Below are 72089 nucleotides of genomic sequence, written 5' to 3'. Positions count from 1 at the left end.
TACAGCAACTACTGGAGCCCACGTGCCCTGTAGCCCGTGCTCCCCAACAAGAGAAGCCACCGCAATGAGAAGCCCGTGCACTGCAACAGAGAGTAGCCCCGACTCACCACAACTAGAGGAAAGCCTGCACAGCAATGAAGATCCAGCGCAGCCAAATGTGAATAAATGAATACAATTTAAATAAAACCTGCAAGGGTGGTTTGGCGGGCAATGCCAGTCAGGCAAGGCCTATGAGATGTACTCAGATCAGGAAATGAGACAGATAATAGTAACTACCACATATTGATTATATTTTTATCAGTTTTATTTAGATATCATAAAATTCACACATTTAAAATGTACAATTCAGTGGTTTTTAGTATTTTTAACAGTTGTGCAACCAGCACCTGGAGAAGGCAACGGCACCCCACTCCAGTACTCTTGCCTGGAAAATCCCATGGATGGAGGAGCCTGGTAGGCTTCAGTCCATGGGGTCGCTAAGAGTTGGACACGACTGAGCGACTTCACTTTCATTTTTCACTTTCATGCATTGGAGAGGGAAATGGCAACCCACTCCAGTGTTCTTGCCCAGAAAACCCCAGGGACGGGGGAGCCTGGTGGGCTTCCGTCTCTGGGGTTGCACAGAGTCGGACACGACTGAAGCGACTTAGCAGCAGCAGCAGCAGCAACCAGCACCAAAACCTAATTTTAGAATATTTGCTGCATTCTAAAAAGAAATTTTGTACCCATTAGCTAAACACTTTATTTTAATTTTTATTTTAAAAAATATTTATTTATTTATTTGGTTGAGCTGGGTCTTACTTGTGGCTGCAGCATGTGGGATCAAGTTCCCTGACCAGGGATCGACCCTGGGTGCCCTGCATTGGGAGCTGGGAGTCTTAGCCACTGGGCCACCAGGGAAGTCCCAAGAGCACTTTAAAGAGATTATTTTCTTTAGTCTTCCAATAACTTTAGTCTTCCAATAACTAGTATTATCCTCTTTCATGGACAAGAAAACCAAGGCCCAGAGTTAAGAAAAACTTGTGCAAGATAACACAAACTGCCAGTGTCAGAGCCAGGATTCAGACTTGGTTTTGGTTGATGCCAGAGGGTGCCCTTCTTAAGCCATTACCCAGGTTCTGTAATCTGTTCTTCTAACTCTGCCTGGTTCTTACTCCCTAAGGCCTGTTTCTTGCCCTCAAGGCTTCTGCCAATTGTCATGTCCTGTTTCTGGTCCCACCAGCCATACCCTTCATGTTTCCTTGCCTGGGTTCCTGCAAGTTGCTTCTGGGCCCTACCCTCTTTCCCTTGAATCCACTCTTGTGGCAGATCAACTTCCTAATGCCCAGTCTTGCTAAGATTACCCACCACCCCCACTCTGAATAGGTCCACAGTACCTCCTGAATAAAACCCTTAGCTTCTTAACATCATATCCAGAACTCAGAGGCCTGGTCCTGGTCCACTCTTCCAACCTTCTCTTGACCTCACAGAAGCCCTTTGCTCCTATCACACTGGGTCCTTGCCAGCTTCCACATGTATCTAACATGATCCTGTCTCCCCGTGTTTGGTCCTGTTCTTTCTGCAGAGAGTACTATTCCCCCAAATTTCTATCCATCTAAATCTTACTTGGTCCAGCTATAAACCTCCTCCAACAGCGGGTGGTTCCTCCTGGCCTCTGCCTTCTCACCCCATTCAGCTCACCCAGTGGGGCTCTTACTACATGCTTTCTGTACTACATACTTTCTGTATTAACTTGGGTTGGTCCGGACTGTAAAATCCAGAGAGTCCTTTGATTGCTGACCAGAGAAATTTGCCCACTCTCTTTAGACAGAGACAGCATCAGTGCCACCCAAAACACACAGAGAATAGGGGAGCATAGAACCCCTAAAGAGATGCTGGGTGCATTGAAACCTTTGTCCAAGTATAGGTGGGATGTACCTTTTCCATAAGACCTGTGTAACCTCACTATTTTACTTAATACCTCTTTGATATATTTGGTTCACGTGTTCCTTTATTCATTCAAAAATAGTTACATAAGCAAAAACCAAATATAGTCCTTAACTCATAGAACTTACAGTCTAGTGGGAGAAGCCAAAACTAATCAATAATAAAAGGAAACCTAGAAATGCTGCAAAATGGTAACCTGAGACATAGTGATTGAATCTCGAGAAGGTTTTCAGGTTTTCTAGTTCACACGATCCTGAAAATTATTTTAGCTGGGTGACGAGCCTTTTATTTCACAGTTAAACTGGTCCTTTAAATTTATATGTTCCAGAAGAGGTACCTTTGGATTTAATTCACGCTGAAGTGTGAATGAGCAAGGCAGCCCTCTCTTCCTAAATCCTTGAAAGAAGATAGATCCTGTGGTTGAGGATGACTGCAGAGGCCTAAGGAGGCTAAAGAACAGTTTCCTTTACTTTCTGATTTTGACTGAGGGACACTTGGAAGCTGGCTCTGAAGGATCCTGTCTAGACGACAGGAGAGGTGTGGAAGTCATAAGGCCTTTGCTGACCTTCACTCTTCTTAGTAGCTATAGAAGCTTCATGTGCAAAATTTATCTGTGTACCAAAACAACCTGCACAAGAATGGGTTATAATGGCAGGAAGAAAGGATCCCTCCCAGCTTCAGCTCACATGATGGTGGAGATAACATCCAGCACGGAGAGTTCATAATGTACTGGCCCACTTCTGAACATCACATACATGTTACTCCTTTGAAACTTACCATCAGCACCTGGGGCCTCCTCACCTGAGGTCTGGAGTGTTTTTGATTAGAGCACCAGAGAGATTCCAATTCAAAATAATTCATTCGGTTTGCCGGTCTTCCAACTCACCCTGCAAGACTGAGGACCGCTGCCACCTCCCTCAACTCTGCCCCACGCCAAGCCTGGCTGCCTGTAATACTTTCAGGCTTTCAGAGAGTTTGGTCTTTGCCTCTGCTGTGGCCCAGACAGCCTGGCCCTCTTGCCCTCTGGCTACAGTCTGAGTTTTTGGAGCGTAGGATCCATGGCTTATTCAACACTGTAGCCCCAGATGGTGACTCCTAGTGAGTAATGCTTCAGGACTGTGCGAGCTTCCAGTCCTCTTCTCTGCCAGCTTCTTACCTCTGACCTTATAGTCCTGGCTAGGGAAAATGACCCTCAGAACTTTCACTCTGGGTTCCAGCCCCGAACTTGTTTTTAGCTGTATAGAACCGGTTCCTCTCCATCCCCTCACTGAGTTCCCTCCCTGGATTTCTGGCCCTGTGGCCAGTTTTGAAGAGGATTCCATAGCAAAGCTGGACAGTTTTTTTTTTTTTTTTCCAACATGTGAAATATGTAGATGTTAGTCTTTAGTGTGTCTGAAGGAGACAAGGGTTAAGCTTTGCCCCAGCCCAGAGTAACCATGTGCCCCAGGAAGTAAACTATTGGGAATGATTTGTAGCACACATTTGTCCTTTAATTTTTCCCCATTTTTGCCAGTAATCCCCCACTGGGTGAGCTTTGTTGGGAGACAGAGCTCTCCCCCAGGAAGAAGGGTAGAGGCAAATGACCTCTTCTTCTGATGACTCTGCCTCTCCAGGGGGTGACTTGGAGACACATGGACAGGTGGGAAATCAGCAGAGGGTTGACTGCTGAGACTCAAGTGACACTAAGTGGACTGACCTTGGCTGGGTTTCTTGTTCCTTAGCCCCCTTCCTTCTTGCCAGCTCTTCAACCTAGTTTCATTCCAATGAATCCAGTTTCTGTTATGTTAGCCAAAGTTAGTTTCCAGAGCTTGCAATCAAGCTTGACATGAATCTGAATGTACATCTGCAGGGGATGGTTTAAATAAACCAGGGAACATCTATAAGATGGAATACTACATAGCAGTTCAAAAGATCAATGGCAGGGAATTCCCTGGCGGTCCAGAGGTTAGGACTCCAGGCTTTTACTTTAGAGGATGTGGGTTTGATTCCTGGTCCAGGAACTAGGATCCCACAAGCTTCGAGGCGCGACCATAAGAAAAAGTTGAAAAAGTTATGGCAGATCTAGGTGTTCTGACATGGAAAAATCTCTAAGATGCAAGTCTAAGTACAATATGTACAGCATTTCACCATTTATCTAAAACTTAAAAATTATGTATTTCTCTGTGTAGGTATGTGTTACCAGTAGAATGAGAAATCATGAGAATGACATTGTTTTGTTATCCTGTATTTTCAGGCCTACAGCAGTGGCTGGCACATTGTAGGCACTCAATAAATATTCGTTGAATAAATGTATTGCATAGCAAAAGATCTGAATGAACACACATCAAACAGAAAATAGGGGTTCCTTAAAGGAGGGACAAGAATTATTTGTATTTTTTTAAAACAAGGACTATGTCTTCATGTATTATTTGTATTGCTAAACAATATAAAAATAAAAGAACTAAATATGAACAGGTGATTAAAAAGCCATTAAAATGTTGATTTCAAAGACTATCATAACAAATAAAAGTTAGTTGGCAAGGAAAGGGGGAGAGAATGGGTATTCCAGATGAGTACATGATATTTTGGTAAAGTTGCTGGCCTGTTTGACAAGAGAACTAATCATTACATTTTTTAGGCCTTTTTCCTTTTTTTCAAATGTTCAATAAGCAGCCTCATCCCTTCCCTAACCAGGCTCAATATTGATGCAACACTCAGAAAAGCTTATTGTACACATGATATTTTTATATTTTGACCCAGGCATCAAAATGTCCCGCTTTAATTCAAGGAGAATGAACAGCAGGAGCAAAAGTGGAAAACAGAAAGTTGCATCAGGGAATTCCAAGTCACTTGCTTGTTGGAGGGTGGGAGTGGAGAGGACGATGTTGAAACTGCTGTCCTGGGCAGATCCTCCTCCTCTTTCTCTTCCACCTTGTTCCTTCTTTTACTTTCCTCCTGTATTTCCTCCTCCTTTTTCTCCCCCTTCCCTTGAGGCGAGGGCCTGGAAACACAAAGATGATTCAAATAACCCCTCTGCCTTCAAACTCCAGATCTGTTGGGATAGGTAGATGGATTTGCAATCATATTTGTGGTGGACTCAAGTCCATGTCTCTGCTCTTCAACCATCCTTTAGATCCCTGGCCTTCTTCCTTTCTCCACATTTCTGAATTCCTGCCAATCTGTTCTCTACTTCGATATTTGAAAGTGAAATCGCTCACTCGTGTCCGACTCTTTGCGACCCCATGGACTATAGCCTACCAGGCTCCTCCATTCATGGGATTTTCCAGGCAAGAAAACTGGAGTGGGTTGCCATTTCCTTCTCCAACTTCGATATTTAGACCTTCATAATTCTAAACTGTGTTCTGTTGTATATGACTCATGTGTTTATTTGTCTCCCTGAATTTACTGTAATCTCCTTGAGGCCTGGGGGCACTTTTCTGTGACCTTTTGTTCAGCCAAGCAGTTGGAAACAAGATGACTTTCTGAACTTTCATGAATGCCTGCTGTACAGCTGTGCTTATCATCATGCTGACAATCAATAACTCAACAGGGCAAGGATGATTTCAGAAGAGCCGTGACATCCTTGCAGAAACAGGGTGTGCAGGCTTGTCAACTGCGGGCTACTTTTACAGCACTCAGTCAGCAATGATACGTGCTTTTAATCAGAAGTCACAGAATAACAGTTGGTTTTGAGGAGGAACCCTCCCTTTTTCAGGGTAACCGATTAAACTGTAACTACAAGTGCAATGTATGGTCCTTATCACACAGTAATGGAGATAGAAGGGCTATCTGAGAAGGGAGTTCAGCTATTTTTTTTTTTGGCCGCATGATGCAGCATGCCAGATCTTAGTTCCCTGACCAGGAATTGAACCCACGCCCCATGAAGTGGAAGGGTAGAGTCTTAACTACTGGATCACCAGGGAATTCCTGTGGAGTTTAGCATTCTTAATACTTACTGTCTCATCTTGAATATTTATCTAGACCTAGTGTGCGCTAGGCACTCTGCTGTGAAGCAGCTCTTCAGAGGTGATCTCATTTAATCTTCACAATACCCCTCTGAGGATTATTATTGTCCTCACTTTACAGAAAAGGAAACAGAATCAGAAAATCAAGTAACTTGTCTGGGGTCACACAACTCGAAGTGATGGAGCCAGAAATTGAAACTAGGCTCACTAACTTTACAGACTAACTCTTAACTATAGTGCTGTAGTTCCCCAAATATTAAGGACATTGTGTAAAAAAAAAATCATCAAAACAGATGAACCAGAAATACAGTTGTATGGTATTCTTCTAGTTGTAGTGGTAATAGTTTAAAGTTTTGAACATTTCATTTGTGTGAAAGCGTCAATTTAATTCAGTCAATTAATTGATGTCCTGGGTGTAATGGGACCAGGAAAAAAAACCTAAAAAACTTGTTCACACTTCAGGGAAATGGCAGGATTTGAGCCTTGGGTTCCCTTCTTTGTATATGCAGAAATTATACAACCTGGATTTTCCAAGGCTGCCTGGGGTTCAGTGAAAATTTTCACTGTTTGTTGAATTTTGCCTTTCTTTTCATGCATTTGCACAATAAGGACATTTTGTTAAACATAAAACTAAATACAATTTTATTTAGACACTTTTAGCCAAAATTCATCAATTGAAATAATCTATTAGAACACATGATTGATTCAATTTTTGGTTTGGATAACAGAGTCTGAGGATTTGCTTATGCATTTGTCCAAAAAAAATTTAACAAAAGGCCACTATGTGCCATATGCCCCAGGGAGCAAAACAGATGTAGCCTCTACTCACGTGTGGTGAGAAGTCTAGTTGGGAACCCTCACATGAAATGAATGGTCACATAAACTATATAAGTTGTGAGAGGTATGAAGGAAGAGTTCAAGTGCTATGTGAAAGTTTAGTAGGGGAACTGATTTATTCAGAGGGGGCCATGGAAGGCATCTGAATTAAGTGTCTTTTGTTTATTTTGGCTGCACCACTCAGCTTGTGGGGATCTTAGTTCCCTAACCAGAGATCAAACCAGGCCCCCCACAGTGGATATGCGAGTCCTAACTACTAGAGTACCTGGGAATTCCCTGAACCAGTGACTTTTAAACTGAGATGTGGAAAACAATACGGCAGGCCACCCAAGAAAAGCAACAGAGCAAAGGCTTTTGAGAAACTGAAATGTATGTGGATAGAACTTAGTGAAAGAAAAGGAGAGTGCTGGGTGATCTTCAGGTGAAAGGTTGTCAGAGAGAACAACAGGAAAAATATCCATAGAAAACCCCAGCAGAGGAAACTAACACAGAGAAAGAAATTAATGCTTTAAGTTTACAATGGTCTAGCATCTATTGCCTCAGTCAATCCTCACCAGAAGCCTGTGAGGCAGGGAGGGAAAGCATAATTATGGTTCTTTCTCTCTGAGGATTAAAGCTCGGCCAGGGACAAAATTATGCAGGTTTTGGCTCCATGATTCAGATCAGAGAGGCAAACTGTGGCTTCCCTGGGAAGCCAGAAGGGAGCGGGTGGAATGAAGAAGTGACCCACTGGTATGCTGTCTGAAGAAAGCAGGCTGTGAAACAAATTTAGTAAGTACTTCTTGGCTGCCACTCTGTACCTCTGTATCAGGACAGAAAACTCATCTTGCCATTTTAGAGAGTGACTCTTGAAGTCACTTTCACGTTCGACAATTCTGTAATTCTGAGACTTACACATCAGGACAGAATTTGAGCGTAGGCTGTATATTTCTGACTTGAAGCTAAAAGTCGGTGGAATCCGGAGTTAATCAAAATAAGAAACTACAACTCCCCGCAGGCCACGGGGCTGGGTTTCCCAACGCCCCCTCCTTCGCCCCTCACCGCTTTCTTTTTCGCCACGACAGGGGGCCACTAATGACGGTTAGTTATTTGAATAGACCAATAATATCATGAAGCTATTCGGGTAGAGGAGGGGCGGGCAAGTTATCCAATCGTATAAAAAAGGGGGTAACACTTTAGCCAATCCAGAGGCATGAGGGCGGGGCCAGGGTTGGGGGCGGTGAAAGAAGTTTGCTGACTAAGATGGCGACTGAGGCGCAGAGTGAAGGGGAGGTGCCAGCCCGGGAGCCTGGCCGGAGGTGAGCCCAGTTCTTGGTCCAGCTGCCTAGGAAACGAGGCCGTGGGCTGGTCGTACTGACGCCTTTCTCTTGGGTCACGGTGACCCAGGGGGCCAGGCTTTGTTCCTTTTTTTTCTGCGGCGTTTCTCATCTTTGCGACTGCAGGGACTGAGGCTCGGTGGTCTGGCGCCGGCGCTGGCCACAGCCAGGACCCTGCTTGATCCTGCCGATGCTATTGGGAGGTCCACTAGCGGGGTTGGCTGCAAATCGACCTGTTTGTGGTGGCAACGCTGCGTGCCTTTGCACTGAGACTCATCTCGATGGTGAGGAAACAAGCCCAGAGCTGTTAAGCGAATTCCCCAACGTCGCACAGCGTTGGGAGAGAAAGCTGTCAGTACTTTTTAATCTCGTCCGAGGCAGTTTATATGATTAATTCGGAGCACAGATTTGAGTGTCGTTTAGATATGGATATGAGTCCTTGGACCAGTTAAACATTTGAAAAATTTTATAGTAGTGAAAACACTTAGCATGAGATCTGCCCTGTTGGTAAAATTTTAAGAGTATAGTGAGTGCTGTCGACTGTAGGTAGTGTTGTGCAGCAATCTCAAGAGCTTATTCATTTTGTTTAACTGAAACTGTAAGTAAATAGTAACTTCCCATTGCTCTTCTCCCAGCTGCTAGCAAGCCCCATTCCATTCTGTAATTCTGTGACTTTGACTGTTTTAGACACCTCGTGTAAGTGGATACCTCATATAAGTGGAATCATTTGCCTTTCTGCAACTGGCTTATTTCAGTTAGCATAATGTCCTGAAGTTTCATCCATACTGTCACATACTGCAGAATTTTCTTTTTTAAAGGCGAGTAATATTCCACTCTATGCATATACCATAGTTTGCCTGTATCTATTCATATGTCCATGGACATTTAGGTTGTTGCCACATCTTGGCTATTGTTAATTGTGCCTCAGTGAACATGAGACTGCTAATAATTCTTTGAGATCCTAATTTCATACTTTTGGATAAATACAAAGAAAAGATTGCTGGGTCCTAGGTAGTTCTATTTTAATTTTTTTTTTTTTTTTTTGAACTTCTAGGCTACCTGCTGCTGTTGTTTAGTCTCTTAAGTTGTGTCTGACTCTTTTGCAACCCTATAGCCCGCCAGGCTCCTCTGTCCATGGGATTTCCCAGGCAGGGATACTGGAGTGGGTTGCCAGGAGATCTTTCTGACCTAGGGATCAAACTGGTGTCTCCTGCATTGATAGGTGGATTCTTTACCACTGAGCTATGCACTGCCCTGTTTTATTTTCCTACCAACAGTGTACAAAGGTTCCAGTTTCTCCAGGTCCTCACCAATACTTTTTTTTTTTAAATCATAGCCATCCTGACAGGTGTGAGATGATACCCACTGTGGTGAGGAACAAAACAAGGCTGCCCACTCTTGCCACTTCTGCTCAACGTAGTATTGGAAGTCCTAGCCAGAGCAATTAGGCAAGAAAAAGAAACAAGGAGGGATTGAGATAAAAAAAGGAAGAATAAAGTTATTCCTCTTTGAAGACATGATTTTGTATGTAGGAAATCCTTAAGATGCTAACAAAGAAAAAACGATTAGAATTTATAAACAGGTTCAAGTTGCAGGATACAAAATTAACATACAAAAATCAGTTATGAGTCTATACACTAAGAATGAACTATCTGAAAAGGAAATTAGGAAAAGAATCATAATTATAGGAGCGCTAAAAAGAATAAAATACTTGGGCCAATTTTTAAACTTCTCTCAGCTTCAGTTTCTTCATTTGTAAATGGACATAATGATGTCTAGTCCAGAGAATGTCAGTATTAAACCAGACAATCCTTTTAAAGCTGTCAGTGCTGAACCTAGTAGTTAATAACCACTCCATACTTAATAGTTTTTTGTTCTTCTAGTAGAGGAACTAAAGAACAGATCAGAGGAATCAGTTTAGGAAATCATTGCTTTGTTTCTACAGAGTGTTTTCTCCCAAGTTAGCACACTCCCAAGTTAGCTTTTCCTAGAAAGAATTTCTAGGTGGTTTTACCCCAGCTTAAAGAACTTAGTTGTCTTAATTGAGAAAATGTATATTGAAATTCAGTGAAAGAAAAAGTGAGGTCATTCAGTTGCGTTCGACTCTGTGACCCCATGGACTGTAGACTACCACACCCCTCCATCCATGGGATATTCTGAGTACTGGAGTGGGTTGTCATTTCCTTCTCCAGAGGATCTTCCCAGCCCAGGGATCTAACCTGGGTCTCCCACATTGTAGGCAGACGCTTTACCGCTTTACCGTCTGAGCCACCAGGGAAGTCTTAATTCATTCTGGAATTCAGTAGAGTGAGCTTATTTACAGTGTTGTTTGTTGAGTCTCTAAGTCAAGTCTGACTCTTTTTTTAAAAAAATTAATTTATTTTTTTATTGAAGGATAATTGCTGTACAAAATTTTGTTGTTTTCTGTCAAACCTCAACATGAATCTGCCATAGGTATACATATGTCCCCTCCCTTCTGAACCTCCCTCCCATCTCCCTCCCCACCCCACCCCTCTAGGTTGATATAGAGCCCTTGTTTGAGTTTCCTGAGCCATACACAGCAAATTCCTTTTAGCTATCTATTTTACATATGGGAGTCTGACTTTTTTGCAACCCTATGGGCTTTAGCCCGCCAGGCCTGTGTTGTATACATTGCCCCAGTGTAAATGAGTAAGTAAAACTTTTGGTTGGTATCTGTTGGTGCTGTTTGTATTGAATAGGAGAATCCACATCCCAGAAAGCTGGGTTTGTGGGTAGGACCTGGACTCCTTACTTAGCAGAGATGGGAGTGGTTGATATTCCATATTTCATATTTTATAGGGAAGAATTTTCCCCTCTTGGAGCTGCCTATAAATGGTTGGGTCCTTTCCTCCCCTAGAAACTGTAGAGGGAATTGATGAGTTTGATTAGATCATCCTTTAGCCTGCTCTAAAATCTTGAATTGTGATGAAAATCTGAAGAAAAAATACCATTCGACAGCAGGAATAGTTTGAATTTCTTTAAAGGATATTGCTATTTGAATTTAAATTTTGGGCAATAGTATTAGTTACATAATCAGTCTATTCACAGACTGTTATCTGAACCTGAAGTAATTCATAGAGAAGTTGAGTTTTCTAAGGTCTTTTTGAGGGCAGGTCATGTATGGATGTGACAGTTGGACTGTGAAGAAAGCTGTGCACCGAAGATTTGATGCTTTTGAACTGTGGTGTTGGAGAAGACTCTTGAGAGTTCCTTGGGCTGCAAGGAGATCCAACCAGTCCATTCTGAAGGAGATCAGCCCTGGGATTTCTTTGGAGGGAATGATGCTGAAGCTAAAACTCCAGTACTTTGGCCACCTCATGCGAAGAGTTGACTCATTGGAAAAGACAATGATGCTGGGAGGGACTGGGGGCAGGAGGAGAAGGGGATGACAGAGGATGAGATGGCTGGATGGCATCACTGACTCGATGGACGTGAGTTTGAGTGAACTCTGGGAGCTGGTGATGGACAGGGAAGCCTGGCATGCTGCGATTCGTGGGGTCACAAAGAGTTGAACACGACTGAGCAACTGAACTGAACTGAACGTGTATATTTTTATTATGTATTCCCAACAATTAGATTTGTGTAGGTAGGCTACAGTTTACTGGCCAATACTTTGGCCGCTTGATGCCAACAGCTGACTCATTGGAAAAGACCCTGATGATTTTGAAAGATTGAAGACAAAAGGAAAGGAGGGCAGCAGAGGATGAGATGGTTGGACAGCATCACCAACTCAGTGGACATGAACTTGAGCAAACTACAGGAGATAGTGGGGACAGGGAGGCCTGGTGTCCTGCAGTCCATGGGTTCGCAAAAAGTCGGACACGACTTACTGACTGAACAACAATAACAAGGTGGTCAGTAGTGAATGAATAATAGTTTTCGGTATTTTTAAGACAAAAATATTACCTTGTGATAAATGCTGTGCAAATTACTTTATGCCCTACAGATATTAACCTTTCTAATCTTCTGTTGGTGGTATGGTCCCTTGTAGTCTATAAAGAGGAAAGAATTGTCTGATTTGCACAAATCAATATATATTTGCAAGTTGAATGGAGAATATATGATCATCTATTTAGAACTGTTTAGCTTCTAGTTCTATTTCTTCATTATTATTTTAAGCCTGCATCTAATGAGGGAAATCCACAAATTGAAGCTATCCATTCTACCAGTAGCAGTATAAAAATAATAGGAAAAAAAAGTAGAGGCTCTCAAGGGCCAAAGAGAAAAAAACAAAAGCAGGAAAAGAATTATAGCCACCTACCCACATAATTGGCAGTAGGGAAATATGGCTCAGTATTTTTTTAGTTGAAAAGAGGCATAAAAAGAAAGTCCTAACTATTATTAGATGAAGAGGGGAAATTGATAACAAAGAGTCACAGGCTTTTTAACCTCAATATTCCCTGAAAAAAGAAACCCACTGTGAACCAGAAAAAGCAAACAAGAACATATAGGAGTGGAGGGAGGCAGAGCAAGTCATGGAAGTGATAGCATTTGTGAAAAGTTGGAGATAGTTAATATACCAGCAGTGTCTGAGTTTTGTAGCCCTGCGCATGGGACTTAGGAATAGTAGGAAACTTTGGAACAGACTTTGGGATAGTTACATCCCAGTTTGGAAATGTTTTTGGAGGATAAGGAAGGTGTCTGAAGGTGGGGAAAGTGCCCTGGCTCCTGCTGAATCACTACAGTGTAGACTTCGTAAAGTCCCTTTTTAAAATTACATTGTTCTTTTCTCTTAGAAGATAGCAGTGTGGCCCTTCAAGAAAAGTGATAGACAGAACCTGTTGATCTTAGGAAGAATTTTCTATTCTCACTTGTAAAAGTAGAAAACATGGTTTAAATGTTGAATCCAGTTTTTTTGGCCGCTGAGCTGTGAGGCGTTCGAGATCTTAGTTTCCTGAACAGGGATTAAACCTGGGCCCGTGGCAGCAAGAGCCCCGAGTCCTAACCACTTGACCACCAGAGAACTCCCTGAATCTAATTTTTTATTTGTACTGTCAAATTCTGTGAACCGAAATGAGGAATAGGTTCTTTAGGGATCTTTCTTGAATCAGAATCTTTTTATTTTGTATTTTTATCAGTTTATCTGGCTTAGAGAGTTTATTTACAGGCAAGGGCACTCTTGATGGAAGGAGAGGGGAAGAAGAAAATAGAATTTTAAAGTTAATCTTTATAAACTGGTCAATGGCCTGCCTTTCTTTGCCTCTAACCTTTAGCTTTAGAGTTTGTAAGGTTAAACAGTGTTGAAATAGGAGGTTTCTGGGTGGTTGTGTGGAAGGTCCTCAGAGAGCAGCAGTCTTTTTGTTACTGCAAGTTCAAAAAACTGTTTTATCTGTTAAACAGATTTAAGGACTGATTCCATTCAGGTTCCTAAGCCGATTGATAAGGCAATTTAGGTAATTTGCATAAAGTATATAAATGAACTTATTTACAAACCAGAAGTAGATTCATAGACATAGAAAACAAGCTTATGTTTACCAAAGGAGAAAGAACATATAATACATCTAAAATAAACAACAAGGACCTGTCCGTCAATAGCACAGGGAGCTATCTCCAACATCTTCTAATAATCTGTAGTGGAAAAGAATCTGAAAAAAGAATACGCATACACACATATATAACTGAAACACTTTGTCTGAAACATTGTAAATCAACTATGCTTCAGTAAAAAGAAAAAAAAAGAATATACCTGATCTGTATGTCAGGTTGTCCCATTTTATGTTTGAAAGAGACTTATTACAGTTGATTGATTAGATTATTGCTTTCTTTTGTTATTTAATCAGCACTTATCAGTGCTTTCTTCCTGAAGATACCTTCTGGCTACCTTGAGTAAACCCTATTAATTACATTTTTTTAGCCATGTTTCTAGAAATGCCAGAGTCCCATCTATTTTGTGCTGATTTTTTTGCTAGTTTTACCTGATATATCAGTCAGGGTTCAGCTAGGACACAGAAACTATACAGTAATTTGAACAAAGAAAGTTTAGTATAAAGAGTTATTGATTCTAACAGGGAATTGGAGTAACAAGGGATTGGCTAATAAATAAAGAGATCTCTAAAGAATTACAGATAGAAACCAGCGTCAACTATGCACTGCATATGTATATCAGATCATAATGGTGTACACTTTATAGATACTATATCTTATCATTTTGTCTGTTAATTATACGTTGATAAAGCTGGATAAAAAGAATCCACTATAATTCTTAGGGCTGAGATAGAATGTGCTAAGAAGGGATAGATACCCTGGGCCAGAGATCCCACGTTGGAGCCACAGAATAGCAAAGAAATAATGTGGTAGAACTTGTTGGAAATTCACCTTCAGGAACCTTCCCGAAACCCACCACTGTAGGATACTTGGGAAAGCTGTTCATAGGGAGATGTCTCAGGGATGGTGGGGTGTGGGGGTAGAAAGCAGCTGGCTGCTATAACCTGGAGCCTGTCAGTGGAGAAGTTGTGCACGCTACAGGAGCTTGCCTAGAGGAGCAGCCTGAAATCCTAAAGGGAAAGGCCCTGCCTCCTGCTCTGTCTCTGCAGTGTTCTTTATCAGTAATGCTGAATATTGTACCAGCTAGAAAAGGAAGTATACTTAGAGGCTCTGGCTCCATTTTTGCAGAGTAGGCAGTGATGGATGAGAGGCAATAAGTTGGTGACTGGCACATGGCAAATCATCTTATCTCCAAGTTCCTGGTTTCCCTTGCTGCAACACTACCTAGGTCTATTCTATAGAGAAGTATGAGGTGGAAGCTTCCATAAGCCTCTTATCCTTATCCATCAGAGGGCAGACGGAATGAAAACCACAATCACAGAAAACTAATCAAACTGATCACATGGACCACAACCTTGTCTAACTCAGTGAGACTATGAGCCATGCCATGTAGGACCACCCAAGATGGATGGGTCATGCTGGAGAGGTCTGACAAAATGTGGTCCACTAGAGAAGGGAATGGCCAACCACTTCTGTATTCTTGCCTTGAGAACCCCATGAACAGTATGAAAAGGCAAAAAGATAGGACACTGAAAGATGAATTCCCCAGGTCGGTAGGTACCCAGTATGCTACTGGAGAACAGTGGAGAAATAACTCCAGAAAGAATGAAGAGACAGAGCCAAAGCAAAAACAACACCCAGTTGTAGACGTGGCTGGTGACGGAAGTAAAGTCCGATGCTGTAAAGAGCAATATTGCATAGGAACCTGGAATGTTAGGTCCATGAATCAAGGCAAATTGGAAGTGGTCAAACAGGAGATGGCAAGAGTGAACATCAACATTTTAATAATCAGTGAACTAAAATGGACAGGAATGGGTGAATTTAACTCAGATGACCATTATATGTACTACTGTGGGCAGGAATCTCTTAGAAGAAATGGAGTAGCTATCATAGTCAACAAAAGAGTCCGAAATGCAGTACTTGGATGCAATCTCAAAAACGACAGAATGATCTCTGTTCGTTTCCAAGGCAAATCATTCAATATCACAGTAATCCAAGTGTATGCCCCAACCAGTAATGCTGAGGAAGCTGAAGTTGAATGGTTCTGTGAAGACCTACAAGACCTTCTAGAACTAACAGCGAAAAAAGATGTCCTTTTTATTATAGGGGACTGGAATGCAAAAGGAGGAAGTCAAGAGATACCTGGAGTAACAGGCAAATTTGGCCTTGGAGTACAGCATGAAACAGGGCAAAGGCTAATAGAGTTTTGCCAAGAGAACGCACTGGTCATAGCAAACACCCTCTTCCAACAACACAAGAGAATACCATGCGTGGACATCACCAGATGGTCAACACTGAAATTAGACTGATCATATTCTTTGCAGCCAAAGATGGAGAAGCTCTATACAGTCAGCAAAAACAAGACCGGGAGCTGACTGTGGCTCAGATCATGAACTTATTGCCAAATTCAGACTTAAATTGAAGAAAATAGGGAAACCCACCAGACCATTCAGGTGTGACCTAAATGAAATCTCTTACGATTATACAGTGGAAGTGACAAACAGATTCAAGGGATTAGATCTGAGAGACAGAATGCCTGAAAACTATGGATGGAGGTTCATGACACTGTACAGGAGGCAATGATCAAGACCATCCTCAAGAAAAAGAAAGGCAAAATGGCTGTCTGAGGAGGCCTTACAAATAGCTGAGAAAAGAAGAGAAGCAAAAAGCAAAGGAGAAAAGGAAAGATGTACCCATTTGAATGCAGAGTTCCAAAGAATAGCAAGGAGAGATAAGAAAGCCTTTCTCAGTGATTAATGCAAAAAAATAGAGGAAAACAATAGAATGGAAAAGACTGGAGATCTCTTCAAGAAAATTAGAGATACCAAGGGAACGTTTCATGCAAAGATGGGCTCGATAAAGGACAGAAATGGTATGGACCTAACAGAAGCAGAAGATATTAAGAAGAGGTAGCAAGAATACACAGAAGAACTGTACAAAATGATTTTCATGACCCAGATAATCACGATGGTGTGATCACTCACCTAGAGCCAGACATCCTGGAATGTGAAGTCAAGTCAAGATGCTTAGGAAGCATCACTATGAACAAAGCTAGTGGAGGTGATGGAATTCCAGTTGAGCTATTTCAAATCCTGAAAGATGATGTTGTGAAAGTGCTGCACTGAATATGCCAGCAAGTTTGGAAAACTCAGCAGTGGCCACAGGACTGGAGAAAGTCAGTTTTCATTCCAATCTCAAAGAAAGGCAATCAATGCCAAAGAATGTTGAAACTACCGCACATTTGCACTTATCTCACACTCTAGTAAAGTAATACTCAAAATTCTCTAAGCCAGGCTTCAACAGTATGTGAACTGTGAACTGTGAACTTCCAGATATTCAAGCTGGATTTAGAAAAGGCAGAGGAACCAGAGATCAAATTGCCAATATCTGTTGGATCATTGCAAAAGCAAGAGAGTTCCAGAAAAACTTCTGCTTTATTGACTATGCCAAAGCTTTTGACTATGTGGTTCACAACAAACTGTGGAAAAATCTGAAAGAGATGGGAATACCAGACCACCTTACCTGGCTCCTGAGAAATCTTGGCCTACCTATGCAAGCCAAGAAGCAACAGTTGGAACTGGACATGGAACAACAGAGTGGTTCCAAATCCAGAAAGGAGTACGTCAAGGCTGTATATTGTCACCCTGCTTATTTAGCTTATATGCAGAGTACATCATGCAACATGCTGGGCTGGATGAAGCACAAGCTGCAATGAAGATTGCCAGGAGAAGTATCAATAACCTCAGATATGCAGATGACACCACCCTTAACGGCAGAAAGTGAAGAAGTACTAAAGAGCCTCTTGATGAAAGTGAAAGAGGAGAGTGAAAAAGTTGGCTTAAAACTCAACATTGAGAAAACTAAGATCATGGCATCTGGTCCCATCACTTCATGGCTTGGGAATAGATGGGAAATCTATATAATAGCAAGTGAAGTCCGTCAGTTGTGTCCGACTCTGCGACCTCATGGATTGTAGCCTACCAGGCTCCTCCGTCCATGGGATTTTCCAGGCAAGAATACTGGAGTGGGTTGCTATTTCCTTCTTCAGGGGATCTTCCCGACTCGGGGATTGAACCCAGGTCTCCTGCATTGTAGGTATTGTAGGCAGATGCTTTATCGTCTGAGCCACCAGGGAAGTCCTTAATCTATATAATCTATATATTTATAATATAAAAGATTATACATTATATGTTATATAATATATAATAATATATAATTTTAAATGCATATTTATATATAATATTATATAATAACTATAATTATAAAATATAATGCTGCTGCTACTGCTGCTAAGTTGCTTCAGTCATGCCCGACTCTGTGCAACTCCATAGATGGCAGCCCACAAGGCTCCCCCGTCCCTGGGATTCTCCAGGCAAGAACACTGGAGTGGGTTGCCATTTCCTTCTCCAATGCATGAAAGGGAAAAGTGAAAGTGAAGTCGCTCAGTTGTGTCCAACTCTTAGCAACCCCATAGACTGCAGCCCACCAGGCTCCTCCGTCCATGGGATTTTCCAGGCAAGAGTACTGGAGTGGGGTGCCATTGCCTTTTCCAATAAAATAAATATAATATAATATTAATATAAATATATAGAATCTATATAAAAATCTATGTAATATTTATAACCTATTCCCAAATATATGAGAAAACAATGGAAAAGGTGAGAGACTATTTTTTTGGGCTCCAAAATCACTGCAGATGGTGACTGCAGCCATGAAATTAAAAGACACTCCTTGGAAGAAAAGCCATGATCAACCTAGACAGCATATTAAAAAGCAGAGACATTACTTTGCCAACAAAGGTCCATCTAGTCAAAGCTATGGTTTGTCCAGTACTCGTGTATAGATGGGAGAGTTTGACTATAAAGAAAGTTGAGTGCTGAAGAATTGATGCTTTTGAACTGTGGTGTTGGAGAAGACTCTTGGGAGTCCCTTGGATCGCAAGGAGATCTAACCAGTCAATCCTAAAGGAAAGCAGTCCTGAATATTCATTGGAAGGACTGATGCTGAAGCTCCAATACTTTGGCCACCTGATGTGTAGAGCTGACTCTCTGGAAAAGGCCCTGATGCTGGGAAAGATTGAAGGCGGGAGGAGAAGGGGGTGGCAGAGGTTGAGATAGTTAGATAGCATCACTGTTCCATGTACATGAGGTTGAGCAAACTCTGGGAGATAGTGAAGAACAGGGAAGCTTGATGTGCTGCAGTCCATGGGGTCGCAAAGAGTCAGACACGATATATTGACAGAACAGCAACAACAGCATGGATCTTTGCAGTTTCAAACTTGCGAAGATCCCAGCAGATACGTTGTTTACTGATAACTTTTCCCTCAGTTAAAACAGTATGTGTCTTTGAGCAAGCTACTTTAACATTTCTTGTCTTTTTGTTTGGGGTTACTGGTATATAGTTACATGAGGTTTTAAAAACTGATGTTTATAATGATATGAATGCACAGTGAGCATGCATGCTTGCCAAGTCTCTTCAGTTGTGTCCAACTCTCTGCGACCCTGTGGACCATAGCCTGCTAGGCTTCTCTGTGGGATTCTCCAGACAAGAATACTGGAATGGGTTGCCATTTCCTCCTCCAGGGAATCTTCCCGACTCAGGGATCAAACCCACATCTCCTGCCGCGTCTGCACTGCAGGCAGATTCTTTCCTGCTGAGCTTATGGCCGTGCTGAGTCCTTGTTGCTCCGTGGGCTCTCCTTTAGTCGTGGCGAGCGGGGAGCTACTCTCTGGTTGTGGTGCATGGGCATCTCATTGTGGTGGCTTCTCTTGTTGCAGAGCATGGACTGTAGGGTGCACAGGCTTCAGCAGTTGCCGCACATGGGCTCTAGAGCACAGGCTCAATAGCTGTGGGTTGTGAAAAACTAGGAAGCACTGGAGAAATGGTATGGAAGGGAGCAGAGCAAGAGAGTAGATGAAAATGAAAAAACGAAAATATGGGGACAAGAGGGTGACTTCCTGTAGAGGCTGCCAGCCACAGCCACAGGGGCAGGCTTTGGAGGCAGCGCTGATGAGCCCTGAAGGATGGGGTCTTGGAGGACGGAAACTGTCCGAAGGAGGAGGTTGGGAGTCAGAGTGTTCAAGGTGAGTACGGTCAAACTCTGTCAAACCCTTCTCATCTTTAAGACCTCCTGCAAGTCTCAACTCTCCTTGTGTAAGAGTGAAAGATTCTCTCCTACCTCTGAATGCTTAGAGCTTTCATTATACCATGCATTCGGCAGTTAATGATCTTGTTATTGTCTTTTGTGTTACAGACTTTAGTGCCTGCTGTAGGAAAACTGTTGTTCTTTTCGGTAATTTTAAAATATAGTGATAGATAAAAAAGGAACAGTTTTGTCAGAAGTTCACAAGTTTTGTGATCTACTTCATAAATAATTTTAAAAGTATGGAGTGAGTTAATGACAATACATTTTATAATGGGAAATGTGTTAGTATCAAACTATAAAACTGTATAAAGCCATAGCTTCTAAGATTATCAGATGAAAACATAAATAACAATATCAGTTATGAAATTAAATACAGGCGATTTGTCAAGCTGAACTATGAGACTGAACAGTTGCTGTATGTGTCTTAATTATATCAATACATTTGGGAAGGGGCAAACTTCATTAATTTAGGAACTATAAAGAATGACATTGGGATTACATAATGTAGAAGTTCTTCGCTTGTTTTATTTTTATGCTGAACACAATTACAAGGATAAAACCAAGAATGTTAAAAACAATGAAATTTAAAAAAAACTCACCAAATAACAGGAAACTAACAATTAGGAGAAGATGAGAAACCAAGAAGATGTACAGCAATAGTATTTAGGAACATTCTTGACATTATCTTCAAATACTTTCTGCTCTCTACGAAAGTCAAACGTTAATCAGAGAAAGCTACGTGCACTATAATAAGCCCTTTGAAATCTGACTAGGTTTTTTTTTTTTTTTTTAAAGTCTGACTGGCTTTTGTATGGTGAAGTCTATTTATCATTTTAAAGTTTTCTGAATTTTGGAATCCCTACAGTCTCTCGTTGGTGGCAATAATAGTTTTTTTCACTCAAATAACAAGGTCTGCTTTATTTTCTTCCTTGGATCAGGTCATTTTGCAGTAGCTATCCCTATGGCCAAGCTCTCCTTAATTAGATCTGCTATTCAATCTGCCGCTTCTGTCAGGATGACCCTAAGCAAGAGATCAGTCATTTTTCAACCTGGATTTTTCATCAAATAAATATGGCTTTTAAATATTAAAAATAAATATACCAGTATGAAGCATACACTTAGGTCATTGTGTTAAACTTTCATTAAAATTTAAATTGAGAGTGTGTGTATTAAGGTGTGTACGGAGGATAAAGCCTAAATTTTTCAAAGCATAACTATTTTAACTGACACGATAGTTTCTTTTTAGGAGTTAAGAAATAAAAAGTGGTCCAGTAGTTAGGTCTCTGCTTTCACTGGCAAGGTCCCAGGTTCAATCCCTGGTTGGGGAACTAAGATCTCATAGGCCCCGAGATATGGCCAAAAAAAATAAAATAACTTTTTTAAAGTGTTGGGATATCCCAATTAAAAGAAATTGGGATATTTAAATTTAAAAAATTTCATGCACCATAAAATTTCATATATTAGAATCCATCTTTTCAATATCATATATCTCAACAGTTGGTGTCATTCAGAAAGTGTTGAGTGAGAAAATGTATGTTTCCCCAAAGTGGTGGTTGCTTAAGATTTACCATAGTGGAAAAAGCCTCATAATTACTTCCAATTTCAAAGGAGTTTTAGCAAATACCCAAAGATCTCTTTAAAATAATAACAGTTAAAGGAGAAGCATCTATGTGCAAATGCAGTGCAAGAAAAATTGTTTGCAACCTAATTTTCAAGACCTGACAGGGGCTTCTGGGTGCCTGTGTGCTAATTGCACCTATAGCTGACCATTTGTATTTTTGAAAATAGAGATAGCGGAAAACAAAATAGCATCTTATAGTATTCAGTGAAATTTAACCTTTTGGGCGCCACAGACTTAGTTTGTTTTAGTTTGTTCCTGTACCTTACAGCTTCTTAAAATTATAAAGTACTAGGTAGATCACCAGAGAAGGCAATGGCACCCCACTCCAGTACTCTTGCCTGGAAAATCCCATGGACGGAGGAGCCTGGTAGGCTGCAGTCCATGTGGTCGCGAAGAGTCGGACACTACTGAGCGACTTCACTTTCACTTTTCCCTTTCATGCATTGGAGAAGGAAATGGCAACCCACTCCAGTGTCCTTGCCCAGAGAATCCCAGGGACGGGGGAGCCTGGTGGGCTGCCGTCTATGGGGTCGCACAGAGTCGGACACGACTGAAGCGACTTAGCAGCAGCAGCAGCAGGTAGATCACAATTAGTTTGAATTTAAATGACATGTGAGTAACTGATTTCTTGTTTGGCTAATATGTGCCTCAGAAAAGCAACTCACTTTCTTATGCTAGCTGATGAAGAGACTTACTATTAGGTTCACTGAGTACTGACTAAGAGATTAAAACTCTTAAGAATTTTCAATATGTGAAGTTGCATAGATATGAACAGTCATGTGCCAGAGCAAAAGCATTAGCAGTCTCTTGGATAGTATCATTCTGGACTTTGAAAGAAGTGAATTTAGAAGTAGTCTTTTGAAAGGTAATCTCATCATAGGTAGAAATCTTTCGGTTTTAATTGCCTGAGACTCATGGCATTTAAAGTCTATAGGAAAAGAGTCTCCCGAAGCTTTGACTCTACTTTTTTGAGGGGTAAACGGCTTTTATGTAATGATAAGAGAGATACTCTTTTGTCAGTGAAGCATCCTATAGAACTTTCTCCAAATAAATAGGGAATTTTTATGTTACTTTTCCAGTACAAGTAAACTTTCTTCCAATTGTTCACCAGTCTTGATGACAAAAAGTAAGTGAAGTGGCGCAACAGAATTAATACCAATTCTGTGACACCCAAAGGGATAAAAATTGACAAATTAAATATATGTTAATTAACTTGCATTATTGGTACTCAGAGGAAGACAGATTAGTCTTTTAGACTGAGAACTTTCCATTGTCATTTCATAGGGTTAAAATTTTGACCACATTTGCAGAATGTTTAGGTTAAGAGGGTAAACGATCAGGAATTCCTTCATGTGCCACTTTAATTCAGATAAAGTTGCTCTAATAGTCTGAAATTAGTTCAAGTTGGGATCAAATAAAGGGGCCAAATATATTTTTGTAGACTACTGAAGTCTAAATTAATGATAAGAGGTCCATATTACTAAACCCTGGATAGCCACTCTTAAGGGCAGATCTTGGGATGTAAGTGTTTCAGAATTTTTGTTTAAGGAATTGAATATTATTTCCTGAAAAACTGTGGTACTACTTATCAACCTTAACCTGTGTTATAAAAAACCTGCCAGCTTGAACACCTGGAGCCTGCTTTATCCTTTTTGTTTATGTACAACTTTCATACCAGTTTAACTTTGGCAGGTAGAAAAAGGGAGAAATAATAGCCTCTTGTTTAATACTTGTATGTATTCATATCTAACAGCTCTTCAATAAAGTGACACATTTAAAGCCATGTTTCACAGCTAAGGTTGAAAACATAGTAAGAGAGTGCATACTTCTCTCAGGGTGGTAAGTCAGGTTTAAACAACTTTAAATATAGCTCATATTTTGAAAGATGTTGCCAAGATTGTGGTTCTTGGAGAACAAATCAAGTTAAGCAGTTCACTAGGGAGGAAACATTTAGTTTTGTGGGTATGCATTTTTGGTAGTAGTCAGCCAAAAGATACATCTGTAGGATACAGGGTTTTTTTTTTTTTCCCCACTGCCTTGAATTTTACAGATTCATGGGTTCAGAATGCCTCAAAAGCACTTGCATTTCATTTTTATGTAATTGATTTTTCAGCTGTGTATTTTGTTTCCAGTCCTTCACTAAGCATATCACCTTACATGTAGAGTTCCATCTAGTGGTAAAAGTAATCACTGCAGACTATTGGTATTAAAAAATACCTTTTTTAAGGGATAAGTCTTGCCTCTGTTACTCTTTGGGATGGTTGCTTAGTATATGCTTTTTTTTTTTTTCTTCTATTCTTATAGTCCTTTATTTTAATTTAAAAAAATTTATTTATTTTAATTGGAGGCTAATTACCTTACAATATTGTGGTGGTTTTTGCCATACATCGACATGGATTAGCCACAGGTGTACATGTGTACCCCCATGCTGAACCCCCCTCCCACTTTCTTCCCCATCCATCCCTCTGCTTTGTCCCAGAGCACTGAATGCCCTGGTATATGCTCTTAAATACTGAAGTCTTTGCTATCTCTGTTTGCCTTTATACTTAACTACTAATTCTCCTGGTACTAGCCATCTATGCAAAAACTTTTATGATGTGAAAATTAACCTTTAGTATATACTGTATTTTGATTTTCTATGATATTTACATCAAATTGTAGCAAGATTTAGGTCAAATCTATACTTGGTATTTTAAAAAAATTGTCATGAAAGATACTGGTTATACGTACAATATAATCAATACTCTTTCTAATACCCAGCTTCAACAAATCTCAGCATTTTCCATATTTACTTCAAATGAATCACTCCTGTTTCCCCACAGCCTAATACTTTTTCCCAAAACAGTGCTAGCACCCTAGAAACTCTCCTTATGCCCTCTTGTCTTCTCATAATCACTAACCCCCAAAGGTAACCATTATCCTGAATGGTAAATACATCTTTGCTTCTCTCTACAATTTGCTACTTAAGCAAGTATAATTCTTCCTTGCTTTACAATAGAGTTGAAAATTCATTTAATACACCCAACCTATTGAACGTGATAGCTTAGCCTAGCCTAACTTAAACATGCTCAGACCATTCATATTAGCCTGTAGCCAGAATCATTTAACACAAAGACTATTTTATAATAAAGGGTTGACTATCTCATGTACTATATTGAATACTGTATTGAAAGTCAAAAACCAGAATGGTTGTAAATGTTTTGGTTTACTCTCATGACCTCGTGGCTACCTGGGAGCTGTGGCTCGTTGCTGCTGTGCAGCATCACGAAACAGTATTGTACTACATATCGCTAGCCCAGAAAAAGATCAGAATTCAGAAATTTGAAGTAGAGTTTCTAGTGAATGCATATTGCTTTCACACCATCATAGAGTTAACAATTGTAAGTTGAACCATTGTAAATTGGAGACTTATCTCTAGAAACTATATTTTTTGTCTGTTTTTAAAATTTGATATGAATAGCACTATATAGTAAGTAGTTTGTGTGTCTGTGTGTGTGTATGAGAGAGAGAGAGAGAAGGACATCTTTTGGTCAGTTATCTGTGAGATTTATTCATGATTGTGTATGTAACTGGACTTTGTCCTTTTTCATTGGTATAAAATCTGCCATTATTGAAGAATCTGCCTGCCAGTGCAGGAGACACGGGTTTGATCCCTGATCCAGGAAGATCTCACATGCTGCGGAGTAACTAAGCTCATGGGCCGCAACTATTGAACCTGTGCTCTAGAGTCCGGGAGCGGCAACTACTGAGCCCTTGCTCTGCAGCTACTGAAGCCGGGGAGCCTGTGCTCCGGAACAAGAGGAGAAACTGCAGTGAGAAACCGATGCACTGCAATGAAGAGTAGCCCTTGCTCGCTACAACTAGAGAAAAGTGCAGTACATGGAAGACCCAGTACAGCCAAAAATAAATCAATACATAAATAAAAATTTTTAAAAATTGCTATTATATATGCCACATTTTAAAAATCATTCTGCTGGACATTTTGCTTCCAGTTTTGGGTGCTTAGAAATTAATGTATCAGTGAACATTCTTGCTTGGGATTTTTGATGCCTATGTTGCTGCATGCACATGCTAGGCATGTTTTTAGAGTTGTTGCTCATAGGGTATACATGTTCATTAATATTGTAGATAAGATGAAATAGTTATAGCCCCACTATCTGTATAAAAGAGTTACTTTATGGTTAGAGTTACTTTATAGTTAGAATTATTTTCTCTAATTCTTGGTATTGTCCATTTTAGCCATTCTGTTGGATGATAGTATGTCATTGATTTTTAATTTGCAGTTCTTTCATGTCTAGTGGTATTGAGTAGTTTTTAAAATGAGAGTTTCTTGAAATCTCATGCTTGTTTTTCTGTTGGTTATTTATTTATTTTTTCATTTTGATTACACGAAGTCTGTATATATTCAGGGTATGAGCCTTTTTTGACCATATATATTGTAGATATATTTTCTCACCATATATTTTGTAGATATATTTTTCTCTTTCTTAATGGTGTCTTTTGATAACATAGTTCTTATTTTAATGAACTCAAATGTATTGAGCTTTTTCTTTGTGGTTGCTTATTCAGCAACGCTGAAGAAGCTGAAGTTGAACGGTTCTAGGAAGACCTACAAGACCTTTTAGAACTAACACCTCAAAAAGATGTCCTTTTCATTATAGGGGACTAGAATGCAAAAGTAGGAAGTCAAGAAACACCTGGAGTAACAGGCAAATTTGGCCTTGGAATACGGAACGAAGCAGGACAAAGACTAATAGAGTTTTGCCAGAAAATGTACTGGTCATAGCAAACACCCTCTTCCAACAACACAAGAGAAGATTCTACACATGGACATCACCAGATGGTCAACACCGAAATCAGATTGATTATGTTCTTTGCAGCCATAGATAGAGAAGCTCTATATAGTCAACAAAAACAAGACCAGGAGCTGACTGTGGCTCAGATCATGAACTCCTTATTGCCAAATTCAGACTTAAATTGAAGAAAGTAGGAAAAACCACTAGACCATTCAGGTATGACCTAATCAAATCCCTTATGATTATACAGTAGAAGTGAGAAATAGATTTAAGGGACTAGATCTGATAGACAGAGTACCTGATGAACTATGGACTGAGGTTTGGACATTGTACAGGAGACAGGGATCAAGACCATCCCCATGGAAAAGAAATGCAAAAAAGTAAAATGGCTGTCTGGGGAGGCCTTACAAATAGCTGTGAAAAGAAGAGAAGGGAGAAGCAAAGGAGAAGAGGAAAGATATAAGCATCTGAATGCAAAGTTCCAAAGAACAGCAAGAAGAGATAAGAAAGCCTTCCTCAGCGATCAATGCAAAGAATAGAGAAAAACAACAGAATGGGAAAGACTAGAGATCTCTTCGAGGAAATTAGAGATACCAAGGGAACATTTCATGCAAAGATGGGCTTGATAAAGGACAGAAATGGTATGGACCTAACAGAACCAGAAGATATTAAGAAGAGGTGGCAAGAATACACAGAAGAACTCTACAAAAAAGATCTTCATGACCAAGATAATCACGATGGTGTGATCACTCAACTAGAGCCAGACATCCTGGAATGTGAAGTCAAGTGGGCCTTAGAAAGCATCACTACGAACAAAGCTAGTGGAGGTGATGGAATTCCAGTTGAGCTGTTTCAAATCCTGGAAGATGATGCTATGAAAGTGCTGCATTCAATATGCCAGCAAATTTGGAAAACTCAGCAGTGGCCACAGGACTGGAAAAGGTCAGTTTTCATTCTAATCTCAAAGAAAGGCAATGTCAAAGAACACTCAAACTACCGCACAATTGCACTCATCTCACACGCTAGTAAAGTAATGCTCAAAATTCTCCAAGCCAGGCTTCAGCAATACATGAATCGTGAACTTACAGATGTTCAAGCTGGTTTTAGAAAAGGCAGAGGAACCAGAGATCAAATTGCCAACATCCACTGGATCATGGAAAAAGCAAGAGAGTTCCAGAAAAACATTATTTCTGCTTTATTGACTATGCCAAAGCCTTTGACTGTGTGGATCACAATAAAGTGTGGAAAATTCTGAAAGAGATGGAAATACCAGACCACCTGACCTGCCTCTTGAGAAACCTATATGCAGGTCAGGAAGCAACAATTAGAACTGGACATGGAACAACAGACTGGTTCCAAATAGGAAAAGGAGTACGTCAAGGCTGTATATTGTCACCCTGCTTATTTAACTTCTATGCAGAATACATCATGAGAAACGCTGGACAGGATGAAGCACAAGCTGGAATCAAGATTGCCAGGAGAAATATCAATAACCTCAGGTATGCAGATGACACCACCCTTATGGCAGAAAGTGAAGAGGAGCTAAAAAGCCTCTTGATGAAAGTGAAAGAGGAGAGTGAAAAAGTTGGCTTAAAGCTCAACATTCAGAAAACGAAGATCATGGCATCTGGTCCCATCACTTCATGGAAAATAGATGGGGAAAACAGTGGAAACAGTGTCAGACTTTATTTTTTTGGGCTCCAAAATCATTGCAGATGGTGACTGCAGCCATGAAATTAAAAGACACTTACTCCTTGGAAGGAAAATGATGACCAACCTAGATAGCATATTCAAAAGCAGAGACATTACTTTGCCGACTAAGGTCCGTCTAGTCAAGGCTATGGTTTTTCCTGTGGTCATGTATGGATGTGAGAGTTGGACTGTGAAGAAGGCTGAGCACTGAAGAATTGATGCTTTTGAACTGTGGTGTTGGAGAAGACTCTTGGAGTCCCTTGGACTGCAAGGAGATCCAACCAGTCCATTCTGAAGGAGATCAGCCCTGGGATTTCTTTGGAAGGAATGATGCTAAAGCTGAAACTCCAGTACTTTGGCCACCTCATGCGAAGACTTGACTCATTGGAAAAGACTCTGATGCTGGGAGGAATTGGGGGCAGGAGGAGAAGGGGACGACAGAGGATGAGATGGCTGGATGGCATCACTGACTTGATGGACGTGAGTCTGAGTGAACTCCGGGAGTTGATGATGGACAGGGAGGCCCGGCGTGCTGCGATTCATGGGGTCGCAAAGAGCTGGACATGACTGAGCGACTGAACTGAAGAAAGATAGCTGTAATTCATTCGGTGGACATATGGAACTGTTTTGGAGAAGGCAATGGCACCCCACTCCAGTACTCTTGCCTGGAAAATCCCATGGATGGAGGAGCCTGGTGGGCTGCAGTCCATGGGGTCGCTAAGTGTCGGACACAACTGAGCGACTTCACTTTCATGCATTGGAGAAGGAAATGGCAATCCCCTCCAGTGTTCTTGCCTGGAGAATCCCAGGGACGGGGGAGCCTGGTGGGCTGCTGTCTGTGGGGTCGCACAGAGTCGGACACGACTGAAGTGACTTAGCAACAGCAGCATAGTGACATAGGTGTCAGTTTTCACTTTTTCCCCCTATAGTTGTCCAGATGTCTCAGCACCATTCAATGAAAAGGTCATTCATTCCCCACTGATTTGTAGCACCTTATCCTGAGTCCAGTAAAGAAGAAAGGAGGTAATAAAGATCAGAACAGAAGTTAGAGAAATAAATACCAAGCATGTAATAGAGGAATTCAGCAAACCCCCAAACTGGAACCTTGACAATGCTAATAAAAATTGATAAATCTCTAATAAGATCCATAAATTAAAAAAAAATTACCAGTATCAGGAACAAGGACGAGCAGATCACTATGGAACCTGGACATGTTAATAAGTTCCTCAGAGACTATTACAAACAAGTTTATGCCAGTAAAGAAATATACAACTTATCAAAATTAATGCAGAAAGAAATAGAAAATTTGAATAGTTCTGTAACACAAAATAAATTGAATATATATAATATAATTAAAAACCTTACAAAGAAAACTCTAGGTCCACATGACTTCATCAGCCAATTCCATCACTTAAGGAAGAAATGACAATAGCACTTAAACTTTTTCAGAAAATAGAAAAATAGGACACAGTCCCCAACTCACTTTGATAGGCCAGCACAAACTTGGTATAAAACCCAATGGAGAAAAATATAAGAAAGGACAATTCCATGATAATCTCACTTGGGACATATATGGAGAAACCTAAACAAACAATTAGCAAACCAAACTCAGCAGTATATAAAAATGATAAAACATCATTACAATATTGGGTTTATTCTAGAAATACCCAGTTGGTTTAACATTAATTAGTGCCATTCACTACATAAACAAAGGAGAAAAATTATATGATTATCAACAAATTTTCATAATACTAAGCAGATACTAATGCGAAATGCTGGGCTGGATGAAGCACAAGCTGGAATCAAGATTGCAGGGAGAAATATCAATCACCTCAGATATGCAGATGACACCACCCTTACAATAGAAAGTGAAGAAGAACTAAAGAGTCTCTTGATCAAAGCAAAAGATGAGAGTGAAAAAGTTGACTTAAAACTCAACATTGAGAAAACTAAGATCATGGCATCTGGTCCCATCACTTCATGGGAAGTAGATGGGACAGACAATGGAAACAGTGACAGATTTAATTTTTTGGGCTCCAAAATCACTGCAGATGGTGACTGTAGCCATTAAATTAAAAGACACTTACTCATTGGCAGGAAAGCTATGATCAACCTAGACAGCATATTAAAAAACAGAAATATTATTTTGCCAACAAAGGTCTGTCTAGTCAAAGCTATGGTTTTTCCAGTAGTCATGTATGGATGTGAGAGTTGGACTGTGAAGAAGGCTGAGCACCGAAGAATTGATGCTTTTGAACTGTGGTGTTGGAGAAGACTCTTGGAGTCCCTTGGACTGCAAGGAGATCCAGCCAGTCCATTCTAAAGGAAATCAGTCCTGAATATTCATTGGAAGGACTGATGCTGAAGCTACAACCCCTAATCTTTGGCCACCTGATGCGAAGAACAGACTCACTAGAAAAGACCGTGATGCTAGGAAAGATTGAAGGCAGGAGGAGAAGGGGAAGACAGAGGATGAGAAGGTTGGATGGCATCACTGACTCAATGGACATGAGTTTGAGTAAGCTCTGGGAGTTGGTGATGGATAGGAAAGCCTGATGTGCTGCAGTCTATGGGGTCGCAAAGAGTTGGACATCACTGAGTGACTGAACTGAAGCACAAACTTAGGATAATAAATAAATAACCCTAAGCAAACTAATAAGAAGATACTACCCTAATCTGGTATCACCTGAATCTGATAGGCTTCCCTGGTGGCTCAGCTGGTATAGAATCTGCCTGTAAAGTGGGAGACCTGGGTTCAATCCCTGGGTTGGGAACATCAGGAGAGGGGAACGGCTACCCACTCCAGTATCCTGGCCTGGAGAATTCCATGGACTGTTCAGTCCAGGGGGTTGCAAAGAGTCGGACATGAGTGAGTGACTTTCACTTTTACTGAATCTGATAGTTTACGCCAAAATGATAGATGGGGGAAGACACCATTTTTCAATTTGCTTTACCTTTTTAACTTCTAAAGTTAAGATTATTTTCATATTTATTAGTTATTTAGACCCCTCTTCTATGAATTGGTCATATCTTTTTTTTTAATTTTTAATTTTTATTTATTTATTTATTTATTTTTGGTCATATCTTTTGACTAATTTTCTTGGAGTGTTTTTCTTATAAATTTTAGTCATATTGATAAGTTCTGAATACTAATCCTTTTATATGAATAAAAGTTTTTTTTCAGCTTATGGCTTATCTCTTATTAATACTTAAAAAATTTAAATTTATTTATTTATTATGAGTGAGTAGTGTTAATATGTTCACTTGAATCAAAAATCCAGAAAATGCAAAACAACATACAGTGAAAAGTTTCTCTCCCACTCCTGTCCTTTCATCCAGTTCCCCTCTCTAGAGGTACTGTGACTTCATTTTTTAAGAACTTTGTTTATAATATCATTTGTTGAACAGACATTTAAAATTTTGATGTAGTTAAATGTTTCAGTCTTTTGTTTGTGGATTGTACATTTTATGTTGTGTTTAAGAATGCTTTCCTCTGCCTCATTAATTTATTTTTTTCCAAGTTTGACTTTTTATATTTAGATCTTTATTCTGTCTGGAATTTATTTTTTGTGTAGGGATCTGTCTTCGCTTTATATGCTTGTCCTTATACTCTTACATTGTGTGATTGTTTTGTCTAATACAGTGTTCAGTGTGATGGGAGACTGTTGTTGAGCTTCATCTACGTGTTGGCAAATAGAATTAACTGGTCCAGTTTTTAATTTCTATTTTGTTCCTACTTGGAGATGAATGCTTAAGAGTCCTAAGAAATGCTGCCTTTCAGGCCACATAATGTGCCTTGTGTCCTCTAACTTATCTGGAATTTGTGTAGGCTGTGATAGGGCAAGGAAAGGAGGGATTCTTTGTTACAGCAAACAAGGAGAAAGTTTTTTTCCTGTCTCTTCGATTTACCAATGCCTCATCAGAAGCTTTCAGCACTTATGTAAGAAATTAATTTTTTTCTTAAACTTGAACAAACTTTACAGTTCATTTTAAAATTAGTTACTGTAGAGGGAGGAAGTGGTTTTTGCTTAATAATAGTATTTATTTATTTATTTATTTTCTTTAGCCCGTCTCTTAAGTTCTTGACCATGTTCCTTGATATTCTTAGCTTTACATTGTGGTACTATGTATTCTATGGAAAGAGATTATTGGACTTTGTGATATGGGGATAATTTAAAACCATAGCCTACTATATCTGTCTTTTCCTTCTCTTATCTTCCATTTTACTTCTTTTTTAACCATTTCTGTCCAGTTTTGTCTTACCACATACTCCACTCAGAAAAAGTGAGGAAGAGGACAAAAAAGAATTAGGTTAAAAAAATTAAAGTGAGACAAAACAAAAGTGATTTCATTTCACTTCCCAAATGATTATGGGAAGGAAAGGGAGAAAAAGCGGAAGGGGAAAAGAAACTGAGCTTGCTTACTGGTTACTTCTGGGTTAGGACTCCTTAGGTATCTTTTTCTTGTATTCCTTGTAAATAGGTAGGGGCAGCCTTGAACTTACTTATTCTCCCACCTCTTCTAACTGTGAGGCAACAGACTGCAAGTCAGCAAGGATTCTGTTGAGAAACACTGTACGTAGGGTTTTATGCTTCTGGCTCCTTTCTGCTAGTGTATTTGATCCAGTTTAGTGCCTGAAGGTCAACTCTGATGTAAGTTTTGGAATCTCAACCGAGTCTTACTCTGGATATTAATAAACTGAAGATCTGGAGGTTATATGTATGTATGTATTTCTTCTTTAGGAATATAATAGATGCTGTTAATGTTCATTTATATGTTAGAATTAATTTGATCTAAATTTCTTTTCAGAATTAAGAGAGATGTGACGGCCATAAAAGCTTAGATTTGATAAATTGTAAGACTCTTGGTGCTGATCCATTTCGTGGTTTTCTGGCACTCTCAGTACAGCAGTAATTTCTCATTGGCAGTGATTATAAATAATAATCTATTGACTCATATCGTGACTGAAATAAGCCAACAGTTAAAATAAAAAGAGGCTTTGTCAATGACTTAGGATGAATATTCTTTTTAATTTTAATTGGCTCATATCATAATCATTGGCATCTTTAAATCACTGGCATCTTTAGCCTTAGTATGTAAAAAGGTTGAGGAAAGCATTTTTAGTTCCCTTTCTTAAGACTTTGGCTTGAGAACACATATTTATAATTTTTAAGTTTTATGTGAATTCTTATATTATCATTTTAGAGAAAAGAAAGAAATTTAGTAGTCACCAACTGAAGACTTGGGCTGTTGATTAAAATTAGGTGATAACTTTTCAAGGACATAGAGATGAACTCTGAAGTTTAACCACACCTTGTTTTCATTATACAAATTAAAAATGATCTTTGTAAAATTTCCCTAGCTGTCCAGCGGTTAAGACTGTGTGCTTCCACTGCAGGGAAACTAGGATCCAAACATGCTGTGGGGGGGTGGGGGGGGGGAAAGAGATCCAGGTAGTATTGGTAAAGTGTCTTAGAGATTAGTTGTATTTAATATGTAGAGGTATCATTTTTCCTGGAACAGAGGTTTGGTAGCTAGGGTGTTGTGGAAACTTGTAAGTTGTGATTGTTTTATTGTGGGACTGTTTGATCGAGTCAGGTAAATTTCAGCTTTGCCTGACAGATGTTATCAGTTGTTCTTTCTAGCTTGTGTTACATCTGCTCATTGGTTGTATAATAGATGACTGTTTATACAATAAGAATTAGAACAAGCCATTAGAGATAATTGATAATAGATACAAACAGGCAGTGATATCTCTGCTACAAGAGATGGAATAATGCAGTTCTTATATGTACATGTTAAAAGTAAAAAGAATTTAGTAATTATGTATTAGAAAACAATAAGGAAGAAAGTATTTCTGAGAGTCAAAGGAGCTTTTCGAGAAGTATAGCCCAGATAATGTAGGAGTGGAAAACCAGGTAAGATCAGGGGCCAACAGAACATACCTGCTGAGTATTACTCAGTGATAGAAGAGATAGAAGAAGCAAAATATGAATTTTTTTCCAAGTGCCTTAGAGTGGAAGGACCTTGAGCAAACTTTGGACTTAGACGATGGGCCAGAGACATCCAGAACGAAGGATTTTAAAATAAAACCTATTTCTGAACCTGGGCAAGGCTGAATGAATATCTGTTTTGTATACCTGTAAGTGCCTTCCATTCTAGTGAAGGCTTTTGGTTATGAGGAACAGAATCCAGGGATACTTGGCTCAACTGAAAGGGACTGATTATAAGGAAACACCTGTCTGTGTAGGGACCTAGGAACCAAAAAACCCTAAGGGTAGAGTAAATGTCTTCAAAATGTCTGTTATACTAGATATAGTTTTATCTCTTCAGTAGCCTCATCCTTACTGTCACGTGGTTTCTGTGGCATTTGCCAGTAGCCCGACTGTGGTACTATCAGCAATTGATCACTGGATGGGAAATACCATATAGTGCTGGCTGTACTCCCAAGAGGGGGCTTCCCCGGTGGCTCAGTGGTAAAGAATCTGCCTGCAATGCAGGAGACCCAGGAGACACAGTTTCAATACCTGGGTTGAGAAGATCTGGAAGAGGGCTTGGCAACGCACTCCAGTACTCTTGCCTGGAGAATCCCATGGAGAGAGGAGCCTGGCAGGCTACAGTCCATAGGGTCACACAGAGTCAGATGTGACTGAAACGACTGAGCATGTACATCTAAGAAGGCCTTAATTGCCCATTGCCATGTTAGGGGGAACAGCTGCAGGTCTGATGTTTTAAAAGTATTTATCAATGATGATGGTTTAGGGTTTAACTTTTAATAAGGAAATGTGGTCTACGTGGCTGCCAATTCTAAAATACTGTTAGACTCAGGAGGCTGTACGGGTCTTATCTTCTTGTAAACTGAATGTGTAAAATTAAGAGGCAAATTCAGGTCATATCATAGAGGCTATCTGATGTCTTTTCTTTAAATTTCTGAGTATCTGTGTGGGTATAACCTAAACAGCAGCAAGTCCCACTTGTCTCCTTTGTGCAGTCAACAGATTAAGTATTAGGTTTTCAAAAGACTGGTATATGTAGATGAGCCCACAGAAAGAATGAATGATTGTGTTGTTGAGGGGGAATGAAAAACGCATATAAAAATGATCCTCTCAAAGATTCTTCTGTTTCATTGTTTTCAGTGAAGCTATCTGCAATTTTGTTATCTGCAATGACTCTTCCCTTCAAAGTCAGCCCATTATCTTCAATCCTGACTTTTTTGTGGAGAAGCTCCGGCATGAGAAACCCGAGGTGTTCACTGAGCTGGTGGTCAGCAATATTACAAGACTTATCGATCTGCCTGGAACCGAGCTGGCTCAGCTGATGGGAGAAGTGGACCTTAAGTTGCCTGGCGGGGCGGGCCCAGCATCAGGATTCTTCCGGTCTCTAATGTCTCTCAAGCGAAAGGGTAGGAATTGTGTTTGTGAAGGGGGCAGGTCTCAGTTGCTTCCTGGGCTCTACTCTGAACATTTGCACATTCGTGGAGGAGTTACTATTATTGTAAAGCATTTTTTTAGTCATTTTTTTTCATTACATGAATAGTAAAACTTTAAGTAATATTGATAAAAATTATAAAAATTACCTAGATTAATTAAAGCATATATATCAGTCTCCAGAAAATAGCATGATTAGTTTACATAGTTATCAGGAGCACCTTGATTTTCATGTTCTATTAATACTATACTAAAACAATATTAAAAGAACAAAGTTATACAGCTGGTGAATGCAGTAAAGAAAGTTAGACCATTTTTTAATTGCAGTAGTTCTCTAATGTTTTCATTCCATAGAATGCTTTGATAAGGCAAATATTAATACTTATGAATCACTCAAAAAACCTTCTCAGAAATAAGTTATTAGTTTTATATACATAAATTATGATTATACTGTTTTTGATAAGATGTGAAAGAGATTCTATTTTGTTTTATTAAATATAAGGAAATCCCAAGGGCAGCAAAAATGTTTAAACATAACAGACTAGACCCTATACCAACTCTAGTGGATAATCTATCATGTTCTGATACTCATGGGTCTAAGTTCTATTTTTTGTTTGTTTTTAAATTAAATATCAATATTCCAAGTATTGTTAATTAAAGAAGAAGATGGTCTTTGCCTTCAGGGAACCTACCATCTAAGATTAAACTTGCAGAGAGTTGATTGAAAGGTGTTCTGATTGCATTTTCTGATGCACTTCCAACTCTAAAGTTTTTTTGTACTGACCATGTGAACATACTTGCTCAACTGTAACATAGGATGCTTGAGGGGTATAATGATTTTAAGTATGCTGATTTTGTACTGTTTGTGGAAAATATAGCCTTGTTCTATTGTATGGCTTTTTTCAGAAAAAGGAGTAGTATTTGGATCCCCACTGACAGAGGAAGGCATTGCCCAGATATACCAACTAATTGAATATCTACACAAGAGTAAGACTACTTGAAATGTTTTCATTCTTTGTTAATGAACAGTTGTCAGTTTTCTGTTGGGAGCTTAATATCCTTGAGTTAGTAGGTGTCAGTTAACCGTTAACAAAGACACTAATCAATGATAATTTCAGGTGGCATGTTTCTTGATAAATTTCCTTATAAATTTCATCTCATGTGTTGATTTGCTTTATACTCTCAAACACACACACACACACATATATACACACACACACTAGATAGTGTCTGTGAAATCACATTTCACCCTCGATTAAAAGAGGCATTTCTTCTGGCAGAAATACATTGCTTCTAAAGAGTCTCAACATTTATTCCAGGGATAATAATTTATCACCAAAGAGACCTTTCAACTCTAAAATTCTCTGATTAAAATACACTCAACTTAATTCCCTTTTCCCATTTTTAGTAGTCATGCTGGTTATGTCATTGCTTTAAGTACTTGGCACAGCCGAGTGTGTATGAAATGTGTGGCTTTATGTGATGCTATGATGAATTCAACACTAATGGTTATTTTTGGCTTGCTCTCCCTGGGACATTGTGCTGGGAGCTACAGCAGAGGTTACCAACTGACAGCCTAAGGGCTTACGTTATCTACTTTCATGTTTTGTTTGGCAAAGGATTAAGTTAAAAATAAAACTAGTTTCCAGTCTTTTAAAATGGGAGAAGTCCAGGTTTCCCGCCTTCTTTGGATAACAGGAAGCTCTAGCATACTTGAGCCCTGTGGCCTCTGGGGTGCAGTCATCTGGAGCACAGGTAGGTGCTTACCAGTTTGTTAGGGTTCCTGTTCATTCATTTACTGTTGCCAGAGTGGCTGGTGGGCATTTCAACTTGGAAACCTGAATTAAGGAGCTATTCAAAGAAATACATACCTAAGCTGAAAACAGGAACTTTCATACTTCTACCAGATCAAACTGAAACAATGTGTCTCATCTTTTTTAACCCTTAGATTAGTTTAGAATCTAGGTTGAAGGGAAGAATGGTTTAGTTGGAATGACTCTGAGCTTCTGGCAGTCTCTTAGATGGAAAGGTGATCTGACCGATTAGAGTTCTAATTCCTGGGGTAGTGCAGAGACCCTCGATTCATTTTAGGCTGGGAAACTGTTTATAGAAGCAATGAACCTCCACAGATGAACTCAGCCCCTTCAACAAAGTCTGGGATGGCTCATGGGAAGGGGACTTCAGGAAGACGTGGCTTTCCTTCCAGCTTATTTTTCAAGCTCTATTGTATATAAAATAGATAACCAACAAGGACCTTATATATATATATGGGTTTCCCTTGTGGTCAGCTAGTAAAGAATCCACCTGCAATGTGGGAGACCTGAGTTCAATCCCTGGGTTGGGAAGATCCCCTGGAGGAGGGAAAGGCTACCCACTCCAGTATAGTATCCTGGCCTGGAGAATTCCATGGACTGTGTAGTCCATGGGGTCGCAAAGAGTCGGACATGACTGAGCAACGTTCACATATATATATATATATATATATATATATATATCTCACTTTGCTGTATACTTGAAGCTAACACAACATTTTAAATCAACTATATTTCAATAAGAGTTTAAAAAAAGACTGGATAAAATTCAGTCTCCAGATGTGCCTCAGGAGGTTCAGTAACTCCTGGGTGGGCCATCTCTCAGCCTGGAAGATCTCTGAGTGCTTAGGGATGTTCAGATAAGTTTCCCCAGGGGCCAGTAGGTCTTAACTCCTCCTTCAGGGTCTTTGGAATGGTCTTTCAAGTATAAAGTGGTCTTACAGATGACTTATTTTAATCATAATTCTCTGTTTCTTTTTTCCTGTCATCTGTTCTTCTTCCATGCCAAACAGACTTACGAGTAGAGGGTTTGTTTAGAGTACCAGGGAATAGTGTCCGGCAGCAGATTTTAAGAGATGCTCTCAATAATGGAACTGATATTGACTTGGAATCAGGGGAGTTTCACTCAAATGACGTTGCTACCTTGCTGAAGATGTTTCTAGGAGAGTTACCTGAGCCCCTGCTGACACATAAACATTTTCACGCACACCTCAAAATTGCTGGTGAGTATCGGAGGTGAGAAGGGGCTGTAGGTACATTTATTTCAATTTAGTAAAGTCATCTGGAATATTCTGTTGTTTGTAAACAACAATATTGTATTGCTTGTAACTTCTGCTAATATTGGTTAACACTTCATGATATTTCTGGGCTCTCTGAATACTCATAAGCATTGGCTAGCTACGTTTGATTTAGTCAAATTTTTTTGTCGAATAAACCTCTTTGAAGATACAGTCTGGGTTTTGTTTATTTTTGTGTTCCTGATGGGTCCTAGCATTGTGCTTTAAACATTTTAGTTGTTTAATTAATGTCTGCTTTTCACTGGATTGATTGACACACCCAAATCAATGGTCACAGTTTTGATGTATTTGCCTTGGTTTGGAACTTTTGCTAAGTATTAATATGCCTCAGTTGAGATCATCTCTACTGTTGGAAATTTGCTCTTTAAAAAATAATTTTGTTTGTTTTCTAAATCGACAATACATTCTCACGAATTAAAATTCAAAAGGTTCCAAGAGTATCTAGTGAAAAGCCTCTTTTCCATCTCTGTTCCCTGGCACTCAGTTTTTCTTCCAAGAGAGAACCAGTACTATTGATTTCTAATGTGTACTTACAGAGATGTTTTAGACACTTACAAACACCTGCATATGTTTCTTTTCTCTCTTTTTATGTAATGGTAGGGTGTTATACACATGGTTCTGTGGTTTGCTTTTTTTATTTAATGTGTCTTGGAGAATGTTCCATTTTCAGCTCATAAGTAGTTTCCTCTTTTCCTTTCATGCCTGTGTGGTAAGGAATTCATTCTTAAATTGCTCAGCAGTTGCGCCGCTATAGGCTCTAAGTGCACACAGCATCAACATCCATACTGTATTTACTTAGTTTTCTACCCTTGAGCCTTTCTCTCTTGCTTCTAATCTTAAGGAAAATAAATAGAAAATTTTTTTCTTTTGAATAATTTTTACTGCTTAGAAAAAAATAGGTTTTGAATTTCTAAAGTAAGATTAGATTTTGTTAGCACTTCCAAGAACAATTTAGATGATTCAAATGAGAAAATATTACCAGAATATTATACAGCTTTATAGTTTCTTTTGGCTTCCCTCGCAGCTCAGTCGGTAAAGAATCTGCCTGCAGTGCAGGAGATCCGGGTTCGATCCCTGGGTCGGGAAGATCCCCTGGAGAAGGAAATGGCAACCTACTCCAGTGTTCTTGCCTGGAAAATCCTATGGACAGAGGAGCCTGGTGGGCTGCGGTCCATGGGGTTGCAAAGATTTGGGCACGACGGAACGACTAACACTCGATATCATTACAGTTTTTTTTTAGGAGAAATAAAAGTTTTTAGATCCTTGAAAAAGATATGGAAAATATTGATAAGTTCTTTTTATAAGAGTTAACATGAATAATGCCTGTTCTGTTTGCTTTCCTGTTGAGTTAATTTAGTACAGTTATCTGAAACTTCCCCTCCACCACCCCATGATTCACTGGTCTTTGAGATCACACTAAGGTGTGGCACATGTGTAGCATTTGATATGCCTTACTGATAACAGGGAGGGATTTTTGTTTTCAATTTCATATTAACAGGAGACAGTTTCTAGAGATATTATTTGCCTTTCCTAAACCTGGAATTATAATTGAAGTTAAACAGCTTCAATAACACACTGTAATCATATTCAGGTCTATATGAATTATACCCAAATGTTTTTCAGTGTCTTTTGAAATTCTGATGATCTAGAGGAGAAGGCAATGGAAACCCACTCTGGTGCTCTTGCCTGGAGAATCCCATGGACGGAGGAGCCTGGTAGGCTGTAGTCCATGAGGTCGCTAAGAGTCTAACACGACTGAGTGACTTCACTTTCGCTTTTCACTTTCATGCATTGGAGAAGGAAATGGCAACCCACTCCAGTGTTCTTGCCTGGAGAATTCCAGGGATGGGGGAGCCTGGTGGGCGGCTGCCATCTACGGAGTCGCACAGAGTCGGACACGACTGAAACGACTTAGCAGCAGCAGCAACAGGGACAGTTTTTAATTGATAGCCTGTATAGCCTGTGAGAGAAGAAGCCATGATTCTGACTCTGTAAGGAGCTGCCTGGATCATCCTGGTATCAGGTCATGATTCACTCTCATAGTATTTTAGCAGTAAAATATCTTGTTGAGAAAGTGTGAAGGGGGTAGCATTATCAGAGATGTGTGTGGACTATTTTAATTTCTCTTGAGTATATAACTGGGAATGGAATTACTAAGTCATGTGATAACTCTATGTTTAACTTTTTGAGGAACTGCCAAGCTGTTTTCCACAGTGGTCACACCATTTTTTACATTCCCACCAGCAGTGTAGGAGAGTGGTGGGGTTTTTTTTGGCTCCACTGTATGGCATGTGGAATCTTAGTTCCCCAACCAGTGATCAAACTTGCACCCCCTACAGTGAAAGCTCAGAGTCTTAACCACTGGACTGCCAGGGAAGTCCTTGTAGAAGAGTTTAATTTTCTCAGCATTCTTGCCAGCACTTGTTATTGTCAGTCTTTTTGACTATAGCCACACCTTTGCCCTGGTGGCTCAGAGGTTAAGGCGTCTGCCTGCAATGTGGGAGACCTGGGTTCAATCCCTGGGTCCGGAAGATCCCCTGGAGAAGGAAATGGCAACCTGCTCCAGTATTCTTGCCTGGAGAATCCTATGGACGGAGGAGCCTGGTGGGCTACAGTCCATGGGGTTGCAAAGAGTTGGACACAACTGAGCGACTTCACTCACACCACTGATTGTGAAGTAGTATCTCATTGGGGTTTTGATTTACATTTCCTTGATAGCAAATGATACCGAGTATACAAATGCTTATTGGCTGCTTGTATATCTTATTTGAAGGAATGTTTGAGTCTTTTGCCTATTTTTGACTGGGTTTTTGTCTTTTTATTATTAAATTATATTGATATGATTTTGTTATTATATTTTGCTATAATCTGTGTTTATACGTGATTCTTTTTTTCCTTTCTCTTATTGGAGGATGAAACATAGTAGGAACATTGATTTTTTTTCTTTCTTGTATATTTTCCATCCCTTACAATCATCTCTTTTATCCTCAAGATTTGATGCAGTTTGATGATAAAGGAAACAAGACCAATGTACCAGATAAGGAACGGCAAATCGAGGCTCTTCAGTTGCTCTTCCTCATTCTCCCTCCACCCAATCGTAACTTGCTGAAGTTACTGCTTGATCTCCTGTACCAGACAGCAAAGAAACAAGACAAGAATAAGATGTCCGCCCATAACCTTGCCCTTATGTTTGCACCTCATGTCTTATGGCCAAAAAATGTAAGTGTCGGGGGGAACAGAAAGACTGCTTGGTTTTCTTGAGCTGGGTCTCATCTTATAGCTGTACTTTGTGTGGTTATCAAGGGTCCAAGTTCTGGTCTTCAGCTTTATAAGGTTAGAAACTTACTTTGTTAGATCATTTAAGAGTTATCAAACCGCCAATTCCTGTTAATCTCGCTTATAAATAAATCTGATAAACCTGAATTATAATTTTAGTGGAAACTCTTAGTGGAAGATTATAGCTACTAAATATACCAGAATACTCATGTTGGATGGTCAATGTAAACTCCTTCTTAACATGAAAGCCTTCTTGGGAAATCAAATTGATTTCTGAAGATCAGATGGTATGAATTTAAACCAGAGCTGTATGATCTTACAGGATAGTATCACTGAGCTTTTAGATAAGAGCTTTCAGATCGAGCGATACTGCCTTGTCCTAACTTTTCTATATCCTGTAGATATACTCTCCTTAGATAAAGCTGAATGTCCTTCTTTTTTTTTTTTTTTCAACTTTCAACTTTTTATTTTGTATTGAGGTATAGCCGATTAACAATGTTGTGGTAGTTTCAGGTGAACAGTGAAGGGACTCAGCCATAGAGATATATATATATATATCCTGAATGTGCTTTAACTGAGACCACGGCCTTCCTAGTGACTTACATGAGAAGTAAATTATATAGTCTTTTGAACTAATTCTTTTTTTTCCCCGCTGAGGCATTTTATTTGTATGTATTACATCCCTAGAAAAAGAATCCAAGGATTTTCCCTCCTGTATGTTTTCGTCTTGCTTCTTCAGGGTCCATGATGCCCCCTGAGGTTGTCAGTACAATGAAACCAAACTGACGGGATGGGAGCAGGTTATTCTGCCATTTTTCTAGATCTTTGAGTTGCATAAAGATCAAATCTGGGGCTGATCACTCCACACTTATTTAGCCTGCCTGTGAGGTTCACAACAATTTTCCCAAGCCTGTGATCATCAGTGATTTCAAATTCACCAGTGTAACCATGCTTCATCATCACTGTTAGAAGCCTGACGATGACTTTGGAGCATGGCCTAATAAGGACCTGGCGTTTGCCTCTCTTTTCGGCATTGTTGATACTCTTGAGAGCGTCAGCCAGGACATTCCGGCGGCATGGAAAGATGGCGGAAAGATTGAACTAATTCTTGACCTGGAAGCCCGTAGTTTCATATTCCTGTCCATTCATAAAACAGAGCTTCTGCCCAGAGGAAGGTTGATGTGGGGAGGGATATGAGAGGAAAAAGACTACATACCAAGATTTGTCCATGTTAAGGGGATAAAACCTCATAACTAAAAGAGTTTTAGAACCACCTCAGTGAGACTGAAAATAAACAAGTGATCTATGACTATAAAGTTAAGAGGTCTTAGAACAAGCAAACATTAAGTAACAAAGATGCATGTTGAGAATGCGGGCTTTGGGATAGTAGAGACGCTGAAGTGCTTAAAAAAGAGGCAGGGGAAACAGAAGGGAGTCAGTGACGTTTGACTATTTTTAAGAAACGGATGTCACCTTTAACATCAGTTCATAGTGACAGTTCTCTTTTGTCTTTGGAGAAACTAGTTTCTCTGGAGAGCAATGTTCTTGGTAACTGGTATGGATTCTGTTCTTGTCCCTTTTCCCAGGAAAGATGATCTTCAGCATACATGTCTAATTCTCAGGCAGAATTAGAAAAGGAAAATTGGTTCTCTTGGATTTCCTGGTCACTTCAGGGACACATGGTTCTTCCTAGGTTATATCATTTCAAGTGGAAACCTGCTGAACCAAAAGTCTTCCCAGAATTAAGCACTGTATTAGAGTCAACTTTCTTGGTGATAGATGCTATCATACATTTGAAAGAATTAGCTTATTAATAAGTAAGTGGGAGTATCTGCCTTCCACTTCCCAGTTCTTCATCTCTCTTTTTTGTTTTCTTTTGCTCTGAATAGGCCACTGCAAATGACCTTCAAGAGAATATCTCAAAATTAAATGATGGGATGGCTTTTATGATTAAACACTCTCAGAAACTTTTTAAGGTAGGTAATAAATGGGATTTGGATAGTGAGAAGATAAAGACATGGAGCAAGGTGGGATCCTGAGAGAGCTGTAAATATGGCTAAGTAAGAAAGGCCCTGACTGGAACTGGAAACCAAATTAGACAGTGGTAAAACTGAGAGGGAATGACCTAGGTAGGGAAGAATATGAAGGTACCTGGGAGCTGAGCAGGGCTCCACCTCCTGGACTGTTGGCTCTGCCCTTTGAGTCATCCTTCCTTTTTCATGAAAAACAGCAGATGTTGGAAGCAAAGTAATAGTTTTATCCTGCCTGCTTCCTGCCAGTTGAAATTTGACAGCCTCCTTTCATCTTGTATTCATAGTCATTTTTAGTACAAACTAGCAGTGTTTCTGCCAACGTAATTTTCTTAATAACTTTGTGGGTCTCTGTGGATTTTAGTGAGTTCACTCAGAAGATAAATTTGAAGATAAACCCTTGTCTTCCATGGACTCCTGCTGAGAAGGCTGAGGGACAGTACCTTTCAGCTTCCTGGAGGCCCTCTGGTTGTATTGAGAGGCTCTGGAGGCACGCCTTTACCCTTTCGAAAGGGCTCTTTGTGTAACTGAATGTTTTTGACCTTTTGATGTTTCCAGTATTTTAGCAAAAGGTTTTGCAGTCACATCCTTGGTCTTTTCTTTAGAGTGTACTTTCCTGATGGTGAATTTCTTAATTTTAGTGTCTTTTGCCATCTGGAAAAGCTGAGAATTTTTAAGACCCCTCTATTCTGGTTCCTTGTTTTGCATTTGTTAAAAAAAAGTGGTAAAATACATATGACAACATTTACTATATGTGTGCAGGCCAGTGGTATTAATTACATTCATACTGTTGTACAAACCATCACCACCATCCGTCTCTTGAACCATCCTTTCATCTTCCTAAACTAGAATGCCATTAAACAATAAAGTTAGTTTAGTTGAAAAACTAAAACTCGTTAAACCATAACTCCCCCATTCACCCCTTCCCCTTGGCCCTGGCAACCACCATTCTGCTTTCTGTCTGTGATTCTGACCACTTTAAGTGCGTCATGGAAGTGGGATCAGCCATGCAATATTTGTCTTTTAGTGACTGGCTTGCTTCCTTCGCATGTCTTCAGGGTTCACCTATGCTGCAACATTTGCCAGAATCTCCTTCCTTTCTAAGGCTGACATTTCACTCACTGCATAGACCACATTCTGCTTATCTGTTGAGGGCACTTGGGTTGCCTTCATGTTTAACTCTTGTGAATAATGCTTTTCTGAGCCTGGGCATATCATTTACATTGTATTTACAACTACATAGCATTTATATTGTATTAGGTATTATAAGTAATCTACAGATGATTTAAAGTATACAGAAAGATTATGTCGCTTACACCATTTTATATAAGGAACTTGAGTATCTATGGATTTTGGTATCTATGGGGAAATCCTAGAACCAGTACTCTTTGGATTCTGAGGCGCGACTCCATACCAGAGATGGAATTGTTGGATCATATGGCCTAACAGAACTGCCGTACTGTTTTCCATAGTTGATGCACCATTTTACCTTCTCACCAGCAGTACACAAGAATTCCCATTTCTTTGCTTCTTCAACAACACTTGTTATTTTGTTTTGGGGATTTTTTTGATTGTAACTGTGTTATTGGGTATGAGGTGGCAACTCATTGTAGTTTTGATTTGCATTTTCCTAATGATTAGTGATGTTGAACATCTTATCATGTCTTTATTGCTGATTTGCATATCTTCTTTGGGGAAATGTCTATTCAAGTCCTTTGCCCATTTCTTTTTTTCTTTTTTGGCCATGCTGCGTGGCTTGTGGGATCTTATTATCCTGACTAGGAATTGAACCCATGCCACAGGAGTGAAAGTCCTAACCATTGGACTACCAGAGAATTCCTGCCCATTTTTGAATTGGTTGTTATTTTTTGTTACTGAGTTGTAGGTATTCTTTATATATTCTAGATATTAATCACTTATCAGACATATGATGTGAAAATATTTCTTTCCACTGAGTGGATTGCTTTTACTTTGTTAATAGTGTCTTGCTGCACAAAATTAAAAAAATTTTTATGAAGTCCCATTTGTCCATTTTTTCTCTTGTTGCCTATGCCTTTAGTGGCGTATGCAAGAAATCATTGCCAGATCCAATGCTCTGAAGCTTTTGCCCTATGCTTGAACAGTTTTATTGTTTTATGTCTTATGTTTATTTATTTTCGGTAATTTTTTGTATATGGTATTAGGTAATGGTTCAGTTTCATCCTTTTGCGTGTGGATATCCAGTTTTCCCATCATCATTTGTTAAAAAAAACTGCCTTTCCCCATTGAATAGTCTTGTTTGTCACTCTTATTGAAAATCCATACATATGAGGGTTTATTTCTGGAGCCTCTTCTGTTCAGTTGGTCTGTATGTTTGTCTTTATGCCAATATCATACTGTTTTGATTACTGTAGCTTTGTAGTAAGTTTTGAAATAAGGAAATGTGAGTCCTCTAGCATTGTTCTTTTTCAATATTGTTTTAGCTATTTGGGTTCCCTTTGACTCTGTATAAATTTTAGGATGGATTTTTCTATTTCTACAAAAACTATCATTGGAATCTTGATAGAAAGTGCTATAGATTATTTTGGGTAGTATTGACATTTTAACAGTAATAAGTCTTCCAATCCATGAATCTGGGATGTCTTTCCATTTATTTATGTTGACTTTAATTTTTTTCAGTGAATTTTTATAGTTTTTATTGTACCAATCTTTTACCTCCTTGGTTAACTTCTAAGTACTTCATTCTTTTTGATGGTATATATAAATGAAGTTGTCTTCTTAATTTCCTTTGTGGATTGTTCATTGTTGGTATATGGAAGTACAACTGATTTTTGTGTGTTGACTTTGTATCCTGTTACTTTGCTGAATTTACCAGTTCTAACAATTTTTCTATGAAATATTTAGGGTTTTCTACATATGAGATCATATCATCTATGAACAGAGATAATTTTACTCCTTTCAAATTGGGTTGTCTTTTACTTCTTTTGCTTGCCTGGTTGCTCTGGCTAGTTTTAGTTCCTTTTTATTTCACAGTTTTTCCTTCAGTTTGTCTCTCTTCTTACTTTATAGTCTGCAAGGCCAACAGGAGAGTCTCTCTAGTGCGTGCTAATAAGATGGAGATTGAGATGTATTTTATACATATATATAAAATATATTACATATATCATGTATTATAAATATAATCTCATAATTTAATCACAATTGTTTAGCTATATCATGTAACCCAATCATCACGGGAGTAACACTCAGTCACCAATATTCTATTGGTTAGCAACAAGTCACAAGTCCATTCACACTTAGGAAGAAGGAGTTATGCAGAATGAAAACATGGAGGCCACCCTAGAATTTACCCATTCAGGATGGTGTGATCCAAAGTTCAGAGTATAGAAAACACAGGTCAGAATCTTTGGCTTAGTAGCCTGGAAAACAAAGGGTCAGGGCTGTATTGGAGGCTTAGGTGCCCAAGTCAAAGATAATGATCAATTAGAAGTCAAGATCTAGATAAGTAAATTAGAGCAGTAGTCAGAGGACAACTGGAGAAAGAATAGTTTTTAATGGTGAGCCAAGGTCTCTCAAATCAGTTCTTATATGCCTCATTTAGAGGAAGAACTAATTCCAAAGCATGATTTTATGGGAATAAGTTGCGAGGAGTTGTGAATATGAAGAGTAAGGCCGTAGTTGTGAATCAGAATGGGGAATTTCTAGGTGCACTTCCTAATAGAACTCTCATTCTTTTGCATTCTCTTGCTACCATTGCCATGGGGTTAACTTTTTGTGGCCCACCACTCATAAGTTGAAAGAGAGATGGGATCACAGAGATCTCATTGCATCTCACAGTTTAGCTTTCCCACCTTCTGATCTGTTATCTGTGGAGTCCATTCTCTTGCCCTTGGTCCAGCGTACACAATTCAAGTATACAATGAAGTTGTACTTCACTGTGAAGGATTTTTTTTTAGTGACTTAAAACAACACAGATTTATTATCTTACACTTCTATAGGTCAGAAGTCTGGCAGGAATCTCACTGGGCTAAAACTAAGGTGCTGGCAGGGATGCATTCCTTTCTGGATGTTCTAGCAGAGAATCTGTTTCCTTGTCTTTTCCAGCTCCTGGAGATCGCCCATATTCCTTGGCTTGTAGTCCCCCTTCTCCGTCTTCAAGGCTAGCAATGTTGTGTCTCTCTGATCCTTCCACTGTAGTCATGTTTCCTTCTAACCACAGCTGGGAAAAGCTCTCTGCTTCTAAGAACCCATGTGATCATGATTATAAGTGACCCTGCTTGGATAACCTGGGATGCTCTCCCACTGCAAGGTCTCTAACTTCATCACACCAGCAAAGTCTCTGTTACTTTACTGTGTCAGGTAGCATGTCACTGTGGAGGATCATAGAATACGGATTATACAAGTCCTAGAGACAAAACATGAGTACAGTATTTGGCTTGGTTCAGTTCGGTTTGGTTCAGTTGCTCAGTCGTGTCCGACTCTTTGCTACCCTATGGACTGCAGCACACCAGGCCTCCCTGTCCATAACCAGCTCCCAGAGTTTACCCAAACTCATGTCCATTGAGTCGGTGATGCGATCCAACCATCTCATCCTCTGTTGTCCCCTTCTCCTACCTTCAGTCTTTACCGGTATCAGGGTCTTTTCCAATGACTCAGTTCTTCGCATCAGGTGGCCAAAGGATTGGAATTTCAGCTTTAGTATCAGTCCTTCCAGTGAATATTTAGGACTGATTTCCTTTAGGATTGACTGCTTGGATATTCTTGCTGTCCAAGGGACCCTCAAGAGTCTTCTCTAACACTACAGGCCAAAAATATTAATTCCTTGGTGCTTAGCTTTCTTTATAGTCCAACTCTCATATCCATACATGACTACTGGAAAAACCATAGCTTTGACTAGACAGACCTTTGTTGGCAAAGTAATGTCTCTGCTTTTGATTATGCTGTCTAGGTTGGTCATAACTTTCCTGCCAAGGTGTCACCATCTGCAGCAATTTTGGAGACCCCCAAAATAAAGTCTGTCACCGTTTTCTCTGTTGCCCCATCTATTTGCTATGAAGTGATGGAGCCGGATGCCCATGATCTTAGTTTTCTGAATGTTGAGCTTTAAGCCAACTTTTTCACTCTCCTCTTTCACTTTCATCAAGAGGCTCTTTCTGCCATAAGGGTGGTGTCATTTGCATATCTGAGGTTATTGATATTTCTCCCGGCAATCTTGATTTCAACTTGTGCTTCTTCCTGCCCAGCATTTCTCATGATGTTCTCTGCATAGAAGTTAAATAAGCAGGCTGACAATATACAGCCTTGACATACTCTTTTTCCTATTTGGAACCAGTCTGTTGTTCCATGTCCAGTTCTAATTGTTGCTTCCTGACCTGCATACAGATTTCTCAAGAGGCAGGTCAGGTGGTCTGGTGTTCCCATCTCTTTCAGAATTTTCCACACTTTATTGTGATCCACACAGTCAAAGGCTTTGGCATAGTCAATAAAGCAGAAATAGATGTTTTTCTGGAACTCTCTTGCTTTTTTGATGATCCAGTGGATGTTGGCAATTTGATCTCTGGTTCCTCTGCCTTGTCTAAAACCAGCTTGAACATCTGGAAGTTCACAGTTAACATATTGTTGAAGCCTGGCTTGGAGAATTTTGAGCATTACTTTACTAGCGTGTGAGATGAGTGCAATTGTGTGTTAGTTTCAACATTCTTTGGCATTGCCTTTCTTTGGGATTAGAATGAAAACTGACCTTTTCCAGTCCTGTGGCCACTGCTGAGTTTCCCAAATTTGCTGACGTATTGAGTGTAGCACTTCCACAGCATCATCTTTTAGGATTTGAGATAGCTCAGTTGGAATTCCATCACTTCGATTAGCTTTGTTTGTAGTGATGCTTCCTAAGGCCCACTTGACTTCACATTCCAGATGTCTGGCTCTAGGTGAGTGATCACACCATCTGGGTCTTGAAGATCTTTTTTGTATAGTTCTTCTGTGTATTCTTGCCACCTCTTCTTAATAGCTTCTGCTTCTGTTAGGTTCATACCATTTCTGTCTTTTATTGAGCCCATCTTTGCATGACATGTTCCCTTAGTATCTCTAATTTTCTTGAAGAGATCTCTAGTCTTTCCCATTCTGTTGTTTTCCTCTATTTCTTTGCACTGATCACTGAGAAAGGCTTTCTTATCTCTCCTTGCTATTCTTTGGAACTCTGCATTCAGATGCTTTTATCTTTCCTTTTCTCCTTTGCTTTTCACTTGTCTTCTTTTCACAGCTATTTGTAAGGCCTCCTCAGACAGCCATTTTGTGTTTTTGCATTTCTTTTTCTTGGGGATGGTCTTGATCCCTGTCTCCTGTACAATGTCACAAACCTCTGTCCATAGTTTATCAGGTACTCTGTCTATCAGATCTAGTCCCTTAAATCTATTTCTCACTTCTACTGTATAATCATAAGGGATTTGATTAGGTCATACCTGAATGGTCTAGTGGTTTTTCCTACTTTCTTCAATTTAAGTCTGAATTTGGCAATAAGGAGTTCATGACCTGAGCCACAGTCAGCTCCCGGTCTTGTTTTTGCTGACTGTATAGAGCTGCTGTATCTTTGGCTGCAAAAAATATGATCAGTTTAATTTCAGTGTTGACCATCTGGTGATGTCCATGTGTAGAATCTTCTCCTGTGTTATTGGAAGAGGGTGTTTGCTATGACCAGTGCGTTCTCTTGGCAAAACTCTGTTGGACTTTGCCATGCTTCATTCTGTACTCCAAGGCCAAATTTGCCTGTTACTTCAGGTGTTTCTTGACTTCCTACTTTTGCATTCCAGTGCCCTATAATGAAAAGGACATCTTTTTTGGATGTTAGTTCTAAAAGGTCTTGTAGGTCTCATAGAACTGTTCAACATCAGCTTCTTCAGCATTACTGGTCAGTGCATAGACTTGGATTACCGTGACATTGAATGGTTTGCCTTAGAAACGAACAGAGATCATTCTGTCGTTTTTGAGGTTGCATCCCAGTACTGCATTTCGGACTCTTTGGCTTGGTACAAGTTCTAATTATTGCATTCTTTCAAACAGTGTCTAGTTTTGCTTTTCATTTCTGTAGATCTCTCGTTTAGCTTCTCATCCTTGGGATTTTGATTCTTATTCACTATTTATCTTTGTTTCTAGGCTAGTGTGAGCACTCTTTGAGCCTCTGTTGATCTCTAAAGGAGACAAAGATTTCTTTCTGTCTTTCTTTTTTGTGTGTGTGATTTGTTTTGGTCTTAGAACTTTTATCGTTGGATTTGAGTCAGAACTATTGTCCTTGTGGGCACCTGCTTCACCGCTTCGGCTCAGTAGGTTCTTCATTGAGCTTTTCCCTGGATGAGAAATGGTTGATTGTTCTGTGCGCTCTATATTCTGAGAGGTCTTGCTTTACCCCAGATTGTTCGTCTTCTGTTTTTCTGTCTTTTTGTTCTCAGGTTCCTTGGGTGGACTGTTTATCTCTTAATCCTCAGATTCTTTGTTATTTCATTCTGTGTACTTTGTATTTTTTCACCTAAAATTATTCCTAACTACTTGAAGTTCTCTCTTCTACTATTATAAGTCCATCTGACCCAGTCTGATTTTCTCTCTTCTCAATAGGAGTCACCACATCTTTTCTCGGAAATTATGATATATACACACGCACAGGCACACACACACACACACACACACACACACACACACACACACACACACAGACAGTTAAGGCCAATCCCCATTTTATATGAACTGGCCTTTTGTTGTTTTCCTGTGAACTGTAAAATACTTCAGACCCTCAGATTTTCATTTAAACCCATCTACTTTTGATTACTTTTGATTTGCTTTCTGAGTATCCCTTCAGCTCATAGTATCCTTTTGGGGCAATGGTTTTTATGTTTCTTAAGATTTTTAAATTATCTGTTTATTTTTGGCTCTGCCATATCTTTGCTGCTCTGTGTGGGTTTTTCTCTAGTTGTGGTGAGCAGGGACTGCTTTTCGTTGGGGTGCCCTGGCTTCTCGTTGTGACGGCTTCTCTCGTTGCAGCGCACAGGACCACGGGTGCTCGGGCCTCAGCAGTGGCGGCGCACAGGCTCAGTGGCTGCAGCTGCCAGGCCCGAGAGCCCAGGTGCAATAGTTGTGGCACTCAGGCTTAGCTGTTCCATGGCACGTAGACTCTTCCTGGGGCAGGGTTCAAAGCCCTGTCCCCTGCATTGGCAGTTGGATTCTTAACCACCAGGCCATCAGGGAAGTCCTGTGTTGTTGTTTTTTTTTAATGAAGTTTTAAAATAGGTGATGTGGGCTATCATAGTCTTGTTTGGAGGAAATTTCCTTTGGCTCTCTTCTGTAGTTTACCAAGGGAAGAATTAAACTAGATAACATAATGTCTTTGTCGTGAGACTCTTTTTTTTGAAAACTTCATTATGAAGTTTTTCAAATAGAGAGAAAAGTTGAAAGATTGAAATAAAACTCTCAGATTCAATGAATGTCACCATTTGGCATGTTTGCTTTATCTCTTTATTTCATGCTTTTTATTTTTTATTTTTTGGCTGAATCACCGACATGGTACTTTGTCCTTTAAAACTTAAGCATGACTATATCCCTCTACTCTTCTGTCTATTCATTGTATTAAATTTTGAGCATTTGCTATTGAAACTCCAACTGAGAATCTTAATTTATCTAACACCCCCAAATAATTGTAATATATAGTAGAACTGTATGTAACTTTGCTCTGTTTTCTAAGTATATAAATATATTATCATTTTTTCATAATTCAAAAAATAAAAAACAGAGAAAAAAGTCAAATAGTAATACAGAAGTACCAATTAAGAAAAGGCATGCATCTCCTAAGAATATGAATATTCTCCTAATATTCACAGTATCATTATCACATCTAAGAGAATTTATAACAATTTCATATCAGCTAATATTCAATTCATATTCAAATTTCACCAGCTGTCCTAAAAATGTATTTCATAGTTCCTTTTTTTAAAAACATAAACTAATCAAGGCTTATGTTTTGCTTTATTATGTCACTTTTAATCGAGAATAATCACTGCCCTTTTTCTTTATGTCATTGATTTGTTGAAGTATTCAGGCCTATTGTGTTACAGAATATTCTGTATTCTAAATTTGTCTTATTGTTTTCTCAGGGTTGTTTAGCTTGTTCCTTTATCCTTTATCCCTTTCTCCGTGGCTCCTATAAACCACAAGTTGGGTCTAGAGGCTTGATTAGATTCAGATTAACCATTTTTGGCAAAGATTCATAGGTGATATTTGTGTACAACATATTGCATCACATTGCATCACATTAGGAGGCACAGAATGTCAGATTGTCTTAGTGGTGCTAGTTTTGCTAATTGCTGCCACATCTCAATTATCAAGGTGCATTTTCTCCTTGGCAGTTAGAAGGTCACCTGCAGGGTGATCACCGAGTGTAATGGTTTTAGCATCCACTGATAATCCTGCTGGCATCTGTAACTATATTGGGTATTACAAAATAGTGATTTTCTAAATCTATTATTTAATCTTTATTAGCTGACTTTCATCTTTGGACAAGAGCTTTTCTTCTCTCTTATTTAAAAAAATTAATTTTACTTTTTGGCCACAGCATGTGGCATGTGGGGTCTTAGTTCCCCAACTAGGGATTGAACCTGTGTCCCTGGCACTGGACCTCCAGGGAAGTCCCCTCTTATTTTCTGTTTTTATGAGTCTCTGTAGACTCATGGATTTTTAGTTATTCAAAGTGTTAGTCAATTTCTGTTGTTAATTTTGATATTCAAATTGTACTGAATTTGGCCCATAATAGCCCTTGCAAGCTGCTTCCTGCTGTGTCTTTTTGACAGGACTCCATTAGTCTTTGAGTGTTTCCATTCTGGCATAAATGTCCTCAGCTTACTTTGTACTTGCTCTGCCCTGGGCCTGGAATCAATTATTTTCTTCAGGGAGTCTTAGATTATTCCACTGACACTGGGGGTACCTACTTATTGTTTCTTGGGTGACATTGCTTCTAGGCTCTTTGAAGGCAAGGAAGTAGATCAAAAATTTGTTTTAAAGGAAATCATTGTTTCATAGTGAAAGTGAAGTAGCTCAGTTGTGTCCGACTCTTTGCGACCCTGTGGATTGTAGCCTGCCACGCTTCTCCTTCCATGGGATTCTCCAGGCAAGAATATTGGAGTGGGTTGCCATTTCCTTCTCCTGGGGATCTCCCCGACCCAGGGATTGAACTTGAGTCTCCCGCATTGCAGGCAGACGCTTTAACCTCTGAGCCACCAGGGAAGCCCTAGTTCACAGTAGTATTTCCAATTCAGATTTAATACTACAGAGCTTTTTTTTTTCTTGACTTCTTTTACTTTATACTTATATAAATTTTTACATTGCAAATTCTAGATTTTAATAGCATTTATATATGTTATTTGTTTTATCCTGCAATATAACAAATTAGTTTCAAAATAATGCAACTATTACTACTAATGATAAACTTCTGTATATCTGCTGATTAAACTTAAAGATTTCCTTACAGTTCCATTTCCCTTGAATATATCTTACTAGGCTGTATACTGTATAGTCATAATACAGTTTTTAAAAGTTGGTGGAATAGTTCCTTTCTCTATGCTTCAGTTCAGTTCAGTTCAGTCACTCAGTTGTGTCCAACTCTTTGCGACCCCATGAACTGCAGCATGCCAGGCCTCCCTGTCCATCACCAATTCCCGGAGTTCACTCAAACTCACATCCATCGAGTCGGTGATGCCATCCAGCCATCTCATCCTCTGTCGTCCCCTTTTCCTCTTGCCCCCAATCCCTCCCAGCATCAGAGTCTTTTCCAATGAGTCAAGTTTTTGCATGAGGTGGCCAAAGTACTGGAGTTTCAGCTTTAGCATCATTCCTTCCAAAGAACACCCAGGACTGATCTCCTTCAGAATGGACTGGTTGGATCTCCTTGCAGTCCAAGGGACTCTCAAAAGTCTTTTCCAACACCACAGTTCAAAAGCATCAATTCTTTGGCACTCAGCTTTCTTCACAGTCCAACTCTCACATCCATACATGACTACTGGAAAAACCATAGCCTTGACTAGATGGACCTTTGTTGGCAAAGTAATGTCTCTGCTTTTCAATATGCTATCTAGGTTGGTCATAACTTTTCTTCCAAGGAGTAAGCGTCTTTTAATTTCATGGCTGCACTCACAAGTCAGCCACTGTTTCCACTGTTTCCCCATCTATTCCCATGAAGTGATGGGACCAGATGCCATGACTTTCATTTTCTGAATGTTGAGCTTTAAGCCAACTTCTTCAATCCCCTCTTTCACTTTCAACAAGAGGCTTTTTAGTTCCTCTTCACTTTCTGCCATAAGGGTGGTGTCGTCTACATATCTGAGGTTATTGATATTTCTTCCGGCAATCTTGATTCCAGCTTGTGTTTCTTCCAGCCCAGCATTTCTCATGATGTACTCTGCATAGAAGTTAAATAAGCAGGGTGACAATATATAGCCTTGACATACTCCTTTTCCTATCTGGAACCAGTCTGTTGTTCTATGTCCAGTTCTAACTGTTGCTTCCTGACCTGGATATAGGTTTCTCAAGAGGTAGGTCAGGTGGTCTGGTATTCCCATCTCTTTCAGAATTTTCCACACTTTATTGTGATCCACACAGTCAAAGGCTTTTGGCATAGTCGATAAAGCAGAAATAGATGTTTTCCTGGAACTCTTTTGCTTTTTCCATGATCCAGCAGATGTTGGCAATTTGATCTCTGGTTCCTCTGCCTTTTCTAAAACCAGCTTGAACATCTGGAAGTTCACGGTTCATGTATTGCTGAAGCCTGGCTTGGAGAATTTTGAGTATTACTTTACTAGCATGTGAGATGAGTGCAATTGTGCGGTAGTTTGAGTGTTCTTTGACATTGCCTTTCTTTGGGATTGGAATGAAAACTGACCTTTTCCAGTCCTGAGTCCTGGCCACTGCTGAGTTTCCCAAATATGCTGACATATTGAATGCAGCACTTTCACAGCATCATCTTTCAGGATTTGAGATAGCTCAACTGGAATTCCATCACCTCCACTAGCTTTGTTTGTAGTGATGCTTTCTAAGGCCCATTAACTTCACATTCCAAGATGTCTGGCTATGTTTACATTGTCAATTTGATGTACAGATATGCTTATTTTGTTGTTACTCAAAACAGGGTTGAGTAGGGTTGTTTTTAGGGTTTGCTTTTTTTTCTTTTGGATTTATTGTTTTGAAACTGTGGTATGTTTACATGGTTCAAAATTCAAAACTTCTTAGAAAAGTATACTTAGAGAAATTTAAGTTCTTTTCCTAACCATTTTCATTATTTTCTGGTTTATTTTCTTAGTGTTTCGTTTTGTGAAAACATATTACTCTATCAGTTCAGTTTAGTCGCTCAGTGGTGTCTGACTCTACTGTATATATGTGTGTATACTCTTGTTTCCTCTTCTTTCTCACTCAAGTACTTTATACACTGCTGGGTAACTTTTCCACTCAACAGCACGTCCTGGAGAGACTCATATCAGTTCATAAAGTGTTTCTTCCCTCCCTCCCTTCTCTCCTTTTTAACTACTGCATAGCACTTCATTGTATAGATTATATTAATAAAAGCTTATTCAACCAACTTCCTGTTAATAGACATCTGGTTGTGTCTATTAATTTTATGCAAGTATGTTTTGTATTTTTGGGGTTATATCTTCAGGATAGGTTTTCAGAAGTGAAATTTCTGGTTTTAAAGGATAAATGAAAATGCAATTTTTTTAGATACTGCCAGATTCTCTTCTGTCGTGGTTATATTATTTATTCTTCTACTAGCACCGTTTCAGGGTACTTATCAGAGGATTCTGAGTAGTATATCACTAAGCTAAATTATTCCTTTTCTGTTGTACTCCACAGTAATTCAAAATGGTATTTTCTATACAGTGTTTCTAAAATGTGATTTAGGGACCACTTGAAATTTGTAAGGATTTGGGGGTAGTTTTTGTAAGTATATACATTACTACAGATGTCTGTTTTGGTTCATTTGAAAAAAATGATACACACACATAGGTGCCATATATGATTTTTAAAACTATGGCCATGTCTTCTCACAATGTTCCTGTTAGATTTCTTGAGCTATCTTTTTGGTGGCAAGAGAAGTGAAACTATGAAATAGGGCATTTTGAGGATCTTTCGTTTTTCTAGAGTAATCTGTCAGTCAGATCATTTTAAGAACCACTGTCCTCATGATCTGCAAGAATTTTAGATACTGCTAATCGTTTGTTCTTGATTTTCTTTTATGTCCTGCCCAGGCTCCTGCTTATATTAGGGAATGTGCCAGATTGCACTATTTGGGTTCCAGAACTCAAGCATCAAAGGTAAGAATAGAAAATTGCTCTTGGCCCAAACAAGGAGAGAGCCAATTAAGATAAGTGGAGATTTAAAACAAAGCACAGAATCAACGTGAAGACATAGGAAAATAAAATATATAAGGAAAGTTTGTAAATAGCAAATGTCTTAAATATTTTTAGCTATAAAAGTGCATTTTTATATAAGACATTCTTTCAAGTTCCTTGGTAAGGTAACACTGAAATGTCTAAAAGACCTAAGACTGTATGAGGTTAAAAAGCAAATGTGTGATGCTTATTAACAATATTGCTGCTGGTGCTGCTACTAAGTCGCTTTAGTCGTGTCTGACTCTGTGTGACCCCAGAGACGGCAGCCTACCAGGCTCCGCCGTCCCTGAGATTCTCCAGGCAAGAACACTGGAGTGGGCTACCATTTCCTTCTCCAATGCATGAAAGTGAAAAGTGAAAGGGAATTCGCTCAGTCGTTTCCGACTCTTTGCAACCCCATGGACTGCAGCCCACCAGGCTCCTCCGTCCATGGGATTTTCCAGGCAAGAGTACTGGAGTGGGGTGCCATTGCCTTCTCCTATTAACAAGATTACATATGATTATTGAGCTTTAAAAGTGAGAAGTTAAAAAAATGTCACAAGCACTTTTTGATAATTTCTGTTTAGTCTGTCTTGATTAGAAACTTTAAGCTGTCATCTTATGTTTTTTTTCCTGCTCCTGTTGGTTTCTACCTCTCATCCAGCAAATATTTGGTGTGACCAGGAAAACAGTATTTTATTTTAACTAGTTTAACTGGAGTGTGGTTTTTCTTAGAAAGTTGTTTTTACTTCTCTACTATTGCTGTGTAGTTATCACATATTGTCGTGTGTGGGAAAGAGCGCCAGCCAAGAACCAGTGAATCTGGTCTCCAGGATGGGTCTGTCACTTTAGTATCTAGATGACTTTAAGCCTACAACTTAACTTCAGTTTTTACTTCAGTGAAATGGTAATAATGACACTTTCCCTGCTTAACCCATAGGATAACAGTGAGAAATATGAGATTAAAAGATGCTCTGAATAGTGGACTATTATATAAATATATTTTTTGATGGCAGTATTCTAAATGAATTTAGGTTTTCTGGGCAGGTCATGGGAGTAGGCTATTGATACAGTCTTCAATTGTAGGTTTCTCTTTATCTGATGGTAGTATTTAGGTTTTTCTTGTTCCTATATCTGAGATGTACCCCACATCTCACCCTCCCTTTTTTTTTTTCTTCCAGGGTTGTGGGAATCTGGAAACAAATATGTCTGGCAAGATATGTTAATTCACTTTTCTTTTAAATTTTCCATAGGATGATCTTGATCTGATAGCTTCATGTCATACCAGGTCTTTCCAACTGGCAAGATCTCAAAAATGGAACCGGGTAGATTTCTGCTCTCATCAGGAGGAGACCCAGCAGCGTACTGAAGAGGCACTAAGAGAATTGTTCCAGCATGTTCACAATATGCCAGAGTCGGCAAAGAAGAAACAGCTCATCAGACAGGTGCCAAAGGCAGGGAGATAGTGACGGGGCTTTAGGGATGTGATTTTTGCCTGTAGAATCACTAGGGAATAGCATGAACAATTTCATTTAATTTTTGTCTTTTACTGGTCCAAGCTTTGGTTTAGTCAAGAAAACAGACTTGTCTATGGAACCTCCGTGGTGATCTCTGTCTGCTGCCCCACTAGGGAAAGAGGTGGAGGCTCTTAGATTTCTTGAGTAAACAGAAGGATCCAGTGTGGTTGGTTTTTCTAACTTGGTCATATATGACATTTAAGTCTGGCAAATAACCCAGTCTTTCTGAATTTCATCTTCTTATTGGTATTGTAATGCCCTTGTTCCGTGGTTGTACAGATTAGAGAGAATCTGTATAAAGTGGCTGGCGTAGCAGAACAGAAGTGGTAGCTCTCACCAGTAAGTTGTTTGCAGTTAGAAAACATGAAATCAAGAGCCTAGTCTGATACTAAAAATAGAAGTTCAAGTGGCTAAGTTTGTTTATTTTAGAGCCGTGGGAGCAAAATTAGGTCTCTTATTTGCCATCTTGAGTCTCACAGTGTAAATACTGATGACATGGTTAGTTTCTTTCCTAGGAAATTTATTTTGTCTCAACCCTTCTTGAATTTTAGCTAAACAGGCAAGGTCAGCCTCTTGAATTCTTATTCAACTGGGACCTTCTTGAGGGATGAGTCTGTGTTTTAATTTTTATTTTTTATAGTTTATCTCAAGCAGGGTGCCAGACAATAACAAGTGCTCCAAAAATGTTGAACTGAGCTGTTCTTAACAGTTGACAAAGTCCTTTAAGAGAAATTTTTCTGTCACTCTCTTTGAAATTACTTTGAGATCTAGCAAATTGTGCTGTGACTGGAATTTTATGGCTGAGTAATACTACAGATTTGAAGCAGTTTTGTGGCTTAATTCTTGGTAGACACTAAGCCAGTAATTCAGGTAGGACAAGTGTAAATGACTTCTCTCCTCAAGAAGACTGAGGTCAAAGATAATACAAAGGGAAAAGCTAGCATTAGTTTTGCTCTTCTTAGAAAACTGGAAGATTATAGAGAAGGATTGAAAGAAAACAAATCACTCATCCTACCAGTGTTTACATATTGGATATTCTTCCAGTCTGTTTCCTATGGATATATTTTGACATAGTTATGATCATATCATATACTTTCATTTCTCCCTTTTTCATTAACCATTATAGCATGAGTGTTTTCTCATGCATGCTTGTAAACTCCCTGCCTGCATTTAAAATATTGCCATTTATTTTTGGAAAAAAACTATAATTTTACTATTCTCCATCATTATAAAAATAATGAATACTCACTTGCAGAAATATTGAAGTCTCCAGAAGAGTGTCAAGAAGAAGTTAAAAATCATCTATAATCTACTGGTGACATTTTGGAGTATTTCCTTCTTGTATTTCTTTCCATGAATATATGTTTCACATTTTTTTTGCTTAGTTGAGGTAAAAACATATATTCCATTTTTAAAATACCCTATCCTTTTCATGTAACATTATATCAGAACATTTCCCATGTCATTAAAAGTCTATAAGCATTTTTAATGCTTGTGTATTTCATTGTCTATAACCTGATACATGTATAGTTTGTCCTCTGCTGCACATATTGGGGAAGTTAGGCATTTTTTAACTTTATACATTTTTGTTCATAAGTATTCTCTTTACAGATTATTTCCTAGAAGTGGCATGACCAAAGGGTATGCATTCTCTGGGGGAAGCTGATACAGCTACTAGGTTTCTTTTAATACATAGGTCCCTTCTCTCCCCTTCCTGTTTTTTTTCTCCCTAAAAATTGCTGAAGCTTGTTTGTTTGACTAAACTTTTAAATTTGAAATAATTTAGATTTGGAGAAAAATTGCAAAGATAGTACAGAATTCCCACATACCTCTCACCTAGTTCCTTCTAATGTTAACTCATGTTCCGCCTTAGTTGTCAAAACTAAGCAGTTAACGTAAGTACATTACTATTAACATTGCAGACTTTATTTGGATGTTACCAGTTTTAACAGTAACATCGTTTTTCTGTTCTAGAGGCCAGTCCAGATACCACATTGCATTTAAACACACAGACACACATCCTCCCGCTCTCTTTGCACTTTATTTGTGAAAGAAAGCAGATTGTTTGTCTCCCACAGTCAGGATTTTGCTGATTGCATTCCTGTGGTATTATTTAAGATGTTCCTTAGTCCTCTCTATTTGCTGTAAACTGGTGGTTAGATCTAATTCTAGAAGCTTGATCTGATTCCAATTTGATTGCGTTGGGGTATGTAGTATTTAACTTACCCTCAGGCTAATTTAATAAAATTTGACTTCTTGGTGGCATAATTTCTGCCTTTGTGATTTGCTTGCCAGCCTACTAATCCATGTATGTACACATTCACTTATTCCTGGACGTCTCTGGGTATTTGCATTTAGTTATTAATTGTCACAGAATGCTGTCTCTTGATGGGAGACTAACAGAATGTTCTTGATGTTTGCTTCTAGTTTAATAAGCATTCTGGGACCCAGACACCGGGACGCGAGCCTTCTACTCCCCCGGCGCGGAAAAGGGCTCGCTCTCGGTCCTTCAGTGGCCTCATCAAGGTAGGCGTGCTGTGCTGTCATTTCAACGTCGATCGTGAGAAAATCTAACAGTCTGGCTCTTCTTAGGCATAAACAGTTTTACTCCATTCTTTGGTGTTCTATAAAGGGTTCACTTATAAAGAGAAAAGGATAGAATTTGGAAATGCTTTTAGTTTTCAAAGCGTTCTGCTGTGTTTCAAATCAGAGAAGGGACTCTGTGATTTGAGAAGTAAGGGGTAAGAGAAATAAAGGTCCTTTGCTGTCTTCTGGGGCTAAGGACAGACATTTCCTGATTTACTGTGCAGGTTGCTGAAGTTAAGGAGAAGTGAACAAGTTGACAGACACTAGAAATAGATTTTCTGATAGCCTAGTGGCTTTTAGGTAAACCAACCCCAAATTTTGATCAGTTGTTTTCTTTTCTTCGTCTAAAACTTCATTAAAAATCTTGTTTTTAAAACAAATGCAACATATACTTCTGTGCTGTTGCTGCCATGATTGTATATTCAGTTTACTCCAGTCTTCGTGGATGATCTGAACTTGTAACTAAGGGATATTACCAGCAGGTGGGAGTAGATAGCTGGTTATGGGGGTTCAGATCTCCAGGCGTAAAGAAGCCGAGGGTCTGTCATTCTTCTTGGCTGCAGAGATGGTTGTAATGAGAAAAGTAATAGTTAAATAAATGTTTCTCTGTGTTAGTCAAACAATTGTTCCTTTAACTGAAGTTAGATGGGCATAGTTTTTTCTTCATAGTGGGCTCTTCTGCTGTTGGTTCTAGAAGTATTGCTAATTGTTGCTTGAAAGGTAAGAATATAATATTCTCTTGGCATCTGCCCTCTTCTTTACTGAGAGAGAATTTAAAACTTTAGAATTATAAAAGAGCTTAAAATTCTATCAGGAGAAAACATTTCAGAACAATAATTTAGACACAGTGTTAACAAGTTTTGTAGGACAGAAGGATTAAGTGTTTTCGTTGTAAATGAGGAGACTTTCAAGCTAATAATAGATGTAGGCTTCTGCTTGACAGCAAAGGAATAGTCTGTTAAAAATTCAGTGGAAGCTTTATAGCTAGTCCTATGACTCCTGGCATCCCCTATTCAGCTTACTGTGAGGTGGTATCTGACTTCTGAAAGGAAGATGGACTGGCCTTATTTTTCCAGCATTTCTGTGTTTTAGCTATTTGATTTCTTTCCTGCTTTGATACCTTTTTTTGGCTAGACTTTTTTCCTCCAAAATTCCTCTTATGTAAATGATTTATTGCATCAGAATATTCCTACTGATGTTTATATTGTAAAGTTTAATGTTCCAGTTTTGATATGTTCTTTTTTTGGAATTCAAATTTATTCTCTAAGGAGAAGAAAGAGAGGATTTCTTCAAAGATGGTAGAATTGTCACTGTCAGCTGTTACAGTAGGTTACATCAGTTTCTAAGCTGTTCAGAAGTCAAAGGGTTTTTAGTCTTGCGTTGAATGTCAGTATAGTCACAGGACCTTTTTAAGAAGGCCCGTATCCTCTTGTGGTTATAATAGGCGCTCTTAGAGAATTTTTCCAAATTTTCCAATCCTGTGTGAGGAAGACATGACAGGGAAGCAAAATCTTAGAGTGGACCCTGTGTTAAGTGTCTCTTAGTAGGGAGGGGAGGAGGGACTCTTAAAAGCTGCCAGAAACATGTCTTTAGGGAAAAAATTATACTGGTAGGTAACTGGCATTTCTTTTATGGCCTCAGAAACATTGTAATTGGCCCATATTGGTTGGTTTAAATCAACTCTAAAGTTTCTTTTAACATTTCAGTCCTTTAGATAGAGGACTAAAGGAATAGTGATCACCTAAAGAAAGGCAATGATCTTAGGTTTTTTAGTAACATGCTTTGACCTCTCGTGTAAGATGCCTGTGGGACTTTATCAGAGAGCTGAAATTTTTTAACTTAAGAAACTGTAGTTTTGAAGGCCAGTATAGGTATATATAATGCAGATATAGTAGCTGTTTACAAATCAAATATTTTCTTTTCCTAAATCAGCGGAAGGTCCTGGGAAATCAGATGATGTCAGAAAAGAAAAACAAGTACTCTACTCCGGATTCTGTAGCCATTGGTGAATTGAAGAGAGCCAGCAAAGAAAATATGAACTTAGTAAGATATAGTTCTTTGTACTTTTTCCTTGTATGTGTTCACCTGTGGAACAGAAGAAAATTAACATGCCGTCATTTGTTTTACTGTGTTTCTTTGGGCCATTCAGCCTTTTTTCTCAATCTTTTCATTTATGCTGATTGTCTTCTTTCTGTAGGCTTTCATTGTTTCATTCAACAAACACATATCAAGTTCAGGGAGGACATAGCCAGCTATAGGCAGAAATGACCAGTGCAGTGAAATAGCTCCACACACACAGTCCTGGAGGGAGCAGTTCTTACTGGGAGGCTCCACAGGGTGGGCAACATTTGAGTCAGGCCTGCTTGGCGCTGCATTAGCCATGGAGTCATCCCTCTAGGAATGGCTACTTCATTAAGCCAGCAATAAAACAGTTAGATCAATGAGATATGAATATGTTGGTAAAACTCTTCATATTGAAATTGAACAAGTAAATAATTCCTCTGTTAGCAAAATCTGTTGATAGGAATGACATTAGGACATTTAAGCCACTCTGAAATTTTCTCGTTACAGTTATTTTCTGGCTCTCCAGCTGTCATGATGACACCAACAAGACTGAAATGGCCTGAGGGGAAGAAAGAGGGGAAAAAAGGTACTAGTTGTACTTATTCTGCATGTCTCAGTGAATGTAGTTCCTTTCCGCATCTAGTCAGTCAGTAGCAGGTTTTGAATTCCTAGTGTGGTATGGTGGTAATTAGAAGTGATGTAAAAATTACAAGGCTGGGTCCTTACCCTGGAGTTCATGTAGCAGATGGTTCCTGAACATCTACTCAGAACTGTCCCAGGTGCTGAGGGCAGAGCTGTGAACACAGACCCACAGGGTTCCTGAATCCTCAGACAGGACACATGGGAAGGATATTTTAAGAGTACTTGTTAAGCAAATTAAAAGCAAGTGTAAACTAACTTGTGAAACCAAGTACAGGAGTGCTGAGAAGGTGCTCAGCAAACATGGAATTAATTGTGTTATTTTTCTGTGTAGACTTTAGCTTTGTTTATTCAATTAGGCTTTCCAAATAAAGAGCTTGTGCTAAAGGACTCGGAAATCAGATCATACAACATGTTTTTAAGGATATTTAGGGTAAAAAGGATAATTTAGTGCTGAGACTGCTGATGGCCCAAGGCTCAGCCGATAGAGGGCACCGACTGCTGCGCTTTTCTCTGAGGAAGCCACATGGCTCACTGGAAAGGCCAGGGGATCTGTGGTTAGGACCAGCCACTCCCTCTCAGCTCACTTTCTCCTTCAAAAATGGAGATAATATTAACAGTTGTATCTACTTCTTAGATTTCTAATGAGTCTTAATTAAAAGAATGTTTTGAAAGCACATTGTGATTGTTAAAGCATTAACAGACAGTAGTAATTGTTACTAAGGAAAACTGGGCAAGATGTGGTCTGGTTCTATAAGGCTTGCATGGCAGATGAAGTAATTTCTGGTTTGATATGCTCACTTTACCATTGAAATACGAGCATACTTACTGTTTGAGATATAAGCAATAGAAGGAGAACAAAAGCCCAGTCCTTTTTACTTTATTCTTTTCTATGAAATTAGATTTCAGTATGGTCTTCTTACTTATCCTTGAATGAATGATCTGAACTCTCTCTTCTTTCCTTGTTGCCTCTGACTTGTAGGCTCAATTGACTGACTGAGGCAAGTTCAGGGTTTGGAGTGTGTGTGTCTAAAGATTTCTACTTGTATCATCTAAGTCCAAACCAAGCATAAGTTATTTTTGAAGGATACATTTGTTTGTAGTAGTTACACCTTTTATTGCTTTCATTTTTGAAGATAATCAAGAAATACTGTCTATGTCGACAGCTCTACTTTTGGAAGAAAGAAATGCATTAAAAAATAAGCTAGTTTGATATTTTACCAAGAAGTTTTAGAGCAAAGATTCTTCCTGTTTACTGTGGACTTTCTAAGGGCTCTAATAAAGTTCCTGGTATTATTGATGGAGTTTTATTGATGGAGTTTTAAGAGAGAATATATAGTTTTTATAAGATTCTCAAAAATGTTAGTGGTTCAGAATAGTGGAGGCCCACAGATAATGAATGACCTCCTACTGGCTTCAGTTCAGTTCAGTTCAGTTCAGTTCAGTCGCTCAGTCGCTCAGTCGTGTCTGACTCTTTGCGACCCCATGAATCGCAGCACGCCAGCCCTCCCTGTCCATCACCAACTCCCAGAGTTCACTCAGACTGACGTCCATGGAGTCCGTGATGCCATCCAGCCATCTCATCCTCTGTCGCCTCCTTCTTCTCCTGCCCCCAATCCCTCCCAGCATCAGAGTCTTTTCCAATGAGTCAACTCTTCGCATGAGGTGGCCAAAGTACTGGAGTTTCAGCTTCAGCATCATTCCTTCCAAAGAAATCCCAGGGCTGATCTCCTTCAGAATGGACTGGTTGGATCTCCTTGCAGTCCAAGGGACTCTCAAGAGTCTTCTCCAACACCACAGTTCAGATGCATCAATTCTTCTGCGCTCAGTCTTCTTCACAGTCCAACTCTCACATCCATACATGACCACAGGAAAAACCATAGCCTTGACTAGACGGACCTTAGTCGGCAAAGTAATGTCTCTGCTTTTGAATCTGCTGTCTAGGTTGGTCATAACTTTCCTTCCAAGGAGCAAGCGTCTTTAATGGCTGCAGGCACCGTCTGCAGCCTAGGCAGTGGTATTTTCGCTTCACTTTCTCCCTGCTCGCTTGCTCTGTCTGGGAACACCTGTGGGTGTCATGACTTCACACTATTCTCCTCCTCCTCCTTCCTCTTTAATTTTTTTCCATCTCTGCAGTGCCTTTCTGTCGTCTGCCTCCCCTTCCCTCTCTTCATGTTTTCTCAGTGCTCTGTCTTAAGGCTCTGCCTGTCCCTGCCCTCCCCTCCGTGCCTGTCCCCTTAGCAGTTTGGTCTACTTCTGCAGCTCAGTTCTGTTCTCTGTTTGATACCCTTTCCCAGCCTGCAGCTCCAGATCTGAACTCTGTCTAGTCTCCAGGTCCACAGATCCAAGTACCTGCCATCTCTTTCTTTTACACAATGAATACAGTACTAGATTTTTTTTTGATGTTGATTTTATTAAAGGAACACATTTTTTTGAAGAAGAAGATAATGCAATTTTATTATCATAATCAATAGTGTATTCCCAAAGACATGTATTTAGCCTGAAGTTTCTCAGGTGGCACTATTGACATTTTAAGCCAGATAATTCTTGGCTGTGGGGAGCTGTCCTTTGCGTTGTGTGAGAGTTCATAGCATTCCTGGTCTCTACCCATTGGATGCCAGTACCCTTCTTCCTGTTGTAACAACCAGTGTCTGCTCCCTGACATTGCCAAATATCCCCTTCAGGGAAGGGGGCAGAATCACTCCCGGATGAGAACTGCTGATTTAGCACCCATGTATTAATGGGCATTCTTTTCAGCAGTCAGAATTCTAGCCAGCCTAAACCCTACCTCCTCTGCAAAATCTTCTTTGGCTATCTCAGACAAATGTACTTTTTCCTTTGAACTCTTATTGACATTGCTAAAATGTTGACATTTAATGTGATTTATCTTAGTTATTTACTTCATATGTTTTGTCTTACTTCTTTAACTAGTTTCTCTTCTGGAAGACAAAGGCCAAACTTGATATGTTTGTGACCCCCTGCCCTTCTCTTCTGCACTGTAATGACTACGTGGCATCCAGTAGGCATTTAGTAAACATTTGCTGGTGAGAGACGTAGTGGTGGTAAGAATATGAGCTTTGAGTTCAGTTAGACTTGGTTTTAGTCCTCAGCCTTAGTAGCTATATATCTTAGGGCAAGTTCATTGGTATAGGCTTCAGATTCTTTACCTATAAACTGGCAAGAACATTACTTCATGCAGTTTTTTGTGAGGGTGAATGAGACAGTATACATAAAGAATTCAGCAACGCCTGGCACAAAATACGCACTCAGTAAATGTAGTGTTATTGCCATTAACATGATTTAATAAAGTGAGATTAGGGCAAGAGAACAAAATGATGCTTACTTGGTAGAGAGTAAACACTTCTCAATTAGACTCTCTAACCCGCAGTTCAGTTCGGTTCAGTCGCTCAGTCGTGTCTGACTCTTCACACTGTTCTCCTCCTCCTTCCTCTTTAGTTTTTTTCCATCTCTGCAGTGCTTTACTGTCGTCTGCCTCCCCTTCCCTCTGTCCATGAACCGCAGCATGCCAGGCCTCCCTGTCCATCACCAACTCCCGGAGTCCACCCAAACTCACATCCATTGAGTCAGTGATGCCATCCAGCCATCTCATCTGTCATGCCCTTTTCCTCCCGCCTTCAATCTTTCCCAGCATCAGGGTCTTTTCAAGTGAGTCAGCTCTTCCCATCAGGTGGCCAAAATATTGGAGTTTCAACTTCAACATCAGTCCTTCCAATGAACACCCAGGGCTGATCTCCTTTAGGATGGACTGGCTGGATCTCCATGAAGTCCAAGGGACTCTCAAGAGTCTTCTCCAACACCACAGTTCAAAAGCATCAATTTTTTGGCGTTCAGCTTTCTTTATAGTCCATCTTTCACATCCGTACATGACCACTGGAAAAACCATAGCCATGACTAGACGGACCTTTGTTGGCAAAGTAATGTCTCTGCTTTTTAATATGCTGTGTAGGTTGGTCATAACTTTTCTTCCAAGGAGTAAGCGTCTTTTAATTTCATGGATGCAATCATCATTTGCAGTGATTTTGGAGCCCCCCAAAATAAAGTCTGTCACTGTTTCCACTGTTTCCCCTTCTGTTCCCCAAGCATAAGTTATTTTTGAAGGATACATTGGTATCCCATCACATGAAGTGATGGGACCAGATGCCATGATCTTAATTTTCTGAATGCTGAGTTTTAAGCCAACTTTTTCACTCTTCTCTTTCACTTTCATCTAGAAGCTCTTTAGTTCTTCTTTGCTTTCTGCCATAAGGGTGGTGTCATCTACATATCTGAGGTTATTGATATTTCTCCCAGCAGTCTTGATTCCAGCTTGTGCTTCATCCAGCTCAGCATTTCTCATGATGTACTCTGCAGATAAGTTAAATAAGCAGGGTGACAATATACAGCCTTGACGTACTCCTTTTCCTATTTGGAACCAGTCTGTTGTTCCATGTCCAGTTCTAACTGTTGCTTCCTGACCTGCATACAGGTTTCTCAAGAGGCAGGTCAGGTGGTCTTATATTCCCATCTCTTTAATTTTCCACAGTTTGTTGTGATCCACACAGTCAAAGGCTTTGGCATAGTCAATAAAACAGAAGTAGATGTTTTTCTCTGTTTCTCTTGCTTTTTCAGTGATCCAACGGATTGATCTCTATCCCTCAGGTTGTAGAAAATACTAAGTATAGATTTCTCTAGCTTTTAGGTGGGATATTTGCAGAAAGAAATATTTACCAATGTGTTTAATGTTCCTTTTTCTCTTTCAGCCTAGGATTCTTCTGAAGGATCCAGAGTTTTCCTGTTGTCCACCCAGAATTCTTTCTTCTGTGGGCCACGGGCCCTGACCACCCACAGAAAAGCTGGGACTTGCAGCTCGCTTGCTGCGTGTTGAATTGTGAAAGCCAACTAATCCTGTGACTCAACTGATACCTCTAACCTCACTCAGCGGAGATGTCTGCAGATTCTGCCTACTAAACCGGTCCTAGCGACTCTCTCTCTCTTTAAAAAAAATGTTCTGGGGAAACCACTAAACAGCCAAACCAGCTTACACACAGCACAATCAATGAGCAGAACTAGGTAGACTCCTCCGCCTATTCCATGTGTTTGTTTAGGCAGGTTCTGTTTTCTGAAAATTTGAAGTTTGTGCTCAGCTGCAGTGATTTTTTAAAAAAAGTGCAGTCAATCCTAGTGGATTGATGTTATTTGTAACTGATAGTTTGGACTTTTCTCTGTTTTGATAGTATTGGGGGATATGTTGGGTATTGTTTTTGTTTATTTGTTTTTCTTATTTTTAAAAAAGCCATATTTTGGATAGGTAATTAAAATGGGCTCTAAGCCAGATGTCTTGTCTCTTTTTCACCTTAAGCTCTTTGTCTTATGAGGCTGTACTCCTCAGTACCTATTTGTGTCCAAAGAATTTATCACTTTCCTGGGAATTTTTTTTTTTTTAATGATTTCTTGGGCCTGAGATTATAGGTGTTTGGCCTGCAGTATTGAATAATTCAGAATGATGCAATATCTTAACAAATGATGTTAAACTGTGCCCTTTCTTCCCTCCTTCCTTTCTGTCTCCCTCCCTGTCTTCCTCTTTTCTCAGTGATGTCAGAATAGTCGTGTGGTTGCTGAACTCCTTCCTTCATTCAGATTCTTCTCACCTAAAACATCTCTGGTGCCAATGTGGTGCCTTCTGTGCCCAGTCACTGTGACTCAAGGCATGATACCAACAGTTTACGTGAGGCTTGCTGAAATACCTGTATGTAGTGGAAGCTCTGGAGTAGGATTAGGCTGGAGCTGGCTTTATGGCCAGGATGACTCCTGATGGATGAGATTATACTGCATCCTTCTACGGGATCAGGTGTGCAGGGTGATCCATCTCCTGAGAGCAAGCTGGAGTCAGAGGAAGGAAGCGAGCATCTTTCTCTGCAGGACTGAGAGATTTAAAGGAAAGAGTGTTCTTGTTTGGAAGCAGCTGTGGTTTATCACCTGTGTTCAGGAGTGGCTGCTGGCCCGCCCCTTTCCTTGTCACAGTGGGCACCGGGAGTAGTTTGGAGATGGGCTGGCGCTTTGACTGCGTTGGGGATGTTCACATGTGTTTGAGGAGAGTGGCAAGGCTCTGATCCAGTGTGAGGCGTCACTGTCCAGAGAGCAGCAGGGGCAGGAGGGAGCTTATGCTTGCTCTGTTAGACATGTAACCATTCTCACCCCACGTGCCGGAGCTGAGTCAGGCCTCAGGGCAAAGGCAGTTGCCCAGCAAATGACTTCTGCCCTGTCTATAAACTGTTGGTGTGTTATTGCGGAAACAGAACATGATTCTGGGGAGCACAGTTTGCTTGTATCTGGAAGTCAGTCTTGTCTGCTGCATTTTCTGTTTCTTCTGCCACTGTAACAACAGTAGTGGAGAAAAATGGAAAATTTGGCCATCCAACTTGATAGATTGTGAATAATATATGGTTAGGAGTATAACGCTCCTCAGAAGTCCCTTTCTCTGCAGTAGTTTTATGTCATTCTTAAAAAATACTTATTAGCAAGTTCATACATGTAGGGTTCTATTTGACTTTTTTCCTTATAAAATTTCTTGCACCAGCTATTAGTGAATTCAGACAGACCCCTTTTGGTATGACCAGGTGAAAGTGGTGTCCTCCCTTAACTCAATACTTGCTCTCTTAGTTTGTCTAAGCGTCTCATTCTGGAGTGGTGTGGTCTGCCAAACGTGGTCTGGCACAGGTGGAGGGAGCCGAGCCGTGGCCTCATACCTCCTTGTCATTGAGGTGCTTCTGTGGTTCTGTCTGAGGGAGGTTCTGTTTGAGATTTAGTTGGTTGAGTGCACTTAGTAATCTAGGCTAGTGCTCTGGGGCTGGGGTGGTGAGAGATTCTGTCATGTGCTTCTATATAGCTTGCCCCTTTGGGCAGTTTATGTAGGTATTTGGGTATGTGTGTTTCATTAAAGTATTTATTAAAAATGATTTCCCTTGCTGTAAGAGTATGATAGGTCTTTTCTTGTTTGTTTTTTAACAGAAGCTGTGATCTAGTTGGAATCCAGATTGAGAAATAAACAGTATAACCTTCTGCCTTATAATATGTAACTGTTCTAATCCTGTGGAATCTTAGGGAGAACAAAAAGACCCTTTAAGCATTTGCTACAGGAGGATACTGTTGCCCTTCTGACTTGGTGGGCAGGCATTTTTGAGCCAGTATTCAACAATTTAAAAAATATGTAATATTTAAAATATCTGTTTTTTGTTTGTTTTTCATGTTGAAACAATTTCTTTGGAAATGCCTCTTGTTTTTAAATTTTCCTTTCTTTCTGGGGTCAGTTGCAGTGGATTTTGATGTATATCAATGGGGGTAGTATATCTTACGTGGGGTCAAGCATAAAAAATGCAGACCACTTCCTTAATTCAGATCAGTTGGCACTGGGTGAGCCATCCTGGTTGAGTCAGTGAAAACCTTGGGCGCTGGACTTTCTAACTTTCTAACTTGGTACAGTGGTGCAGCGCACCTGCTTGGAAAGACTCCACTGCAGCAATGAAAGAGGATTAGATGATACTGATTGTACCTGAGTGCCAAACACAGTCAAGGAGGTGGTACCTCATGAATCAACTGAAACTGTAGGTGACCCTCCACCAGCTCATTACCCCGAACGATTCTTCCGTAGTCAGGAATGACAGTGGGCTACCTTGGGAAACAGAGCAATTTGGGGTTAACTGCGGTGATCACTGGATGTTCCAGCGGTGGCTGTTTTGTTGGCTTGTAAGAAAGCCAGTGGTTGCAGAGTGTCAGAGCAGATCCATTCTCTCCTCTGGAACAGCAGTGTTTCTGTTCAGCTTTCCTCATAGAAACCTCTGTTAGGATACGGTTTAAAACACTGCCTTCCAGGACATCCTGTGGTCGCAGAGTGGTCTCTCGACTTCATCTGCTTCCTTACTTCCTGCAGAGCCTCACACAGATGCTTGAGGCTGGCTCTCATTCTGAAGTCTTTTCTGAATAGAATTCCTTTCCCCAGGAGAGACCCGCATCCATCTGGAAGCCTTGGTACTGAAGACAGGACCTGGATCCAAAGCTGGATACCAGCAGTTGGCAGGATTGCTGTAGAAATTGGGGAAGATTCAGGTTTATAAGATACACAAGCTTTCCAGACCAGTGGTAATTAATCCAATCTAAAACTCACTGTGGGAAAGCTGGCTTTCCTCCGCAGGTCATGCTGAACTGTTTCTACAGGTGGAGAGTGGATGGGAGGGCTGGCGAGGAGGTGGAGTTAAGACTTGATAGCCTGAGTGCTCGGGTTACCATGGA

The 72089-nt window shown here is 39.7% G+C and overlaps 1 protein-coding gene and 1 pseudogene across 1 annotated transcript; one reads left to right on the top strand and one right to left on the bottom strand.

Annotated features, from left to right (window-relative positions):
* The first annotated feature begins 19537 nt into the window (after positions 1-19537).
* On the top strand, positions 19538-64799 carry ARHGAP19 (Rho GTPase activating protein 19). The gene is made up of 12 exons (XM_068961794.1): positions 19538-19611; positions 34919-35184; positions 36116-36196; positions 38034-38243; positions 41311-41537; positions 43484-43570; positions 56875-56940; positions 58251-58442; positions 60942-61040; positions 63033-63143; positions 63672-63750; positions 64786-64799. Exons 1-12 carry the CDS (start codon positions 19538-19540, stop codon positions 64797-64799), a joined length of 1506 nt encoding a protein of 501 aa, XP_068817895.1.
* Positions 42278-43076, bottom strand: LOC138070499 (small ribosomal subunit protein uS8-like; annotated as a pseudogene).
* Positions 64800-72089: the final 7290 nt, after the last annotated feature.

This window comes from Capricornis sumatraensis, chromosome 23, assembly GCF_032405125.1.
Source record: "Capricornis sumatraensis isolate serow.1 chromosome 23, serow.2, whole genome shotgun sequence".
Lineage (NCBI taxonomy): Eukaryota > Metazoa > Chordata > Mammalia > Artiodactyla > Bovidae > Capricornis > Capricornis sumatraensis.
This window is presented reverse-complemented; position numbering and strand designations above follow the sequence as displayed.

Excerpts from the sequence above, each read along its gene's own strand:
- ARHGAP19 (XM_068961794.1), top strand. The coding sequence starts at position 19,538 with ATGAGCCCTGAAGGATGGGGTCTTGGAGGACGGAAACTGTCCGAAGGA. Across the intron at positions 19,612-34,918 it reads TGGGAGTCAGAGTGTTCAAG|TGAAGCTATCTGCAATTTTG; the intron begins GTGAGTACGGTC and ends CATTGTTTTCAG. Across the intron at positions 63,144-63,671 it reads GCAAAGAAAATATGAACTTA|TTATTTTCTGGCTCTCCAGC; the intron begins GTAAGATATAGT and ends TTCTCGTTACAG.